At 41.4% G+C, this 72,089-nt stretch overlaps 2 long non-coding RNA genes across 2 annotated transcripts; one reads left to right on the top strand and one right to left on the bottom strand.

Annotated features, from left to right (window-relative positions):
- Window positions 1-2,077: 2,077 nt before the first annotated feature.
- Window positions 2,078-6,598, top strand: LOC126475419 (uncharacterized). The gene is made up of 2 exons (XR_007586729.1): window positions 2,078-2,262; window positions 6,467-6,598. It is a non-coding gene; the product is annotated as an uncharacterized LOC126475419 (long non-coding RNA).
- Window positions 6,599-28,105: 21,507 nt separating this feature from the next.
- Window positions 28,106-34,697, bottom strand: LOC126475421 (uncharacterized). Its single transcript, XR_007586730.1, has 2 exons — window positions 34,421-34,697; window positions 28,106-28,231 (listed from the first exon to the last, which is right to left on the bottom strand). It is a non-coding gene; the product is annotated as an uncharacterized LOC126475421 (long non-coding RNA).
- Window positions 34,698-72,089: the final 37,392 nt, after the last annotated feature.

A 72,089-nucleotide genomic window follows, 5' to 3' on the forward strand; every position in this document is an offset into this window, starting at 1 on the left:
CGTATTACACTGAGATGAGAGAAGTCATGTGCCAGCGATATGCACATACACAGGCGTTGGCAGTATCGCTTAGATAAGCTATAAAAGGGAGGTGCATTCGCGGAGCAGTCCGTGGTACTCAGGTGAGTCTTGTGGAAAGGTTTCCGACGTGCTTATGGCCGCAGGACGGGAATAAATAGACTTTGAGCAAGAAATGGTAGTCGGAACTATAAGCTTGAGGCACTCCATTTGGGAAATTGTTGGGGAATTCAATATTCATAGGTCCACAGTATCAAGAGACTGCCGATAATACCAAATTTCATGCATTACCTCTTATCATGGTAACGCAGAGGTTAGAGGCCTTCACATAGCGACCGAGGGCAGCGGCATTTGTGTAGAAAAAAAAGGTTCAAATGGTTCTGAGCGCTATGAGATTTAGCATCTGAGGTCATCAGTCCCCTAGACTTAGAACTACTTAAACCTAACTAACGTAAGGACATCACACATATCCACGTCCGAGGCAGGATTCGAAGCTGCGACCGTAGCAGCAGCACGGTCCTGGACTGAAGCGACTAGAACCGCTCAGTCACAATGGCCTGCATTTGTGTAGAGTTGCCGGTGCTAACATACAAGGAATACTGCGTGAAATAACTTCAGAAATCAATGTGGGAGGTAGGGTGAACGCATTCGTCATGACGGTGCAGCGAAATCTCGCATTGATAGGGTATGGCAGCAGACGATCTACGCGAATGCCTTTGCTGACAACACGGCATCGCCTGCAACGCCTCTCCTGGCATTGTGAGCATATCGGTTTGCCTAGACGACTGGACAATCATGGCTAGGTCGGATGAGCGCCGCTTTCAGTTGGTAAGAGCTGATGGTAGCGTTCCATGACGCATATACCCCACGAAGCCATGACCAAAGAAGACAACAAGACACTGTGCAAGATGGTGGTGACTCCATAACGGTGCGGGCTGTTTATTTGTAATTTCCTGGGTCCTCTGGGCCAACTCAACCGGTCATTAACTGGAAATGGGTGTTGTTCGGTTGCTTGGAGACCATTTACAGCCATCGATGGGCATCATGTTCCAAAACAACGATGGAATTCTTGTGGCTGACAATGCATCATGTCACTGTACGACAGTTCTCCGCTACTGATTTGAAAATTATTCTAGACAGTTTGGGAGTGATTTGGCCACGCAGATCGTCAGATCATCCGATAATCGAGAGCTCAGTTCGTGTAAAATATCGTGTACCGGAACAATTAACCAATTATGGACGGTTATAGAGGCAGCAAGGCTCATTGTTTCTGCAGGGAAGTTCCACCGAATTGTTGAGTCAATATCAAGTCGGGTTGCTGCACACGCCGGACGAAATGGCGTCTAACACGATATTAGGAGGTATCCGATGACGTTTTTTAGCTCATTGTATACCACCAGTGATGCCTCAGAACAGTAGGTGCGCTCTGTCCAATTATTTTGCGTTTCGTACAGAAGATTGCGGTTACAAGCAATATTGTAGAGGATGTACAACAGAAGGGTTTTAAAAGATGCTACCTTCATCTTAAAGGGACCTAGACTCTCCTGTATCTGCTACGTTTTAAAGAACGTTTTCGTTGACAGCACGTGCCTCCTAAAGAGTTTTTATATTACTATTGATTCTCAGAAAATATTCGTTATTTTCTGGGATGATGTGTGTCGTGCACAGTACTAATTTAAATAAATTGCTAATAGTTCCGCATGCTGAAGCGAAAGAATTATTACTGACATAGACGTTAAGAAAGTTGCGCGAATAGTGCGCCATCACTATCTCTTACTTACGCGAGACTGATCGACATCTCATATTTCGCTACGCGAAAAAACTCCTGTGAGGACAGCTCATGTCTCATGTCAGAGATAGCGCGGCGCAGTTCTTCCCCGGCCGCGTCACCTCCGACCTGCGTCCAGCACATGTGGCCGCCGTGCATCCCCGCGCCTCCGGAGATGACGACAGCGCAGGCAGATAAATAGCTGCCTACCGCGACACTATGGGACAGCCGCCTCTCGTCCGCTCTGCAGCCGCAACAGACTCGCACGCTCACCACCGCCGCCATGAGGACACGCACGCTGCTGGTACTGCTGCTCGTGTTGGTGGCTACGGCCACACTCGTCGCCCCCGCGGCAGCCTGGAGGTGGCCCTGGGAGAAGCCAAAAATTACCGCAGAGATGATCAAGATGCAGCAGAGGTGTGGGTCCGGAACGGTGCTAGTCGGCAGCAGGTGTAGGAGGGTCTACATGGCATGAGGTACGTATCACCTTGGGAGTCTACTTATAACTCTAATTAGTGAGCTTACTTAAAGAGAACTGTCAATGTTTAAGATGAAGAACGACGCCAGTGCCCATCGAACTAATAACGTTTTTGGTTATTTTATAGTCAATTCTCTCAAAAATATTAGCAACTTTACTGCTGTAAAGGGGCAACGACCTTGCCGCAGTGGATAAACCGGTTCCCGTGAGATCACCGAAGTTAAGCACCGTCGGGCGTGGTCGGCACTTGGATTGGTGACCATCCAGGCCACCATGTGCTGTTGGCATTTTTCGGGATGCAATCAGCCTCGTGATGCCAATTGAGGAGTTGCTCGACCGAACGGCTCCGGTCAAAGAAAACCACCATAACGACCGGGAGAGCCGTGTGCTGACCATGCGCCCCTCCTATCCGCATCCTCAACCGAGGATGACACGGCGGTCGGATGGTCACGATGGGCCATTTGTGGCCTGAAGACGGAGTGCTTTACTGTTGCAAACCACAGATGTCTCTAAAACTCTGAATGTTTATTATGCCCACCCGTTCGTTATCCCTGTAAATGATGGCGGCAACGACATAGTCATTAGTTTTAATCATCACACCGAGAAAGTAAATGTACGTTGCTATTTATTTTGTAGTTTGGAGGGAATTGTCAGTAGTTCTGGTACACATCGAAATTTCCCCGTCATATGTCCAAATTACGCCGCTAGGGTATCCGAAACAAAAATATGAAGCCCATAGTTGAAGCAGAACTGCCATGATCACGAGAGGGGGTTTCATCGTTCTTGCATAGCAGCGTGCCATCTACAGCCAAACGATATTAATGTGAATTTTATTGGCGAACTAACACGTCGCTACAGGTTCAAACTAATTTTGTTGCTACAAAATTACGTTCAAACATAAACTGTGAACTCGTCAACCAAATTCACATTAACATCGTTTACAACTAGCAAACGAACGGCAACATTTTTCCAGAGGCAACTGGTTTCGGCATTCCATTACGCCAATATCAGTCCCACTACAGTAACATTCTGGCTGATCTTGTATTGCCAGACAAAATTTCATTCAAAAGCGAACGAGTGTTCGCATCAGCATATTTAACAAGGCTGTTCACTGTAAACACTCTGAGTGCAGACTGTTTACGTGTGTACAGACATGTTACATACTCCATTGGTGATACTGGTTCGCCTTCATACCATATTAAAGAACTGGATTGTGGATTTCATAAATCAACGTATTTAAGTAACTACAGAAAAAGTCTTCAGTTTCTGTAGAGAATCACAGTTGCCAGGCAAGAGTCTACAGTTCAGGTAGCTGGGCAAAAGAATACGTCGTTCAGTGTGCGTTTGTAGCTGCAGGCAAGTGGTACTGTCAGTTATCTTGCTTCTCCATCCCCTTAAATCAATACGATTTGATCGCCAAAAGTGTCACAGAAATACCTCATTTTGAACTGCTTTTCTCCCTATGTAATTAATCGTGTGAATGTGTAAAGTCTCCTTAATAGCTATCAAAATAAGAGTAACCAGTAGCTATGGTTCTGGTGTTCGTTATTTCATCGTAGGCCGTATGTTCAGGGGCTGCCTTAAATGCTTATGGCGATGGTGATCCTCAATCCTATCAGGACTCCTGGAATTGGCAATGGCTCTATTTAACATCTTAGCAAATATGCTTCCAAGATTCAGACTTTTAAATTTCGGGATAATAAGTTTCAAAAAGCAGTGATTTGTAGTACAACACGAAACTAGGCCATCAGTCGTTGACACATTATACCCGTATTCAGTATGGAATGACTTATTCTACATTCCTATTTCGGGCATTCTCACTTTAATTTCCTTTGGTGTGCATAACAGCTTGATGACATAGACTGTTATTCGCCTGTCACGTCATCGATCTTGAAGAGAAGCACGCTCATAAAACTTAAAATTTCCAGTAGGAACAGAAGTTTTTGCAATCACTTATACGCGCAAGGACTACAATGTGTAACAACATAGTATGATAGGGCGAGGACCTAAAACAAACCCCTAAAGTGCATCCTGAACGAGTATAGTTCACCACGTGGTGACTTTTTTGCAAATACGTTTACAGCTGCCGAATTACGACCCCGTCTTTTTCTATGGACTTAATTTCTTGCTGCAAATCACTATTTCGCCATCAGGGGAGGAGAACACACAAACCACCCCTCCCCACTGTAGCAAATGTAGAAAAACCACTAGTTGAGTTACTGTTAGTATGTTTATTGTTGTCCCGTCAGTTCAAGAAGTTTCGGGAGGGATTCATAAACGGTATCTCTCCCCACTCAAGTACACAGCTGTGTAATAAGTCCATATTTGCGGTGTTATTCAACTCGGAGGTCACATTTGCTTGAATGTCCATTATGCAGTCAAAGCGTTGACCCTTGCTGTCGATTTCTGCACTTTTGGTTTTGTCATAGATTCGTGTTGAGAACAGCAAGTTTCGTCTAAGGCGATGATTTTTACCAGAAAATTTCTGTCAACTTCTTTCGTTTCAGTCAAGTTGTCGAAAGCGACCACTACTCATTGTTATTGTTCGGGAGTCAAAGTATGGTGTCAAACGTTGCACACACTTTACTATTCTTCAATACATTCTGGACAATGTCTTTAATTGTTGGTTTTGCTCCATTGCGATTTGTGACCCAACAACATTGAGACATTAGGCCTCACGTCCTCTACTTAACACTGTCTGCTACAACTGCCTGATCGAATGCACACCTGTTGTTTACTGTTGTTAAATCAAACTGTCTCCGCAGCTACTATGCTGATGTCGATTATACGCCGGGAACTTTTTGGATGGACACTGTATAAATTTCACCGACAACTGCTCACAATTACCACTTTAAGCGTTCTACATCCACATCTGCACGGATACTCTAAAAATCACATTTAAGTGCCTGGCAGAGGGTTAACCGAAACACCTTCACAAGCCTCTATTATTCCAATCTCGTATATAGCGAGAAAAGAACCAACGTACGAGCTCTGATTTTCCTTATTTGGCCATAGTGATCGTTTCTCCCTATGTAGATCTGTGTCACGTTATGCATTGCCATGTTACACGCTACAGTTCGGAGAACTCTAGAGGCACATGGCTGCTAAATTTGTAGGCATGAAGAATAAAGATTTCGAATGTTTTTATATTTTAAAACCTTTAATTGTTTTCACATAATAAATTCTGAGGCATTACTTTTCAGAAAGCCATATTAACGCTTTTATGTGTATTGAGAATCATACTTTTCCTAATACCTTTCATTGCGGTACACCCGATTTTTCCTTGGTTTCTGTTGAATATTCGGCTCTCGGAATAACGTACTGTATTCTATTATTAAAAAATGCTTCCAACGAATCATGTATCGGTTTCTAATAGCGAACCCTCATATTAGTGAGTTATTAGCTTCACAAAATTTTTCGTTAATTAATTGAGTTAAATGTCTTACATTTTTTGGAGCAACCCTTAGTGCGAAGATTTCCGGGAAGTGCTATGTTCCGGACATTTTCCGATAATAAATGCTATTTGCTTGAACCAAAGCATTATCTTTATTGCCATTGATTTTGGTGCGCGGAAGATAATATTTTGAACCTATATTGTCAATATAATTTTAGCGGATCTGTACAGATAACAGTCATTCTTATACCACTAATGACTGAGGACTCTGATTTTGTAGTTAATTAGCAAACTTAGGAGGGGGTTATTGTCGCGGGAAATCGGAATACTTCCTCTGTCATATCTCTTGATAAACACATCCACTGGAACTTTAATTAATATTATGAACTCATACATAAGGAACAGCCGTATTATCTTAATGGACCGTTAACAAGAAAAGATTTGCACGTTGATAATACTAGATAATACATATTTCCAAGTTTCACAAAGACTTTTAGATTAATCACTAGTTACTATTATCACTAATTTGGTTGTATAACTAAAAAAATCAGTAACAGATTCCTCAAGGTCAAACACTTCTATGAGCAATCTCAAATTCTTTACAGGCGTTTTTTTCACAGATAACTGTGGGAGACTTAGTTGTGTCTACCGTCCTGCCGAAAATCATTTGGTTTAGTCACTATTTGTACATCACACACCGTGAGGTTGTGAAAGTCTCGTTAAGGTTATGCTGCAAACAAAAGATTACATTGAAAGAACTACTGGAGCGCTCTTTCTTCGAAATTTCTTATAATTGTGTCTTTTCCAGGTGGCTGGGGACATTCTTAATGTGGACGACAACATTTCAAAAGAATGGAAAAAGTGGAAGCTTTTATATGTAAATAAATTTTGTACAGTTATTTATAATGTAAGTAATACATGTAACACTTTTTTAAAAGAATTCTCTTCATTTATTTGTGGTTTTCGTTTTGCCAATTGTTTTACTGTTTTAAAGTTTTATTCCTTGAAACTTGCTTTCCTCCGACATATCCTTCCATTTCCCCAGTTTTTAGGAAATCATTACTAAATATGGGTAATAATAATAAACATTATATTAAATAAATTCATGTTTTACTGTCTGATGTTTTCTTTGTCATAAAGTGAATCTGTTTATTGACAGTTATCCATTGGCTACCTTCTCATGCCCTTCCTTCCAGTACCTAAGATGGTTAACGAAGTTAAATTTTTTGATGTCAAAATGAATATAAGCGGTGATTCTTACTCAGTTAGTTGTGCTGATTTCAAATCCTTTTACAAAACGTTTTCTTATCCATAGTTTGTGAGTAACCACATTAATAGTACCTCTGGTACTATGAATTCGAGTAAATGTAAAATCTTAGATAGCATTCATGTTACCTAACTAAAATGTATGAGAAATATTGGAATCCACTTTTTCTGCTGGTGTTTTAGGCATTTCAGCGATTTCCTAATGTAAACGCTCATCATGTTCGTTACTGACAATGCAGAGATTCTAAGGGAAGGAATCAAGATGGGAGTCCTACGTGCGTGTTTTCAATGACATTTTACAGCCCATGATCCTGTGTCTCTCAGTCAGCTCACTGAATACTTGTCTGTAATGTTCAGACGCGTAGTTTGCTAGAATACTTATTGCAACTTTATTTAAACAGAACCATGGTGCCTATTTCTGCAAATATAACAGGCTTCCAAACAGCAGATCTTTCAGAAGTTCGGCAATTTAGGTGCCAACAAACATTCCCTCTTTTAGTTTCGTTTCATTGTTCTTTGGTAACTTGTATTTTAAGAAGAGAAACGTACATTGATTTCAGGGAAATGCTTAATCAAACACAGTTTGATTTGAAATGTAGCCAATAAGATTTAATTAACACTTAGAAGTGGTTGACGGTGATCATTGGTCTGTCCTGGAATGAGTAGCTCCCTCTTAGGGCAGCTTTCCATAATATAATGATATCGCTGCTGTTCCACATGGACAGGAAGTGGGAAAATTTTGTACAGCCAAGTCCGATCCAAGTAGAATAGCTATCACGCCATAATCTGCATATATCTGACATTAACCGTCATCATATCAGATACTGGAGAGCAATAGATGTATGTTCGTGCTACTTTCTTTCATACCAACTGCGTAAGCTATAGTAATGGGTAAAAACGTATTTACATTATACAGCAAGACATTTTTCAAACTGGTTTCCGATGAGTCAACAAACAAACGTTAATCTCCAGGTTAATGCCCAGCACTCAGTGTCTCTAACGAAGAGTCAACATTATTATAGAGAACTTGATCCTCGTGTACAAAAAAATAAATTTTCAAGTTACCCATGGCTTTTACCAAAAGAACCTACTTTGATGCTCGTCTGCAGATTGTGTCAGCCTCTCAGTCTCGAAGTAAGTAACTTTGTTTCATATTTAAGTAACCAGAGATCATTAGCAAGTCACTTAGAAACCTCCTTTTTTTTAGAACTTGAGGTTAATTTATGGTAACTCCTTCAAAAATCTGACTCACTGCGATGTTGCAATTAACGAACGTCATCAACACTTTTAAAACCTTATCATCAACACTTAAAATCTTCAGTCACATTTTTGTCATTTGGCGGAATTGGTATGAGAAGTCCTGACCGTGAAGCAGTTGTCAAATTGCTAATTCAAAAGACAGATATTTAATAGTATGTTTGTATTAACAAGTAATCCCACATATGATTATGAGAAAGAAGTAGTAGTTTGTTACGTGACCCTTAAGCTCCCTTCATATCACAGGAGCTGCAAAGACACATGACGGGATCCTTTAAACCAGTCAGTTAATAATGTTACACAGTTGGCACAATATATTCTAGGACACAAGAAGTCATTCCTGGTCCATTTTACTGTCAAAACAACACTCATAAGCTCTTTCAAATCGGGGAGTCAAACTTCATCTCTGCACAAACGTAAAAATATTGTTTTCATCGCTTAAAAATTTTCAAGATATGCCTCGCTTCTACAACACAATGCTTAAGAGAACACGCTTTTAGCTGACATTTGTACTTGTCGTTTCACAGCTGAATGACAGGATTAGCTTCCTTCATTAAAAAAATCTTCTACTCCTCTGGCAAGTAAACAGGACGCTTTCTGTCTGCGATAGTTCTTATTCCTTATTTGTTGTTAGAGCCAATCACAGCTTGGGCGGGAATTATTTCGACTGTTCTCCCAAGTAAGTAAGATTTTATTCTTTTAATCACTACACTTATAAACATAAAAACAGTGTTTTTTATTATTAAAAAAAGTTGGTGGATGATTATCTAATCATGACTTCATTTTTGGATCTGGCAGTGCAAATACCTAAGAATTAGCTGCAATTGTTTATTTAACATTTTCATTACTCACCAGTCTTATTTCTTTTCTCAGCAAAGTTTTTTATACTGTGGTTTTCGATTCACTGTAATTTATTTATTAATGTAAACACAAAAGAAAAATCAAGCTAGAACAAAGAAAAGAAACCATCCATGTTGCGTTCAGTGGAAGCGGGCCTGGAATTTCCAATGGTAGTTTATTGAAACCACGAAATACCCAAACCAGCAACGTGGCAAGTAATCTTCATCCCCACTGGCAGGAAGTCCTTTGGTCTCCAATGTGGGACAAATTATGGAAATTTGTCGAACATTTGAGATCTTTATGCCAAACGACATTAGTGTGGCAAATTTATGCGCTTCTTCCCATCGACAGCAAATCACATTACTTCAGTCTCCTTTACACATAGGAATAGACGTCTTTTCGTTTCTGTCGCATAGAAGAGAGATTCATAACTTAATTTCCACAAATAAGGACAATCTTGGTTTCCACGAAGCCATGAAAAACCCTGTGAATACTGGTGGGGATAACAGTTGGTGCTGAAACTCGAGGAATCTATTCTCGTACAACGAAAACGTCACTAAGTGCGCTTACGCTCATATTCGGGAAATCCATACCCTAATACTGCCGACAGAGGATGTATCTTAGCTTCCACTTACTTTAGACCATTTTTCGAAGATCCTATTGATGCTCACACATGCACTTTTGCCAATGGGAAACTCTCAGTTTTTTCATTTTTGGTTCTGGCAGTGCAAATACCTAAGAATTAGCTGCAATTATTTATTTAAGATTTGCATTACTCACCAGTCTTATTTCCTTTCTCTGCAAAGTTATCTATACTGACCTTTTGATTGAGCCCAGACGGAACAAAGGAATTAATCAGTTTCATCTCAGTACAGTGAGATATATCAAACAAACGCTGGTAACCTGAGCATCTTTATTAAGGTAACACAATTATTGCATTTCAACGCAACCGAAATCCAAACATTAGTAATACACCGATAAGGAGAAAATTCTAGAAATTATAAAAATTTTGGCAAATTCAGAATAGATTACTTATGAAAATTATTGTAAAAGCACAATTCATGCAAAATTGTTTAGAAGTGAGAAGAAGTAACAGTGTGAATGAATTACTTAAAAGTGCCCAAAATCACCTTAGGTCATTTATCATAAATTATTTTAAAAGTACCAGTAATGCAGAAAAGTTGACATGCACCAATAACAAAGAATTTTCAGAATTATTAAAATGTGCCAAAAAGCATCTTACACCACTTATCAGGAAGTACTTTAAAAAAACAGCAGTACGGCAAAATAGTTTATTACAACCTTTGGTTTATCAACAAAGAACGCCAAGGGCTCAGTCTGTAAACTTATTCAGTCAGATTTTGCATTCGGTATCAGAAGCAAGAAACTGTACCACTAGTTTCCATGGGTAGAATAGAATCTGGCTTTTGAGAAGGAGAGGCCGCCAATTGTGAAATTCAGATTCGATTCATACTGCGCATAATAAGAGCTCATGGCCAGAGGTGTAATGTGGCAAAGCACCAAGATGCACTTCTCAGACGTTGTCGAGAAAATCGACAGTTAAAAGAAACCGTTACGATGAAATACTCTCTACGACTAATAATTTTCTACAGTGTCGTGGCGCAGCGGCAAGCGCACGGGTTCGTATTCCGAAGGTCGCCGGATCGAATCTCGCGCCATGCAACATTTTTTTTTATTATTAGCTTTTTGTAATTCAAATATATGTATATAATTCCCGGCAATCAGTTGCAACAATTACGCATATGATAAGTTGCTGAAAGTCGTTTGTCGTGGAAAAACTGGCGACTTCGAACATCATTATGTTTTCCGCAAACAAAGTTGTATTTCACGAATGTTATTAACTGTCTTCATAATGTTAACCACGTATAGTTAACGGAAGACGTAGAAACGGTATTCCGAAACGAATACGTATAGCGTAAGTCAAACGTTCGAATTAGAATAGAGACCCCACGAACACAAATTTGCTGTGGCAGGTATGAAACAGAAACTCCGTTACTCGCTCGTTACAGTTGAAGGACAGATGTTGAACGGGCCGAAACGAGCCGCCGCATAACAGTGTAGTTGCCTACTAACTTCGAAAGAAGGTAGATGCGTTCCCTAGCGCAACTTACAACATTGTCGAATATCAGTGCGGACGGGAGAGCTTTGGTACACCCTTTAAAAAAAAAAAAACGGAAAAATGGAGGCGGTACAATTGGAGAGCGATCCGCTTTCACCAACATGCATAAGCAATTCATTAATAGTTTATATATATAAATATATTTGAATTACAAAAAACTAATAATTAAAAAAATTGCAATGCGCGAGATTCGATCCGGCGACCTTCGGATTACAAATCCGAGCGCTTACCGCTGCGCCACGACGCTGTAGAAAATTATTAATCGTAGAGAGTATTTCACCGCAACGGTTTCTTTTAACTGTCGATTTTCTCGACAACGGCTGAGAAGTGCATCTTGGTGCTTTGCCACATTACACCTCTGGCCATGAGCTCTTATTATGCGCAGTATGAATCGCATCTGAATTTCACAATTGGCGGCCTCCCCTCGTCAGATTATTAAGCACCCAAACAGTCTCATGTAAGATGCAGCCAAGATGGCGTGTGCGACAGTTAGGCTACTACAAGCACCGAAGGTGCACAGAAGTTGGAGGTCGCTCAAAATAACTTGGCCTGTGTACAGAAACACATTAACTTTATCAGCGCCGCGAAATCACCCCTCTGTTCAAAAGGGTTGGCCGCCTCAGATATCTGTCAGCTACTGAATTACGTGATTCGTGGGTTATAATCGAAATGTTCTCTTCCCGCTTCGGCTACACTCCAGACAAGGACACGTTCGCGCGACGACTGCACTGCAACTTCCTGAAACTGTTTTGAAAAAGCTGTACGGTAAAAAGAAAATTGTTTTGGACGCATTTCAGGGCCTCATTCGTCAGCCTCCACGTGGACACCCTATTATTTCACTAGGCAGATTTATTGTGATATTTACATATTAAGTCAGGTACTGCGTCAAATTTGAGTACTTTGCAATTAAAAATAGAGGTCACTCCGAGTTGCGATTGGTACATGCTAGACCACATATTTCTGGACGTGAAATGGAGCTAACAAATTGAATTTTTCTTTAAACTTGAAACAAGATCTGTATCTATCTCCTATCTCGAGAAAATGGATTGGATGTCGATCACTCACTTCCAACCGTGTGTGAACACTGTAGCGTCCAGATGAAATATTCTTAACGTGTCTCATATCTCATAAACAGTTCGAGATACCATTTTTGGCAAATCACAAAGTGCCAAGCAGAGAGTATTCTCCCATACAGGTAACGTGAAAAATTTCTTGTCTTCTGCGATACACCAGTGACAACAGAGTTTTTTATTGGATATTGGAGTTCTTCGAAGTTTTTTATTGCATATTGGAGTTCTTCGAAAAGCCATCGTCAGCTGGTGACATAAATATGTGTTTTTAACGACATAAATGAGGGAATCACACTTTTATTTTTACAGCAGGCGTAGGCTTATCGTAATGTATTGATGTCATTGATTTTACTTGTCCTCTATTGTCTAGTTGATAGTAGACAGTGACCGGGCACTGTTGAAATTACAACTTCATTAGGATACTGGTGAAGTAAAATAGTGTAAATACCGCCGTGTTTTGCGACACGAAGCTAAGGGCCACAAGACAAGGATAAAAGATTCAGAAGACGGGCGAAAATAAATCGCTAATACTGTTGCAATTTCAGCGTAGTCCTGTATCCACTGTGTTTTCAGTAACAAATGGTTGGCTTGTCGATTTATTTGTCGTAATGGCATAACCTGTGAAAACGATCACTTGCAGACTCGCTAACTGTAGCCTACTTGTTCCACGTGATCGGCGTTCTTGTAACGGCTGCCGCAGAGAAACTACGACTCGCCTACTGCGCTGTTTCGTCCTCACCTACGATTTTTATTAATTTTTTAATTTTTTCAATTTTACACGTCCATTTCCGTAGAACCAAATTGAGGAGCATGTCTCCTTGGTCACGGAACGTGTCAGTTTATGAAATAACAAATTGAAAGTAATAACAGATAAAATAAAATGGTTATGAATCGATAAAAAAGACAAGCCATAAGTTTATGTAAACGTACTCAACAATATAACACAGTATTCGGCTTATGGAACTCCTCGACAGAATAGAATGAGGAGACCCTTCAGTTTCGATTTCAAAGCATGTAGCTAACTGCTAATATTTTTTTGAAATCTTGTGTTAGCTAATTGAAAGTGGACGCAGCAGTATACTGCACACCTCTCTTCACAAGTGTCCAGGAAGTGCGAACCAACTGCAGATTGAATTTCTGCCTGGTACTAACTGAAGAAAGCGCCTAATTCTTTGGAATAAGCTGATACTGCTAACGAGAAACGACAGTAAATAATATATATATATTGAGAAGTCAATATCAGAATACCTAGACTATGGAGCATCTTACACCACTTGTTTCCCGAACCGCACGTTTCTGAGCCCTAAAATACCCTTTGAGATTGGGAATAGTTACCACAAAATATAATACCATTCGTCATAGGCGAATGAAAATAAGCAGACTGCTTTTATTGTCGAACTATCAATTACTTTAGATACAGATCGAATAGTAAAAATGGCAGCATTAAGTCTTTGAACAGGATATTGAACGAGGGCTTTTCACGACGGTTTGCTATCTATCTGAACACCTAGAAATTTGAACTGCTAAGTTTGACTAATCATATGCCCATTCTGTGAAATTAAAACATCGGGTTTTGTCGAATTGTGTGTCAGAAACTGCAAAAACTGCGTCTTACTGTGATTTAGCTTTAGTTTATTTTCAACAGGCAATGAACTTATGTCATAAACTGCACCATTTGAAACAGTGTCAACGTTGCACTCAACATCCTTTACTACCAAGCTAGTGTCATCTGCAGACAGAGATATTTTGTAATCACATCTAATACTGGAGGGAATGTCATTTACATAAATAAGGAACAAGAGTGGCCCCAGCACTGATCACTTGGACACCCTCCAGTGGACAGTGCCCCACTCAGTCTCCACATCATAGTCACTCTCAACATCGTGGTAATGACCTTTCGCTGACTGTTGTTAAGGTAAGAGATGAACTAACTGTAAGCAATTCCCCGTATCCCAACATCTTTTGATCCACACACAAAAACGCCTTAGTTAAATCAAAAAAGATGCCTAGCGTTCGAAACCTTTTGTTTAATCCATCCAGTACTTAACAGAGAAAAGGGAATATAGCATTTACAGTTGTCGCGTCCACTATCACACCGTCTACGCCACTGATGATCAAGTAAATTTGCACGCACACTACCACTGGCACTCCCTTTTGTAATTAAATTCCATTTTTTAACGTAAAGCCCGCCGGAGTGGCCGAGCGGTTAAAGGCGCTACAGTCTGGAACCGCACGACCGCTACTGTCGCAGGTTCGAATCCTGCCTCGGGCATGGATGTGTGTGATGTCCTTAGGTTAGTTAGGGTTAAGTAGTTCTAAGTTCTAGGGGACTCATGACCACAGCAGTTGAGTCCCATAGTACTCAGAGCCATTTGAACCATTTAACGTAAACCGCCACAATGACCTCGCAGCGAGGACACCTTAGTCACTACATTCGCTATGGAAACAGAAGCAGCCTTGCCCATGGAAATGCACAAAACGAGCAAGGTAAATGCCAGCGGATAACCGACGACTTCACTTGCAACTGACCATCTCATAGCCACCTCCAAACAGAAAGACGTGCTGCTCTTGCCACTCTTCTGGGCAATCCTCACGTACTCACGGCGGCGCTTGCACACTCCCATCGATGTACCTCTCAAGTCCCCGTCTTCTCTAGTGGGCTTACACGGAGTCCCTCCACCCACGAGCCGATAATCAGTGCTCTCGCGGCGAGCCAAAAACGGCCAAAGCACTGCCGCTAGACTACCCGAAGTATATTAACACGCCCGTATCAATTATGGGGCACCATTAAAGCCTCCCGTCTCCAATTCCCCAGAAACTAAGCGAAGAGATACAAGGGTTTATTACGTCTCTTAAAGTCGAATCCGAACGGGCGAACGATGATGCATTAAGTATCGAGCCCAACGAGGACTTTTAAGAGCGATCTTTACAATAAAACCAACATTTTAAAAAGGAGTAGGAAACCTCGAGCTTACCCATCTTCATAGGGTCCAAAACTCTGCACGATTCGAGTACAACAGACTATATCGCCAATTCGACCACCCTGGTGGAACACAGGCCCAGAGGAAGGTAAACAACGGGGCGGGGCGTACCCCTTAGGACGTCAACTGCACGTAGTACGCTACTCTACAGAAAGAAGGGCAGCGTTGTACGAGAAGAGCGTATCTAGGAACTAACCTATCGGGATGAGGAGCGGGAATGGGGGAGGGGGAATAATTAATGTTAATTCTGCGTTGTATCGTGAAATAGTTATGAGGTTTTGCGACTCTGAATACACTTACTATCCATTATATGTTTTTATGTTGTTCGAAATGGTACTGGATCGATACATCTGTCTGTGCGGTGGGCAAGATGCGATTTACGATACTATGGAGACTTTTTTCCGGTGGGTCGGCAGCTTTCCTACGCTACTCTGCTCTGGATATGCCCATTTTCAAAAGCATGTCATTTTTATTCACGCCTAAGTAATTGCAGATAATTACAGCCAACGACAATCCGCCAAGAAATAAACAAAACAGGCTACATTCTAAGGTGGCGAGGCCATTGCAAATGGAAACCTTTTATGATCAAAACTGCCTACATTTTACGGAAATAATTTTTGTCACTCACGACCAGCCTCTCCAATCATTATCGATTCATGGGCGTCGTTTTCTGTGGATTCGGATGCTTATCCTCGCCAGTTGGAGAACATTATATTTTGTGATTCACTGTCCATTGTGCTGCAAGTAGCAAATATGCGGTCCAGGCACATCGCGTTACTTTGTTGATGGATTATTGGAAGGTTCTAGCTAATCACACAAGAAAGGCATATGGTTCCACCAAATCTCACTACATTGTCCGCTGTATCATAGCGAAAACAGCATGTCCATATACGCTGCTCACTCACATTACTGTGATCACCCCTATCGTAGACATCAACTTGCAATAACCACTGACAGACAGCAAGTGGCAGCATCAGCAGTAGTGGGTACAAAAGCGTGTGGGAGGGACGCCGAAAGACTGCAGTTCTGTTCGTAATGTGGAAGTGCAGCGATTTATTTGACGTCCAAAAATGCAGTCATCGGTTTTTCGGACAAGGATGAAGGATGGAAGCATTTCCGAAACGGCAAAGTCCATATACTCTTGATGTGCCGCCATGGTTAGAGTACATTCTGCTTGGCCCAATGGCGCTTTCCAAAACCGGCGCCGAGGCAACTATGGCGCATCACAGACCATAGATGAAAGAAATGAACAGCAGTAGCAGAGATGTGTGCTGGAGAATAGGTAGACAACTGTTGATCAAATGACCGCCCAGACGATGCTAATCCCAACAAGTTAACGCAGGAATAATTTCTCTGGATGATGTCTACTATTTAAGACATATGTATCCCACCGTTAGCAATAAGACAAAAGTCTAGTCAAAAACCCGTACACTCAGTTAAATTTTGATGCTCTAGTCGATTTCTAGAAGGTACTCATCCACAAAGATGAAATCCTGACGAGGATCATAACCATGACAAGTGGACGAGGAGAGTTATTTTCACCAATCGCCATGAGCAGCCGAAACTCATCCGTAAGAGTGTTTCCATAGGGCTGGTTGAACTAAGACGCGTGAGTCTATGGAGAATCATGGAAAACAACAATTATAGACTGCCCGCCTGATGGAACCACTATCCAGCCGCAATAGGTCACAGTTGGCTGAGTAACAACGTCGGAAATTTTCAGCCTTTCTGCCTCACATGTCAAGAGCATTTAAACCTATAGATAAGAGGAGACCGATCAGACAAAACAATGTCAAACTCTACATCAACAACGGAATTTCTCATACAAAGTGTCTCAAGCTGAATGCCGCATTCTTCAGAAGAAAGTAGGAAAGGTATTGGAAGACGACCTCATTCAGTCATCAGAAAGTTATTTGTTCCTCTCTGTGAACCTCGTGAAGAAGAAAGTTTTTAGATAATGTTTCCGTGCTCCTTACGGACTGATGATTTAGCCTAAACATCGAAACATCGTATACTGATTACAAAAAAAAAAAAAAAAAAAAAAAAAAAAAAAAAAAAAAAAAAATTCATTCACCCGCTTAGACTGCCAGTATCTCTTTTTGCCGTCAGGTAAATGTGACACGGAAGCTAGTGAAACGTTGATCTTACCAAAAAGCTGATGCGAAACTATGCATAGATTAAGAGCAAACAGCTCATTAATTTTATTTTACGTGTGATATGGAGTAAAATAGTAACTTCGATTGGGTATGTGGCCAAAAGAAAATATGCCTATATGAACAAAAATAAATATAATACAGTTTAAAGCCATATTTACTGTTAATCAACTGTGACTGTTCGAAAAATTTGAAAATAAATAAGAATTAAGAAAATATATGTACCTGTTTTCCACAACTATCTTTTTAATTTTTGTAATGTCATTTTTAACATCAGACAGTGTATAACACTACAACAGCATTAACGTAGCTTGTATTATGAAATACTAAATTTGGATTACGTTCTATGTACCAACAGAACAAGTAGTCCTGTCACGGAAAAGCCACGTATAACTCCTCTGTCTGCTACTGCTATACCATAACCTTAAAGTAGGAGGCAGGTCGTGAAATATAATTATTTTGTTAAAGCAATTATGGTATAAAGCAACAGAGCAGTGTTACCCTCTGAGAGGAATTTTGTTATGTTGACCGAGTTGTACCTAACGGAGGTGGCTTATCGGAAATGAAAGTCAGAATTACGTAAATATTTGAACAGTAACAAACGAAATTTTGTTTATCTGCACTGTTTAATGGATAAAGAAAACGGTCGCCAGCCTAACTAGGCAAGAGAATGATTAACATTCTCGTTCAAGAAAATAGTTATTAGTAATTTTAGTGGATAAACACAACCTATACTTTGTCACACGGGAGTGCAGTGAACTCTGACACATACATTTGTTTACGTTAAGAATGAAGCTAGCAGTTAGAGCAGCAGAAAGTATTTGCAAAATTATAACAGATACCGAAACACACTATTACTTTCAGGGCTTATACAAAGTGAATGGTCTTCATAACATTACTATTAATATGCACTTCCAATACACAAGAGAGACAAACACTTAGCAAAAATGAGTATATAACGTTTCACAACTGCAGCTTTCTCACTTTTACTACAGCGAAAAACAATGTTGACAAAATTGCAGGAAACTGACTCACCTTTTAGAATTTACTACAGACAACAATGTGATCATTTGCTTTATAAGCCTCAGTCTTAAGAACTTTTAATTTTGAAGTTAGCAACAGCACTTTAATAAGCAGTTTTAATAGGAAAATTATTTTCAGCAAACAACATTTACTTTAACTCACTCCTAACTCTCTTGCCACATTAACTTTAACTTTCTTTTTACTAAGTTCAAGAGGCATTAATTAGCAAAACTCTAGGCTTTAATTTCTTTTAGTAAGGACACTCGGATATCACTTTAGTTCAAACGGAGAGGAACCTGAGAGGTGTTATGATAAGGAGAAAAATCAAGGTAGGTACACAAATTCAGATATGTTACCTTATATTTGAGCACAATAACACATCCATTAAGCTGATCCTTCACTGTACATCATTATAGCATTACGATGCAATGATTGCGCTATGTGGTGGCAACTGCACGTTGGTAGGTGGATTCGCAGACAGAATTGCTGGACTCTGTCATTTCTTGGTGGCGATGATATATACAAATTCCAGAATAGTTCCAGCTATTTATCCATCCATCCGAGGCATTGGAAAGTAGCAGGAAAAGCCTCTCTCGGAACCAGCACAATATGCATCTTTTACATGGCAGTGCACGGACTCGTAGCTCGTCTCCGACCGGTGGCTCGTCCCCGACTGACTCTTGTTCCACCTTTCCTACATAGGCCAACCACAATTTGCGCGCTACACAGTTCCGTTCCCGAGGGGAACCACTACACCATTTACATACAAACTAACTAAGAACCCTAAGTGAGGATCAGCAATTTACATAACAGTAACCAAATACATTAAATAAAACAAAACATTTACACATATTGACATCCTTACAAAAAATTATTCACACAAAATTACAGTACGTTTTGTTCCCTCCAAATGGGACGAATAGTTTAAATGAAAGATATGCTACACAGCATAGAACCAAACCATGACATCAAAGTTTGTATAAAGAAAGCAGTATACAATTTAATGTTATCGTTTCAATCACACACATTTACAGAAGCACAGCAATGTAACATTAAATGAAACAAAAGCAAAATAAATCAGTACAGCTTTAGAGTTATGGTGTTACAAGTGTACATACTTATTTTTTCGTTCAACATCAGAGATGCTACAGGAAGATTGCCACTAATTGTCAACAACATGACCGACATATCGGCAGCTAAATCGATACAAGAATTCTTTTTACGGTCATCTTGTTTTTACTGTTCAGTAGAGCTGATTATGGTGTCGTGTTTTAAGTACCCATTCCAAGCTTATGAACAATAGTTAAAGAGGTCAAAGGAGCCATAGCAATGGAGATAACACACCACAAGAGGGGCCATTCCATACGAAGAATTTGAGTTATCATTTTAAATAAATTTTACATGCCCAACAGACCAACGTACGACGTAAGCATTCTCCAATATTGGCTTATATTTCTCTTCCTCCGCGGTATGATGACAGAACATAACAAGACTATGTTCAAAAACTTTAATATTTAAATCGTCATTCCTCGATATATGTTGCTTCATTACGTAATTTAAGTAGACAACAAATTTAATGTCTGGTAACGGTCTCTTGGAAACCTTCTCAAGAAAAACTCTATTCAGTTAATTCAGTTAACATTCCTCCATCATTTTTTCACAATATAGCTAATACGAATTTTTCGCTACAGTTTGGATCAGCGTCTAGTTTCACAATCGGGGACCGTTAAGATGCAGAACATATTCGAAATGTTTCAAGGATGGGAAACAATCCCGGCATCTGCCTGGTACTATTTAGGGAAGTGACGGAAAAATTAAATCAGGATAGCCAGACACGGACTTGTTTCGACGTCCTCTCGAATGCGATACCAACGGGCTCAGCACTGCACCACAAAAAGTGGCTTCACATTCAGTTTTTCTCTTAGTTGTTACGTTACCTGAGATATAGTCTATTTTTGCATTCCTTAGAAGTATCATATCTGCTACCCAAATTTAACTACTGGCTTCCTCCTTTCAGAGATGTACATATACTGATGAAAGTAACATACTGTTCACAAATTAAAATTTTGTGTCTTTCGTTGTTTTGCTATTGAAACATGCTGTTATTGGTTCATAAATATTTTGCACCTTACTGAAGTTTTATGCAGGTATGTTTACAATTTAAGAGTTATCTGTATCACTTAAGAGTATGTGAGGCAACGAAACCAAGCCGATTGGCGGATCTCTGAAGGAAAAGGTTCCCCGTCCTCACATCGTTTACCAAATATGCTTTCAAATATTTCATAGTATCCTTTGAAAACTAGTCTTCCCGTTTCTATGTCGCACTGTCACGTTATTGAAATGCATGTATGGTTGCAATTTAATCTGCGTTATATGATCAGATAGCATCACTCTCTGTCGTTAGTACCAAGCTAGTTGGTTTCGTGGGAAATGCTTCTAGTAGTAAAAACGAAAACTGGAAATATTTCTAAAGTTCGTGACAGTTTTGGACTGGATGCTTCTAGCATCGTACTGTGTGTTGCTCATGTGAACGTTTTGAAAAAAATATTTGTGATTGCATGAAACATAATAAGATAGTAACTTCATTAGAGGGTAATAAACTGGTTAAACTGTTAAAAATACCATTATCTTTGCTATAACAGGTTGAAAACTTCACCAGTTGCATTACACATCGACAAATCGTGGCGCCACATATAGCGTGCATGAAAAATTTTTCTGGATATACAGACTCAGCATCCAAAACAATCAGTGTCTGATGTTTTTCTTTCGATGAGTGTGTCATATCACAACACATTAAATGATCTGCTACTGGTTTCTTGCTCGATGTCAGGTATACACATCATTCAACATATTGTCGGCGGCCACTTAATTTTCTGTTGCTGCTGAGGATAACAGAATGACGTTAACAGACGTGGCCTGGAACATTCACACATAAATCTCTGTATCAATCACTAGTCTACATCATTCGAACTGATTCAAATATTTATTAGGCCAGTGAATAGAAGAGAAGAACCCAATAACGCAAAATCTAGTGCATAGAGAAAACTGTGTTAAGAAAAGAAAATTAATCTGTCACATTTACTTATAGAGTACACGAGTTGTCGTCCTTATTTATTAATTTTATTCAGCGGGAGATCTCAGACAGACAGATAACAAAAGACATTAAGCGAAGATGCAACAAATAACAGAAAATATCTCTTATGTACGAGAGCAAAAATCGAAAGCAATCTACACGGGTTCAGCGATCACATGTACAGAGGCGAACATACACGCTGCTCTCTGGTCTTAATAATACTGCGTCATTCAGAACATTTATAAACATCTACATTGACCTCCTCCCTCTTACATTTAATCCCAAGGAGGTAGAATTACCTTCCCGTAGTCTGTCCGAAATGCTAAGACTAGAAACTTACGCAACACAGTTTGCTATGAAAATGTTTTCCTCCAAGGAAATTTTTTTAAACTTAGCTTATCACTTACGAAATAACTTGCAGCGTACCTGCAGCCTGCTACAGACACCGATAAAAAATTCTGCACGATTTCTTTATTTCTCGAAGCCACATTTATGAACAGAGACGGTACTACGAGGTGTTCCAGGGGGTACACATGCAGCGAGGCATCAGCCTTCAGTAAGCGCACGATCGATCACTAAGATGATTATTAATTCGTACTATAAGCTGTTGTACTACTGATTTTATAATACGTACAAACTTGGGCAACATATCCGTTTTATATAAGCGTCAGGTGTCCCAACAGTTGTGACATCCACGTTCAACTGGATCCTATTTTAAGTCGAACTGATATTAGTGGAATTCTTTAAAAATATCAACGAGGAAGTGTTTGTGTACTCACGTCAGACCATTGGACACATTCACGAACATTTCTTAAGAAAATCTAGCACTTAAGCCGGTAAGGAAGTCGCCGCGCGCCCACAGTCTGGCGCCTCGACACGAAACCACATGAGACATGGCGAGAGGAATGCCAGCGAGCATGCAGAGACCACACTAACTTGCTGATGGCGGGAAGTCCAGCGAACTGCGAAGCAGAATATAGAGATTTCTCTTGGTGGATTGTAAAAAGTTGGTGCCCTGCATTCAATTCTGGCAGCGTGGAATTACCCAGGTCGATCGATCACTGGTGGGCGTTGCAAATGGAGCCCACCAATGACGAATTGGAACGACGAGATATTCAGCGCTCTGAAGGACAAGGATGTGAGGAAGAAGACCTAAACACCCAAGTAGAAGCATTCCAGAGGTCATTCTGATTCTGGAACAGATTATTACAAGACTGATTTGTTGCTGTAAAACATCCAACATACAGCGCTTATCCCCCTGTTTACTTTGCGTTCTGGCTGTATATCAGTCTGGCTTCCACTTGGTTTTAAGCGTATTAGATAGTTCATGTCTTAACCGTAGGAGGCCCAAGCCTTTTTTTCTAACTTGGATGCCTAAGAGGGGGTTCGGCGAGCCCACATGTATTAAGTAAGTTTACTGACGAAAAATTACAACTTTCAAAATGGTTTACGTATTTTAACTAAGGCATCAGTTTATAAATGTTATTAATTGTAATAATTATTGGATTGAGTGAATAAAAAATTGGCATATTGCAAATACAAAATACAGATGTGTTCATATACAATAGACTACTCTGAGTCCTCAACGTCAAGGCAAGAGACACACTTCACAATTTTTTCTGAATGTGTGTACACACATGTTTATGACACTGTCCACAATGCTGTTTTGGTTTACTTAGATTGTTGTACTTCTGCTTCTTTGTTTTAGCTTTTCTTACACAAATATAGCACCGACCTTTCCCTGCAGGAGGCTGACGTGCTTCTGTTGTCACTTCTTTGATTTTCTTTTGTAGAATAGTCTCCATTGATTGAACAATTTGGTAAGATAACCCTCTTGCATTGGCACTTCTTTCTTCTACCTGCAATTTCACTAGTTCCATCCCAGATAAAGATTCCGTTTGTTGTGTTTCTTTTCATTCCATCTTGGATGTTGCTGGATGTATATGGTGGTTGCATTGATAGCACAAATGTCGATGAGAGAGTAAAATATAGATAGATGCCATCTGTTTGTCCCCCTCTTGCAGGTGTACATACGCACCATTTGATCAATGGTATCAATTCCACCTTTAGTGGAGTTATAATATGCATTTATCTCGGTTTTATTCTTCTCTCCTCCAACAGTGCCTTTATCTTGGTGCACTGTTGCCGAACATCAGTAAGTTTTTACTTGATTTCGTTTTTGCTGTGTAGGACACCAAAGTTACTGGAGGCCTACGTGATGGGAACTGCACTAACTCACTGCAAGTTTACAAGATAAATAACAGCTGACTGACATCAACAATCACTTCCTCTGAAAGTAAAACGATTGTTGTGAATATCAAGAATACCAACCAACGAGAAACTAACTGGCATTGTTGTAGAGATGAGAAATACGAAATCCACTACGGGAAATTTTCTATGGCATGGAAGCCTAAGGGGGGGGGGGGGGGTTGTTGGACCCATAATAAGTTGTTTCTTTTTAAGCAGGAATTTTCTATAAAATACATTGACACTAACGTTTCATAAAATAGCCAACAAACAATAACTCAAAGGGAATATGTAGTATGAAAGTTACTTGGGCAAAAGCAGGGGTCATAAAAAAATTAAATCCTGCATACATTGTCAGTGTAACGTTCGGATGCACGAGCACTCTATTTTGTTTCTACGACTTGATCTCAACGCACGTATGAAATTTAGACATTGCCTCAGCATGTGGGCCAGGGTGCCATAAGAACACTGAGAGACACAAAATCGTTACAACAATCCAGAAAGCAGATATGTGCACACCGCCACAAGTGACTGCCAAGAAAACAAGACAAACCACTAAACAAAAGTGGCTAAATGATTCGTTCCCTGCTGCAAGTGACACCCATAAGCTAATGACTAGCGAAATAGTTATTCGATCTGGAGTTTAACTGAGTTTCCTATTGGCAAAAGTGCATTTGTGAGCATCAATAGGATCTTTGAAAGATGGTCCAAAGTAAGTGGAATCTACGATAAATCCTCTTTTGGCAGTATTAGGGTATGGATTTTCCCAAATTTGATGATAAGAGCACTCAGTCATGTTTTAATTATATGCCGAACACATCTCTGGAATTTCAGCACCAGCTCTTATTCCGATCTGTATTCAAACGGTTTTCCACGGCTTTGTGAAAACTCGTATTGTCCTTAGGTGTCAAAATAAGTTACGAATGGCTCGTCTAAGTGATAACAACGGTTCAACATTATCTGTAAAGGAGACTGAACTAACGTGAATTGCTGTCGTTGAGGAAAAAAGCTGTTGGCTGTTTGGCATAAATATTTCAAATGTTCGACAGATTTCTATGGATGCTCCCATATTGGAGACCAAACGACTTTCAGCGAGTGAGGATGAACTTCACCTGCCACATTTCCGGTTTAGGTACTCTATGGGTTCAGTACACCACCAACGGCAATCCCTGGGCCCCTTCCACTCAACACGACATGAACAAACCCGTCTCTGTCTGTGTTATAGCTTGATTTTTGTCTCGTTTTTAAATAGACAAATAAATTATACCGAATCGAAACCGTAAGTATAAATAATTTTGCCGAGAAAGAAAATAAGACTGGTCAACAATGAAATTATTGCATCTGATCCTTATGTATTTGAGTCTGACAAATACAAGAATAAAGTTATAATTAGTGCACCAACCGAAAATTTAATATAAGAATAAATATATTTTTTTTACGTTTATTAGTGTAGTTCCTGAACGTAATGATAGAAAGAACATAATTTTAATTTATTCGGTCAATAACTGACATAATCCCGGCCTAAGGCAAGATTGGCTCTAGCAACAGGTAAGAAATGAGATCTGCTTCGGATAGAAAGTGTCCTGCTTGGTTGCCAGAGCAGTAGAATGTTTATTTGATGAAGGAAGCGAATCCGGTGGGATTGTCAACTGTGAAATGATAAGCTAATAGCGTGTTTCCTTAAGCACTGTTTTTTAGAAGGGTGGCATGTCATGAAACTGTCCAAGCGATAAAAACAATTTCTGTACGTCTGTGGCGAATCCATCTTAAAAGTGCAGAGATGAGATTTGACTACTCGATTTAAAAGAGCTTACGAGTGTTATCTTGACAATAATACAGACCAGGAAAAAGTTCTTGTCTCTTGGAATCTATTGTGTCAACTGTGTATCATTATTAACAGACTGCTTTAAAGGGTCCCGTCATGTGCGTTTTGCAGTGCCTATGATATCAAGGGAACCTACAGGTCACGTAACAGACTACTTCTTCTGCCTGACATATCTGGAATTAGTTGAAACTCCAAACATACTAATCACTTAAAACTGTTGCGCTGATAGGCCGTGGTCGATAAATAATACTAATCGCTGACGTTTCGCCTCCGACTGCGGGAGACATCCTCCGGGGTAAAGCGGCGAACTGCGAGGGGAACTCAAGGAAGTGCTGATGGTATAAGCAGTGCAGCGAGACGAGAGTGATATCTAAAACCTCGCATTATTATGCCCGCATGTATAGAGAGGCTATCGAGATTGATAGAAACCGTAATAATTATAACAGGAAAGAGGAACGTATAGAACTGTATAAAATCTGGATGTCAGCGTTGCGTCGGAAGGGTGACGATCGATTTCTTTCAATCCAGAATGTTGGTATTACCAGCGACAGTCTCATAGCCGATGCCACGTGATGGACAGTTGCGCTCTCTGCATTGCCTATATAATCGGCGCTTCCTCGAGCTCTCCTCGCCGTTCGCCGCTTTATCTCCGAGGAAGTCTCCCGCAGACGGAGACGAAACGCCAGGGAAGAGTTTTATGCATCGAACACGGCCTGTAAGCCCGGAAGTTTTAAGTGACGACAATACCGGCCATGAAATCCTACATTGTATGTCCAAACATACTATTAAACAACTTTCTTTAGAATCAGCAGTCTGAAAAGCGTCTCATGGACCAGGCCCTCTCATACCATCTCCACCAAATGACAAAAATGTGGCTGATGATTTTAAAGTGTTGATGACATTAGTGAATTTCAACAACAGAGTGACGCAAATTTTTTGTAGGAGTTACCACAAATGAACCTCACTTTCTAAGTGACTTACTGGTGATCTCCGATTACCCAAATGCGAAGTAAACTTACTTTGCTTCAAGATTGAGAGGCTGGCACATTCTGCGGAGCAGCATCGAAGTAGGTTCCTTCAGTGAACGCCAAAGGCAACTTGAGCATTTATTTTCTGAGCAGGAGGACCAAGATATCTGTAATAACGTTGACTCTTCAATAGAGACACTAGGTGCTGGACATATGCCTGAAAACTGGCGTTTTTTCGTTGACTCCTCCAAAAATAGTTTGAGAGGGGTCTTGCTGTATAATGTAAACACGTTTCTAGCCATTTCCACAGCCCACGCAGTTGGTATGAAGGAAAGTTACACAAACATACATCTCATGCTCCCCAGTACCCGATATCATGACTATTAATGGCAAATTTGTGCAGGTTTTAAATTGATAGCTACTCTAATTGGATTAGAACTCAGCTATACTAAACTGGACCGCTTCTTGTGCATGTGGGAAAGCAGATATAGAATCAGTCATTATATTAAGGAAAGCTGCCCTAAGAGAGAGCCATTCATTCCATAACCGACCAACAATCCTTATCAGCCATTGGTGAGTGCTAACTAAATCTCTTTGCCTCAGTTTCAAATAAAACTGCGTTTCAATAAACACTTTTCTGAAATCATTGTGTTGTGGTGACAGTACATTTCGGTTCTTAAAATCCAAGTTCCCAAAGATCAGTGTAGCAGAAGTAAAAGAGGAAAATTTATCGGCCATCACATTACCGAAAATATAACAGATCTGCAGTTTGTAAGCCCGTTAGAAACGCAAAGATCGGCAGCAATTAAATAATGTTGTAATAAGGGTATTAGCAAAGTATACGTCTGAACATTACAGACAACTATTCAGTGAGCTGACTAAGGGACACAGGGTCATGGGCTGTGAAATGTCGTTGAAAGCGCGCATACGCGACTCCCATCTTGATTTCTTCCCTGATAATCTCGCCAGTGTCAGCAACGAACAAGGTAAGTGTTCACACAAGGAAATCGCTGAAATGCAAAAGAACTACCAGCAAAAATGGACTCCAAATATATTGGCATACCACTGTTGTAAATATAAGAGAGATGTTCTTTACAGGAAAGTACAGTCGGAAATCTATTTCACGATATATTTTAGGTAGGTAACATGAATTGTAGCTAATGTTTTACATTTACTCAAATTCATAATACCAGAAGTGTGATAAATGTGATTACTCACAAACTATAGCTACAGGAAAATTTCTGTAAAAGGATGTGAAATTAGCACAACTAACTAAGTAAGAATTACCCATTATGTGTCTTTTAACATTAGAAACTTAAATTTCGTTCACCATCCTTGTTATTGGAAGGTAGACCAGGAAAATATAGTTTTGGCTACGGATAACTGTCAGTGAAACAGATTCTCTTAAAAATGTAAGAAAATATCAAACACTGAAAAACAAATTTTTTAATACTGTATTTAATTTATTATTATTACACATATTTAGCAATGATTTCCTAATAACTTGGGCAGTGGAAGGGTATGACGGAGGAGAGCAAGTTCCAAAGAACAAAACTTTAAAACAGTGATACAACTGCCAAAATAAAAACATAAATGACAAGAGCTGTTTGCATCAGTATCACATTTATTATTTACATTATAAATAACTGTACAAAATTTATTTACATATAAAAGGTTCCAATTTTCTTTTCTGTTGTGATGTCTTCCACATTATGAATGTCCCCAGCCACCTGCAAAAGACAATATAATAAGAAATTTCGAAGAAAAAGTGCTCCAGTCATTGTTTGAATGAAATCGTTTGGTCTCAATACAACCTTAGCGAAACGCACACAACGTAACGGTGTGAGGCGCACAAATAGTGACTAAAACAAATGAGTTTCGACAGTACGGTACACACAACTAATGCTTCCACAATAGTCTGTGGCAGTTAGCCTCATAGAGGCGTTTCACCTTGAGAAATTTATTATTCATTTTTCAGTTCGACAACAAAATTACTGAAAACAGGAACTACTGATTAATCAAATAGTCTTTGTGCAACTTGTAAATATGTATTACCTGATATGGTTGTTGTTGTGGTCTTCAGTCCTGAGATTGGTTTGATGCAGCTCTCCATGCTACTCTACCTGTGCAAGCTTCTTCATCTCCCAGTACCTACTGCAACCTACATCCTTCTGAATCTGCTTAGTGTATTCATCTCTTGGTCTCCCCCTACAATTTTTACCCTCCACACTGCCCTCCAATACTAAATTGGTGATCCCTTGATGCCTCAGAACATATCCTACCAACCGATCCCTTATCCACGTGCAAATCATTTTATTGTTAACGGTCCATTCCTTATAGACGAGTTCATAATATTAATTACAGTTGCAGTCGATGTGCTTATCAAGAGATATGGCAGAGGAAGTATTCCGATTCCCCACGACAACTACCCACTTTTAAGTTCGCTAATTAACTACAAAAGCGGAGTCCTGAGTCATTAATAGTATAAGAGTAACTATTATATGTACAGATCGGCTAAAATTGTGGTGACAAAGTATGTTAAATATATTATCTTCCGCACGCCAAAATCAGTGAGAATAAAGATACTTCTTTCGTTGAAGAAAACAGCATTTACTATCGGAAAATGTCCGGAACATAGTACTTCCATGAAATCTTTGCACTAAGGCTTGGCCCATAAATGTAAGACATGTAACTTAATTAATTACCGAGATATTTTGAAACACCAATAGTTCACTAATGTGAGGGTTCAGTATCAGAAACTGATACATGATTCGTTAGAAGAGTTTTTTAATAACAGAATACAGTACGTTATTCTGATAGCCGAATATTCAACAGAAACCAAGGAAAAATCGGATGTATCGCAATGAAAGGTATTAGGACAAGTATGATTCTAAATAAATATATAAGGGTTACGATGGCATGCTGAAAAGTAATGCCTCCGAATTTGTTATGTGGAAACAATTAAAGCATTTAAAATACAAAAACAGTTATCAACATTCGAAATCTTTATTCTTCGTGTCTACATATTCAGCAGCAATACGCGTCTAGAGTTCTCCAAACTGTAGCGTGTAAATGGCAATGCGTAACTTAACATGGTCGGTGAGTGAGAAACAGAGTTCTGTAAATGAATTTCTTTCGTCCACACAAGAAGCACCGTTTCCTTCCGCGAGGCAATCCCAGACTACACACGAAGGGTAGGACATCTGCAATGATCCGACTCCTTGGGTTCATCGATCATCCTCCATACAGCCCCAAATTGGCTCCATGGAGAAATAAACGGACAAACGTTCCAGTTGATTTAATGAATGTCTGTTATTTTTGAACAGGAGTGGAATTATAAGTCCAGTGCCGTCACATAATTTAGGTATTCTAGGTGGGCAAAATGAAACTGGCCCTGAAAATATTTACATTAAGACTGACGCGGGATGGACGCCTTCGTTAATCAACTTCACAGTAGATACTGCAAGTAGCCACCGTTGACGTGGATTCTTCGCTATGCTGGATTTATCAAACGGTGTGACATGCGTAGCAGCTCCGCCTGAAGAACTGCAGCAGTAGCGCTTACAAATTTCTGCTGTAGCTCTTCCAGAGTAATGTTTGGTTACATTCTTCAATTTTCCCCGCTGGTAAAAGTCGCAGGGAGAGACATCAGGTGATCGAGATGGCCAGGGGGTTACACTGCCTCTGCTGACTGTCCTCTCGTCACTGAACACCTCATGCACTCGTGACAAGGTGATACGTGCTATTGCTCTGTCTTACTGGGAATATCTTTACAATCTTTCATCTTATGTAAGCTGATTTTCATACAGTTCCTGAACGTACAGGTTAGCAAATGGTTCAAATGGCTCTGAGCACTATGGGACTTAACATCTGAGGTCATCAGTCTCCTAGAACTTAGAGCTACTTAAACCTAACTAACCACAGGACATCACAAACATCCGTTCCCAAGGCAGGATTGGAACCTGCGACCGTAGCAGCAGTGCGGTTCCGGACTGAAGCGCCTAGAGCCACTCGGCCACAGCGGTCGGCTACGGTTTAGCATTACGAGTTTGGCTAAAGAATCATGTTGCTGCAGTTACACGGGACATTGCGAACCAAACACCAAACTTTTCACTATGCAACCGCTCTTTAAAGCACCGATTGTGGTTTTCTGATGCATAACGGTAGATGTTGTATGAGTTCACGTACCCTGACAGTTTCAATCAGACTTCAACCGAAGGAATAAAAAACTAAGGATTCTATATCCTAATTCCACTTGACTAGAAACCATTGGCAGAATTCAACACTTGGACGCTCATCTGGAAGCTTTAACTCATACTCAATAATAAGTTTATAAGTATTCAGACACAGGTGCTATTAGTAATGTTCCCATTTGACGATATCGTTATTCCTGTTTCCGCAGATAAACGGCCTTGAAATTTACTAGTACTTTCTTCTAGCTCTTCCTTTACTCGAGCAATGTTTTGTAGTGTTCGAACTCTAGATGGATGACAGAGAGTTTTATTCGCGACACAGCCTGTTTCGCGCCGTTTGGCCGCTAAATTCTGAATTGCGAACCTTGCTTGACATTTTTCCCAGTCACTTGAAGTCTTAAAGTCTTGTGGAAACAGTTCCACACACGATGGACAACATAACGATAGACAACGAACATCCGCAGATGTATCGTCAGCACCTTTTGTCTTGGATTCAAATCGTCACTAATCACGTCTGCTCCTGTCAGTCACTCAAACGTAATAATACTGCGATGTACTCGGGACAAAGCTTGCGGGAGATAGCTATCAACACCCGTGTGACGACAACTCACTGGTACACCGAAAACCCGGATCCAGCTTTTTCTGTGATGTTCATTAACGAGGCTCAATACTACGTCTGTCTTATAAACATTTATCTGCCTAGTCTCATTTTGGACAGCCTGTATAAAGCCAATACAAGGTACTCAAAGTAGAACAGGGCTGGAAGCAATGTTTTTTGGTGTTTCATAGGTGTAGAGCCTATATGTAAAAACAGAATGAAAATATAGCTCAAACTCATGCTGCAATGTCTTTCATGGGTGTTGAATCACAGTTTCTCTCATGGTAATGTATTCATAAAGTAAACACTTTATTAATGGGCATCGTTTAACCGTCTTAGTTTTTCGGTTTATAGTAAACTTTATGGCAAAGGTGATTAAGTGAGAAAATAGGGAAGTTCATACTTCCTTAATAAGCGAATTAAAGAAGATGGTTTTTATGAAACTAGGAACTAACAGTTGTTAAAGAAGCTGTGGAAATGTGTGACGAAAATAAAAAGCAAAAAAAGCATTTTTCTTTGAGATTGCTTTTAACGTTTGCCGTTGTCTCTTACCAGCTTTACCTTGGGAGAAGCAGGATTCGGTATCAAAAAAATGGTTCAAATGGCTCTGAGCACTATGCGACTTAACTTCTGAGGTCATTAGGCGCCTAGAACTTAGAACTAATTAAACCCAACTAACCTAAGGACATCACACACATCGATGCCCGAGGCAGGATTCGAACCTGCGACCGTAGCGGTCGCTTGGCTCCAGACTGTAGCGCCTAGAACCTCACGGCCACTCCGGCCGGCGATTCGGTATCGGGAAAACCTCACTTGCGTTTTGTCCTTCCATCCTTCCTTGTCAAAGATGAATACCTTACTGTATAATCATGTGCTTGTATTTCTTCACCTCCAGCATCTCGTAAGTGAACTGTGTTCTCACAAAGATACACCATCATTCGGTTGTCTCCGCAATGAGAGGGAATGGTAAAATGAAAATATAATGCTCTTGGAATCAAAGATACGTCCTACCGGTAGTTCTCAATAAATTAGTTGTTGCAATATGTAGTAGATCATCAGGCGAGATGTGCAGTCCTTGGAGCTGGCAACGTACGATGTCTGAGAGCTATGGACAGCAGTTAAGCGTTAACCCTGTCATATTGGATATATGCTACTGAGTAGCTGGGAAGGGTACTATTACTCACGATCAATAAGAAAGACCAACAACCGATAATACACGGTCCAGTCACAATAATGTGAGAAACGGTCAAAAGGCAGAATGATCATGAACTGTATCTCGGACGTGTAGGAAGAGAGTCAGTGAAGGGCTGGAAGTTATCGAGATGGATGTGAAGCCATGCCGAATCTAGTGCCGAGACCAAGTGCGCCAGGTTTCTGGGTTGAGGATCCGTGGCGCGAACAGCACGATCTAATTCTCCCCACACATTCTCTATCGTGTTTAAATACGGGGAGTTTTGTGACGAGGGGAGTACGGTAAGCTCATCAGTGTGCATTTAAGACAACACCTGAACATACGGCCTACGATGAACTAACGAATACCAGAAGCATAGCTACTGGTTACTCTTCTTCTGATAGCTATCAAGGGGACTTAATTCATTCGCACAAGTAATAATGTAGCTAACAGGAACGGAGAAATCAAAAATTTTTAAAATTTGTGATAAGATCTTATGCGACCAAACTGCCTTGGTCATCGATCCCTAAGCTTACACACTACTTAATCTACCTTAAACTAACTTATGCTATGGACAGCACACACACCCATGCCCGAGAGAGACTCGAGCCTCTGTCGCGGGGAGCCTCGCGGAGGAGGGAGAATAGTAGTTCAAAATGAGGTATTGCTGTGACACTTAAGGCGATCAAACAGTGTGGATTACAGACAGCAATATGACTGAGAAACCACTTCGCTGCAGCTCCAAACGCGCTAAATGCCACACACTGAACAACGTATTCTGCTTCCCAGCCGCCTGAGCTGTAGCCTCTTGCTTCGCATCCGTGATTCACCACGGAAAGTGAGGAGCTTTCGTGTGCCTTAAATCAGTGAATTTATAAAATACAAAATCCAGTTCTTCACGATCGTGTAAAAGTGTGCCAGTATCTGCACCAGCATATGTAACAAGGCTGCACACGCGTGAACAGTCAGCGCTCATTGTGTTTACGGTGAACAGCCTCGTTACATATGCTGCTGTGGATACTCGTTTGCTTTAGCATGGCATTTTAACTGGCAATACTACTTTAGCCACAGTGTCACCGTATAGCGCCTGATGTTGGCATTATGGAATGCCGAAACCGGTTGCCTCCGAAAGAAAAACAGAGATGAAAATATAGCTGTTTTTTTATTTATTGCCACTTATTAACGAGGTTGATGTGAATTTCGTTGGCGAGTTAACAATTTATGTTTGAACGTAATTTTGTTGCAATAAAATTACATTTGAACATAAAGTGATGTGTTAACTCGACAACCAAATTCACATTAAAATTGTTTGGCTCTAGATGGCACGCTACCAGTGTATGTCTGTATGCCAGAACAATGAAACTCCCGCTTGTGAGCACGGTAGTTCTGCTATACCCATGGGCTGCACCATTGTATTTCAGCTCCCTTAGCGATGTCCATAGGATATCTGATGCGGAAATTCTGAAGTGTACCAGTTTCCTCCAAACAAGAAAAGAAATAGCAACGTGCATTATTTTTCCAGGGTGATAATTACACTTGATGACTCTATGACGCTGCCGCCATCATTTCCAGTGTTAATGATCGGGTGGCCATTGTAAACAATGCAAGGTTTTAGCGAAAAAATTGCTAATACTTTTGAGCGACTTGGGCTAACTACTACCCAAAACTGTTATTAGTTCGAGGGCTTAAAATGGTTCGAATGGCTCTGATCACTATGGGACTTAACTTCTGAGGTCATCAGTCCCCTAGAACTTAGAACTGCTTAAGCCTAACTAACCTAAGGACAACACACACATCCATGCCCGAGGCAGGATTCGAACCTGCGACCGTAGCGGTCACGCGCTTCCAGAGTGTAGCGCCTAGAACCGCTCGGCCAACCCGGCCGGCAGATCGACTGCGGCGGACATTAAGTGTGTATTTATCACAATTTTAAATAGACTTCGAAGGTGATATGTACCTCATGCCATGTAGACCCTCCTACACATGTTGCCGACTCGCACCGTTCCGGACCCACACCTCTGCCTCATCTTGATCATCTCTGCAATGATTTTCGGTTTCTCCCAGGGCCACCTCCAGGCTGCCGCGGGGGCGACGAGTGTGGCCGTAGCCACCAACACGAGCAGCAGTACCAGCAGCGTGCGTGTCCTCATGGCGCCGGTTGTCAGCGTGCGATTACAGAGCGGACAAGAGGCGGCTGTCGGAAGCTGTCGCGGCAGGCGGCTTTTTATCTGCGTGCGCCGACGTCGTCTGCGGAGGCGCGGGGATGCACGGCGGCCACACGCGCTGGACGCAGGTCGGAGGTCACGAGGCTCGGGAGAAGAACTGCGCCGCGCTATCACTGACATGAGGCAAGAGTTGCCCTCCGCAGATATAATTTGGCGAAGCGGAATATGAGATGTCCATCAATTTCGCGTAAGTAAGAGAGTGAGATATCGGGCAGTATTTGCGCAATTTTATTAACGTCTACGTCTGTAATGATACAATGCTTAGATATAATGATATAGTGCTTAGAGACATTTGAATCATTTTTTACTCGCCTTACACGAAGTGAGGCGTCGTTTGGCATTTACCGGCGTGATATGTGGCTTCTGAGTAGCCGCTCGACCATGAAATCCAAGTTTCCTCACCTCCCGCCTAACTGTCATAACACTTGCAGTGGATCCTGATGCAGTTTTGAATTCCTGTGTGATGGTCTGGATAGATGTCTGCCTATTGCGCATTACGACCCTCTTCAACTGTCGGCGGTCTCTGTCAGTCAACAGACGAGGTCGGTCTGTACGTTTTTGTGCTGTACGTGTCCCTTCACGTTTCCACTTCACTGTGCAATTGGAAACAGTGGACCTAGGGATGTTTAGGAATGTGGAAATCTGGCGTACAGACATATGACACAAGTGACACCCAATCACCTGACCACGTTCGAAGTCCGTGAGTTCCGCAGAGGGCCCCATTCTGCTCTCTCACGATGTGTAATGACTACTGAGGTTGCTAATATGGAGCACCTGGCAGTAAGGTAGCAGCACAATGCACCTAATATGATAAACGCATGTTTTTGGGGGTGCCCGGACACTTTTGATCACATAGTGTATATGTCGTACCACGATATAATTTTTGAGATATATTCTGTGGTACAAGCGGATACTGTCTGCAAAACGTGTTGCGGATAGAGTTGGTAGTAAAGAAGTATTAAATCGAAACGACATGGCTGCAACTGAAGTTTTACTGCACGAGCGGCGATAATGAAATGAGCGGCAACTTTTTCTTCATCATATTGTGAGGTGGATTGTCAGCTAGAAAATCTTACTTAAAGGTTTGATATTATGTCTAAACTTAGTTTGAAGTCTCTAAGTGCTCTGATTCTTAAGTAGTGGCTGGATTTAGACTGGCCGTTTGCCCGCCTTCCGATAAGCTGCCTCAAGACATTAACAGTTTCTAAAAGACTTGCCTTCTGCGTTACACTTTTAACGTACCATTATAGTTCTGAATGAATTGGTTATGATGATATTTTAAATTTTTAGTTCGGTCAATATGAATGTGAAATAATGAGATCATATCATTTTTACCCCTGGTAGGTCCTAGGTTGGCTACATGCAGCTGGGAATTGATTACCATGACCCAGTTTAGCAATGTAATGAGAGAGTTAATAAATGATTAGCTTGAAGAATGCGTCCTACATGACTGAAGTTCTAGTCGCTTACTATGAATTTCATTATGTAAGACACGATTTGCTATTTGGAAAAAAGTTCAGTAATTCCACAATTAGTACATCTGAGGTACATATTCTCACACTGGGCTATCATGACACTACAGGCCATTATTTCAGTTTCAGACGATTACTGTAGAGAACAACGCAGTGTCTTTCCTATTATTTTCTGAAATCTATTATTCGTTCCGTGCGCACTTTTACGATTATGTAATTGATTTGTTGAAAAGCTGAAACCCCCAGAAAGATGCATAATCACCAGGATAATAGTTTTCTGTGATAATGTGGATAATGGTTCTAGCAGTACTGAGGAGACATCGACTCCTACATCCAGTGCAAAGAAGTACCACGGATTTGTGTGGACCAGAGATCTGGTGCTTATCTCATTTTCACCCTCGTTGTAATTCTGTACAGATCATGACGTTATTTCTTGAGTAGGTCACTCTCAGATTGTTATTCGAAAATCAGCTTCTAAAGATGACGGATTTTGGTAGACTGTGGTAATACGTACAAATACTTTCTCATTTGTTGTTTACGTTGTACATACACCTAGGGTCTGGTTCTATTAAACGTAACCTATGTATAGGTGCAAGATTTGTACTAAAAGTATATTATATTCTACGCGCTGCAGTGCTGTAGTGACATACAATAAAGAAAACACATCTAGAGTTGTGTGCTCTGGAAATTAAGTAATCTTTACCATGCAATTAATTGACAACGAGAGTATTATGAACGCCTAAGGGAAACATAATGATTTTGAATGGCTAACTAGACGAAAGCTTTTAAAAGTAGGATAGATGAAGATTTGAACTATATATCCGTTCATTAAAGTATTGCGTTGTAGCGTTATCCCCAGATTCATTTATATGAATGATATTTGAGGTATGAGGATTGTAACAGAATTCTATTAACGTAATAGTTTGCCGTTTTTTTACTTACCTGAGTCTTTAAAGGAAAAGCTTTATCAAGTGTACGGAAATATTTCGTAGCCTATTATTCTACTTCATGACATTTCTTTTGCAGTCAGTATTGGCGAAATCTGGAGTTCGAAGAAGAAGCCGCCCTCAAGATACCAACTATGATGCCGCTTTTAAAGAGTTATTGAAATTTACATATACTTCTGAGCCGTGGCCGGCTTGCGTTGATGCCGCTTGTTCTGTGGCAGTTTGTCGCAATCGAGTGGCGTTTTATTTCTCCGTGAGTTACTACCATAACGCGTTGCTGATTTGGCTCCATCACTGGCAGCAGCAGCGCTTATCGATACTAGTACTGCTGTACCATCTTTGGTTTCACCGCTACATTTCCGTGTGGTGGTGTGTGTGACAGTCGCTCAGTTGGGACAGAGAAGCGAGGAAGTCTCAATGGCGCGAAATCAGGTCGGGACCACGGGCGGCCTGCATGCACATTTGTATTATGAGGTGCTAGTTGCAAGAGCTACAAAGTTCGTTGCCCACCGAACCTGGACACTAAAGTTGAGTGATCAGTTAACCTGCTACGAAACCTCAAATGCTGTGACATCTCTTCACTCATAGTTGGTTGTTGCTTCCTGGGCCGTTGCAGCAAGGAGCAACGTATGGTGTGTTGGCGAAATTTTGCAGCGGTCTTTTGGTGTGGTCTTTAAATATTAAATTGGTTGTTACTTTCAGTGAAGTGCACTAGCGGTATTTTCTGCCTTGAGGCCGTTAACGCCCCAGTTACTTGCCCTGGTCGTTAGCATAGTTTTCTGGGAGTGTGTTTTTTCCTCGCCGTGTTGACGCTGTCCGGCACGGTGTGTAGTTCGACAGCCTTTTAGTTGTTTGTTCATATTTTTGTCTTCAGAGTAGTTATGGTGCCTTGGTTGCTTTTAGACGCTAATTTTGAAGATGTAGTGCGACAAGTATTTTCGTCCTCAATTGATATTTTCTTTTGTCGTACCGTTGGTCGGACGGAAGGGAACTGATTAGGTTGTTGGTCGGTCCTTCATCCGTCCTTGGGTCGGGTTGCCATCCGATTATTTAATCTTACTCTTGGCTGCCTGTCTCACCTCACCTTACGTTATAGCTACATCCTCAGGCCGACCATTGGAACACTTCTGAGCACCACTGTTCAGTTCGTTTAGATTGTGATTTAGGGGAACTCGGGGCGGAACGGGATACTTAAGTTTAACGATTTCTATAAAATAAGGCAACACAAGGAAACACTTCTTAAAGAGACAAAAAAAAACACGTTGTAGTGTAATCTAATGTACCTTATTTTAAAATCACTTATAACAATACATTTTGCAGTTTTTACAATTTTTCATAGAAAGTCTTGCATATTTCCCGTTCCGCCCCAACCACGGGGCAGAATGGGATAAGGATATTTTTTGTTAAATTATTGCATAATCGTTGAATTTGAGTTACGAATATCGTATTAAACTATGACAAAATGTTGTATAACAGGCAATTCAGATTAAGGAATACGAAACCACTAACTACTAGCCCTTTCGACAATAGTCACAAATCGGTATTTCCTCTTCATCTTCACTGTCTATGTCAGCATATAAATTGTGTGCCCACTCTGGCATAAGACCCAGCCCTCATCAGAAACGGAGTAGAAGTCCCCACAATAGAGACACTCAGCATCCTCTCTCTCTGATTCTCTCTTCTCCATCATCTTCTCCCTTTTATTTTTCTGAAGGTCTTTGATGTTCTCTATTTTGGTTTTTTGGGTGTACAGTTTGAAATTTTTGCCTTAAGTTGCATTGCACCTGACGTCTCTGTCCTGACATTGTTTATATTTGTGCACCCTCCTCCTTTCTGTAGGCCTACTTTACGTGCGACAGTATTCTGCAGTTCCTTGTTATAAGGAGAATCTGTTAATACGACGGTTTTTCCTTTTCGTCTTGTAGTCCGCCGAGTATTTCGACAGATTAGTGGGATTGGAATGACAGCCTCGGGTGATATCTGGAAAACTGAGTTGTTCGGCGAACATAGCTGGTTGGGAGAGCCTGGCACCCATGAACATCCAGGCTAGGTTTGCTTTCAACTTGCATCAAACTATGACGGGGCAGAATGGGACACTATCCCATTGAGGCGTTCTCTGTGTTATTCAGTGGTTTGGTATTTGACTAACTTGTAAATGGAAATGATAATCTTATTTTATTACACTGAGTAATTACTAAATAATTTTTCTCCCGGCTAAAGATTTGATCAAGTTGCTAAAGAACTCCAAATTAACGTCGTGTTAAAGTGTTGTCTGTAAGTTGTGTAAGTGTCACTAAATCACAGTTCATACAACGGATTCTATACAACTATGGATTATGATGGAAACAGTTATCTTCAGCAAAATGATCATTAAAACCACCAAATATCAGCCGTGCACAACACTGGCGTATGTTACCTGAAACAATATTCTTCGCAACTCGTGCGTAATTAATTTCGGCTTCATACATCAGCTAGAAAAGTTTGTTATAACGATCGTGCTACGAGCACTGTTTTTAAAGAACCAATCTGATTGGAATCTTTTCCATTAAAATGAGTTCGGAACCACCGGTGCATGTTTATTTTTACACATTCGTATTACGTTCGGCATTTATGCCTGCAGAGTTGCGTAATTTGAATTTGCCGCTGAGACAATTGTTAAGATGGCGGCAGACAATTGATAGAGACTTTCTATTGTTAGACCAAATAATTATTTTAACTGCTTATTAAACTTTACACAAACTTTACTTTCGTATTGTGCACTATTTAGACTTCATCAAGCAAACATTTGATTTGTTTCTAAGGAAAACACAAACAAAAACGCGATACAAATCGCTATCATCAATGGCTGCGCTCCTTGCAGCGGAAAGAAACAATTAACACAGATAATGCTTACTGAGAGAGGAATTAAAGTTAAAAATAATTATTCACTCATACTTTTAATAATAATGAACTCTATTTTCAAGTAATAATTAACAAATAATTACAGTTTCTTAACAGTCCTCAGTTTGATATGCGTCTTGCGTGCTGAACCTACGAAAGCCAACCAACAAAAGGTAAAAAAAACAAAAGAAGACAAACGCAGATCATAAAAGGAATTTACAATTATTATTGTGTTTGTATAATACACATCGATATGTCCAATTACTTCATAGAATATTGTATAAATAATTAATATTTATAAGTTTTTTGATACGTCGAATACATAATGTTTATAACTGTTAGAGGCATAATTTCCTCTCGTCGCACTGTAGCCAAAAATTTATCACGTGGATGTTACGATGCCCCTTGGGCTGAGAAAAAAAATTAGTTTATCTATTGTATATTTTTTTATCAGTCCACGTAATCCACGTAGATTTGCTACTCTCAAGATGCAAATGTTAATTTCAATGTTGTCTTAGACATGATAAAATTATAGTTGAATCGAGTACTTTAAATGACTTCAGTGACTGTATTGTCTCAGAAATTGCTGCGTATACTTCCCTCATTAACTTATTCCCCCCCCCCCCCCCCCATTTGGGTTCACTGGGCTCGGAAAACCGGGAATAAAACCGTCCAAGGGGCTTCAAGAAAATACAGACACCTACTTTTAACAGTCAGGCTTGACATGAATGTAATAAAATATGCTGGAAAATGCAAATTTATGACTGTGTTGTAAGTATCTGAGATAATGAATGTTTTCTTATGGTGGGGTATCATAAAATATCCATAGTCACTCATTTATCGAATGTCATAACAATTTGCTGCTGACGTCGTAAGACCGCCCTCGTGTCGAGCCGTTGGACCGCAGACAGGTAGTGGCTGCTGCTAGACCGCCCCCGGCCGAGTCGGTGGGGCGTCGGCCGCCGTCGGCTGCATCGTGGTTTGGATCTGCTGCTGGCTACAAGTCGCGCTGCAGCAGGTCCTGTTTCTCCTTTCCCACGTCCCTCAGTTTATGACGGGTACATGAAATGTCAAAATATAAGCATCAGTGGCAAGATAATTACTATTCTCATCCTGTGGAAAAGTTTATTAGTGTCCATTTCACTCGCATTCACACGGATGGAATTAGACTGTTTTGACTTGTAGTCCGGGGTGATAAGTTACAATACAGCATCACCGGTCTATTGCGGTCTAGCTGTGTCGGTGAGGCAGTAAATTTCCACAGGGCAGTGACTGCGTCACTGCAATTCACTTTGGAGGTGTGGCGGTGGGACTTGTAGTCCCGTACCACCCTCTGACCCTACATGAGTCAGGCAGAAAAATTTTGCCTAACATGGGCAGGTGAAGGTGTGGCAGTGGGACTTGTAGTCCCGTACCAGGGATGATGATTAGACTGTTTGTGGAGTATGTTCTGTAGTAGTAATAATTGAATATTCTGGCTGCGAGAATAATATTTTTGAGTGTTATTTGAAAAAGTTTATTATTAAAGAGCGTGAAAAACAACGGGCGTTGCGGTTAACTTTGACACTCCAAGAGCGTTCATAGGGTTGCCTGATCACAGTTTTTGTCACTGTTCATCATTATTCACAATATAAATCACAGTTCCTCACGCGTCCACAAGTTCTTGCGAAACACGTTTCACTGTTCTGATTGCTGTCAGTAGTTTTCCACATTACTTAACAGACAATCTGTATGCAAATGACACTTTTCAAGTAACGAGGTCTGGTACACTTGCACATAAGTTCATATCACCATGACTAAATAACAAAATTTAAAATTTTACACTGTCACATAAACATGAGACAATATAAAACTTTCAGAATCTTCTACATTATCTTGACCATGACATCATTGCTGAACTGTCCAGATAACAGTACATTTCCATTTTTATTACAGATACATATATTTATATATTTCTATTTTTTTTTATTGGGATTGTTATTTACCGTTTTTGGGACAGATGTCCATGTTCGGTTTATCTAACCGGAATGTTATTTGTGTATATGTGTTAGTTATAAGATCATTTTGTGTCAACTGGTGCTTGTCAGTGATTTATATATTTTTTGTGCTATATTGGTGATAGAATGGTTAAACAAAAGAAAAATAAACCGAATGAGCATACTGATGCAGAGTTGACATCAGAGTCTCAGTTAGAACAATCTACTCGTATTTCTGTCGAATTATTAGAACATTTAATTATGAATGATAATTTAGAAACTGATGTCCTGAGTGATAGCAAAACTGAGGAGTTGCCAAAACAAACTGACACTCCTGGATTCAACCAGTTAGGAATTAATGACAATATTTCTTCTGGGCAAGGGGCAGAAGTTAGCAATGCTCAAGCTATGTTCATACCGAATATTTATGGGAATTTTCTTTTTTTTTAAGAAATGCGTTCAGCCGTGTGTATTCTTTAAAGCTATTTTTATAACCTATGTTGAGGCGTTCAGCCGTTCTTGTTTTTGGTGTAGTTTTTGGCTTTCAGCCCAGGAGTTATCCCAAGTTTTCTTAACTACGCCTTCAGCCATATTGTTTTAATTTGATCCTTTTAAGATAATGTGCAATTAAGAGGTTCTTAGGAAAATAAAAATTTGTGTGTTTTTTGCAACTAACAGTAACCGATTACAGCCCCCTCCGCAACCATAACCTTATCCATTCTGTTCTGCAAACCCAGATTTCAACTTCAAGGGAATGCCAATTGTCACTGCTTGTTCTTTTGCAGAAAGTTAATGAATGTCTCCCAGAAGGATAGACAATGACCATAAAAACTCTGAAAAACAAACTTACTGAACAGTGATGGGGTCTTATTTGCCGCAATGCCCAATAATCCCCCAGTTGTATGTTTTCATGGCAGTGGCCACAAACTTTTGAATCAGTTGTACAGTGAATGAGCCATTAATGAAAAAGATGAGAGGAAGAGAATAGTGGAAGCAGCAGTAGCTATCATCCCTGAGTTTTATCAAAAACTAAGGTAGTGAACGGCCCCCTTTAAAAAATGTATGGCAATACCCCATGCGATCGATCAAATACCAGGCCTCGTTCATTTATCTCCCCACTGCAGCTTGGTCTTGCAGTGTACTTGTTTCGTAAAGTGGGATGAAAAAACATTGTTGAAATTTTCTCGAATATGGATTTCTGCTCTTCATGTAGCACTGTGGTTTTAGTTGAGGGTTCTGCCGTTTAGTTCCGGAAACCAAATATTTCAAATGATTCGTTCTCGCAATTCGTTTTCGAAGGTTCTGGTTTCAATATTGCAACAATGACGGGCCAAGGTACATTTCTCGCTATGGGTGGAATCTGGTGTGACTCTAGGATGGGTGACAGAGCATCAGAACGTTACAAAACTCTCAGTCAAGTCGGGCTCTATTGAAATTGCAAGCGCGCAGTATATTAACCTGCTAATATCCCGAAGGCAGAATGGAGTTGGAATTGAAGAAGTTTTTCTGTAAAATGCCTACTCAGAACAATCAAGATTTTACGAGGATGATGGGAAACTTTATACAGTTTTCTGTTTCTTCACGGCAAGGTTTTTGGATTAAATGTATAAGAGCTTCCATTCATCAACAACCCGCCCACAGGTCATAGTACTATTTTTAATACTGCTTTAACTTATGCCATCACGGAGAGTAACACCACACAGCAAACATTTATCGTGACGTTTGATCAACCGTTTTACATGAACGTTAATGATGTAGTTGCATTGGAGGCTAATGGAGGAAATGAGCTATTCACTGAGAAATTTATACTCTCTCTATACACAAAAACAGTTATTTGATTAGGAGGCTTTAACTTGACAATGCCTTTTCTTGGAGCAATAAGATTTTTAATGAGAGACAGTGGACTCTCTCTACTTTTGGAGATTGTATATGCTGCAGCTCCTGTTCCCCATATACTTTCTGGTCGTGCATACACAAGAGCAATTCAGGCTCACTCTGCGGTCATGTGCGCTCTCTCCATCATAATACTGGGGGAAACGGCAGTCATGGAGGAGGAGAAGCAACATATTAAAAGTCTGTATTTCTGATTTGAGTGGAAACGGTGCATCTTTTGGAAAAAGATCAAGTTACTGAAAAGCTGAAAAATAAATTTGTCAACACAATGGATGATATTAAGCAAAGAGGGAAAACTTCCCAGTTACGGATACAATACATTCAGCTTGTCATCTTGGCACTACATTTCGTCCAGGCAGGGCGTATGGGGAACTGGGAACTCCACATAGAATGTGTGAGAGACCACACAGATAGAATCCTGATGAAGGAAGGTAAAGGTAGCATCAGTAAAAGGTGTTACAGTTCTAAAGATATACGTAAAGCCGCACTCATTCATGAATGAAAAAGAAGGTGTTACAGTTCTAAATATATGCATAACGCCGAACTCATTCATGAATAAAAGAATTCAATACTGTTTCTTCATGCAGTAAGTGGTTGCGATAGCACTTCAGCCTTGTTAGGGAGCTGGAAGCTTTCCTACTATTCATCCGTCATCCCCAAATTCATAATATTCCACGGATATTCAATGATCTTGCTTCCTCTTCTGATAGCATTGCTAAAGCAGGAGAGAAATTTATACTCTCTCTATACACAAAAACAGAGTCCTGATGATGAAAGGAAATAAATTACATTAAGGGATGGGGGAGAGGGGAACTCCCTCGAGGAACCTTTCTGTGTTTTACTTCTGCATCTGCTAAGAGTGCTTTCCCAAAGTTTCAAAACTTTATAAATTTTTTCCCCCATTTTTCCTAATTTGCCTGGAGTATTAGCTATACGTCCGTTCAATGTCTGAACACGGTGCAATAGCGCCCTTCCCGGTCACACATTACTGAAGAAATCTAGTTCCATAAATACGTCCGCTTCCTGCAAGATTAATCACTTATTTGTTGCTGGACACACTGTCCTCCACATTCTGGGTCCCGAAAATGGTTCAAAATGGCTCTAAGCGCTATGGTTCACATGGCTCTGAGCACTATGGGACTTAACATCCGTGGTCATCAGTCCCCTAGAACTCAGAACTACTTAAACCTAACTAACCTAAGGACATCACACACATCCATACCCGAGGTAGGATTCGAACCTGCGACCGTAGCAGCAGCGCGGTTCCGGACTGAAGCGGCTAGAACAGATCGGCCACATCGACCGGCCTGGGGCCTGCAGCTTTCACATAGATTAACATATATGTTCTTACAAATGCATGATGATCGTTACGGGATCGTGATAAAGTAATAATGTCTGATATTTCACATTGAAAAAAGAAGGGACTGCCAGATGACAACGTGATTGAAACTTCATCTCGTATTTGCAAAGATGAGTGTTAAAATTACTTTCCGACCCTGCTGCCTTAGGGGTTAAAAACATTTCAGGTTAATTCCGCGGTAGTTCGTTCAAGAACATGTGAGCTGACAATTATCCCACCCCAGTCTAATCGTACTTTGCTCTTCGTCTGCGATAATATTATGCCGATTTTTATTTTCTTTCCTCCGAATGAAGATAGACAACATAACAGGAAGATATTTTCGAATGAAGAGGATTGGTGCTTTTAAATGAAATCGCGTTTCACTACTGCACTCACGGAAACATATTCACGCACACGGCACGAAATAAAACAGAGAAACTCACTTAGCAATGCGTTATTTAAGTATAGCACGGTATTACCTGTACACCAGGTGTAGAACTATGAAACCTGAATTTCCCTGTAGATGGTGTTAGCCGTCATTGTAGGGCCCGTGAGACCCCGTCTGCAGCGCCATCTGCTTCCTATAACATCTGACGACGAATGTGTGTGTGTGTGTGTGTGTGTGTGTGTGTTGGGGTTTATGGGCGCTCAACATCGAGGTCATCAGCGCCCTGACACACAGTAAAAGGAACGAATGTGGAGAGACCTAATAAAACTGAAAAACACACTCAAAGCAGGAAAAGAGGGAAAATACGACCTGAGAAGGTAAAACCTAAGGTAAGGGATAACATAGCGACAAGAATGACATAGGAAACCGTCAGTGTGTGACAAGCTCGCCCATATTTTATGTAAGTGGCCAGACGACGAATGTGACCACACAGAAACCCAAGTTTCCTCCATCGGTGTCGGCCGGGGTGGCCGAGAGTTTCTAGGCGCTACAGTCTGGAACCGCGCGACAGCTACTGTCGGAGGTTCGAATCCCGCCTTCGGTATGGATGTGTGTGATGTCCTTAGGTTTAAGTAGTTCTAAGTTGTAGGGGACTGATGACCCCAGAAGTTAGGTCCAATAGTGCTCAGAGCCATCTGAACCATACATCGTTAATTTTTTTTTTTTTTCAACCCGTAAACATCTCGAGTTTTGTGCCTACGAACCATGATTTGCAGACAGCATTGGTTCTCTGTTATCATTTGAAGAAAACAGCTGCAGAACTCCATAGAACACGCTGTTGGGAAAACACTGTGTTTAGAGTGGTTCAAAAAAATAAAAAAAATGGTTCAAATGGCTCTGAGCACTATGGGACTTAACTGCTGTGGTCATCAGTCCCCTAGAACTTAGAACTAATTAAACCTAACTAACCTAAGGACATCACGCACATCCATGCCCAAGGCAGGATTCGAACCTGCGACCGTAGTGGTCACACGGTTCCTGACTTTGCGCCTGGAACCGCACGGCCACTCCGGCCGGCCAAAAAATTCAAAAGTGGCGATCTTTACGTGAGAAATGGCGAGCGTTGGAAGCCATCCAAAAAGTTCGGAGATGACTGCAGGCCTTCTTGGATGAAGGTGATACTCAAACTCAACAAGAACTCAAGAAACAATTGAAAGTGACGCATAAAGCCGTTTGTCTTCGGTTGAAAGCTAAGGGAAAGGTGCAGAAAGTGGGAAAATGTGTTCCGCAAGAACTGAATGAAAGCAAGCAATTCGAAAGACGACTTGTGAAATGGCGCTCGCCAGGTACAAAAGAAAGTTGTTTCTCCATTGAATAGCGACGGGTGATGAAAAGTGGCTATATTTTGATAGTCCTAAGCGTCGTAAATCATGGGTGAATCCAGGCAAACCATCGACATCCACCGCAAGACCAAATCGCTTTGGAAAGATGACAATGCTGTATGTTCGGTGGGATCAGAAGGGTGTCATGTGTTATGAGCTGCTAAAAAATGGTTGAACGACACTGATCGCTACCAACAGCAAATGATCGATTTAAACTGGAATATAGGAAAAGGCAACAAAAAGTCATATTGCTTGATGAGAAGGCCCATCACACACAGTAAAACGGGTCAGGGGAGCGATCGAGGGGTTCAGTTGGGAAATACTGTGGTATGCGGCTTATTCTCCAGACTTGGCTCCGTCCGATTATCGTCTGTTTCCATCACTGGGACGCGCTCTCGCTGAACAACGCTTCAATTCGTATGAAAATGTACGAAATTAGCTTTCTGACTGTTTCGCTTTAAAAGAAGAACAGTTTTTCTGGCTTGGAGTTCGTAGCCTGTCGGAGAGGTGGGAGAATGTGTAAATAGCAGTGGAGATTATTATGAATAAAACATTTTGTATCAGATTCAAACAACAGACGTCTAATTATTGCAAGAAAAATGCAGTTTCATACTGCTACACCCGGTAAGTGTAACTTAGATATGATACATTCACAACCGTTCCCACATTTTTGGACCTGACTTGGCCCATGCTGATCATATCTGTTCTGTAACTCCATCGCAATGAATTTTCCTCGGTCCGCCTTGCAACGGACGAGGATTCAACAATTGTGGCCACAACCTCCATCAGAAACACAAGCAGTCTGCAGGGTTCGTGCTTTCATAACGTCCGGCTCGCAGAATGATTTGATCGAGAGCGTTTGTGGCAGATGACCGTAGCCGACGATGTTGTGTCATCAGTGAATACATGATCTAAGTTAGAGAAATGTATGGGGGAGCGTAAGTCAAATTACTTTCGCTGTAAATGGCAAAATAGTTCCCAGAATTCACGACAAGTGTTTGTGGGTACCCTTGCTACTAGCCAGTACCCATTAAATGTTCTGTCTTTCCTGAAATTGGTGCTGAATTAATACGTATGTCTGCGTACGCTGGGTTTGCCGCTGAGCCTTCAGATGCGCGGGGTTTCCCAAAGGCTGCGCACTTTGCACTCGGGTCGTGGATTGCATAACTCGTGCAGTGTCTCAACTGTGATAAAAGAGTTCAGACAAGAAGGGTCGGGCACGTCATTCTCGTCTGAACACAAGTGGAAAAATGGTTGAAATGGCTCTGCGCACTATGGGACTTAACATCTTAGGTCATCAGTCCCCTAGAACTTAGAACTACTTAAACCTAACTAACCTAAGGACATCACACACATCCATGCCCGAGGCAGGATTCGAACCTGCGACCGTAGCGGTCGCACGGTTCCAGACTGACGCGCCTAGAACCGCTCGGCCACACTGGCCGGCCTGAACACAAGTGGAAAAACCACAAATCCAGCCGGACACACTACTGACGGCTGCGTGACTCGTATTGAGACCACTTCCGAAACACCTGAGTCGGAATGGAATTTTCACTCTACAGCGGAGTGTGCGCTGATTGGAAGGTAGGAGACGAGGTACTGGCGGAATTAAAGCTGTGAGGACGGGGCGTGAATCGTGCTTGGGTAGCTCAGTTGGTAAAAAAAAAAAAAAAAAAAAAAAGTTGGTAGAGCAGTTGCCCGCGAAAGGCAAAGTTCCCGAGTTCCAGTCTCGGTCCAGGACACAGTTTTTATCTGCCACGAAGTTTCTTATCTGAATCAGGTTTTCCCTCGGTCCTTAAATATCGAACATAATTTTATTCAGCACACAAAAGCTTCTAGATTACCATGGTAACTTAAGACTTCCATAACACACTTGCAGGGTACGTTACTGCACAGATACCCTTGTGATTTCCCGTCATAAAGTAAGAAATTTCTAAAATGACGCAAACCACTTTCTTGCCTCTACTAAATAAAAGTTCGAGACTCTTCAACGGGTTTTATGGTAGTTGTTACTTCTGTAGTTACTACGATATCAGTATTCACAGATTGCCACTGTGGAATTACTGGGAAACGCCTAATAAGTGTATACTGCAAGGAAATAAAGTGAGTATCGTTTATCATTTTCCTTATTTACCAGCCGCAGTTCGTGGTCTAGCGGTCGCGTTCTCTCTTCCCGAGTACGGGGTCCTCGGTTCGATTTCCGACTGGGCGAGGGATTTTCACTTGCCTCGAGATGACTGAGTGTTTGTGTTGTCCTAATCATTTCATCATCATTCATGAAAGTGGCGAGTTTGGACTGAGCAAATATTGGGAATTTGTACGGGAGCAGCAATTTAGTGCCCCACAAACCAAACATCATCATCCTCATTAACCACAGCAGATGTAAAGTTTATTTCTTTTAAGTTATTTGATATTATTATTAACATGCTTATTCATGTCTAATAATTCACCATCTTTTATCAATGTACCCTGTACAAGCAAGCACTGATTCACACTCAAACACAAACACACACGCACACACACACACACACACACACGCGCGCGCGCGCGCGCGCGCGCGCACGCACATTCTAACGATAATCCGTTACCAATGTTAACACTGATTATTTTTAAAGTACGATTATGATCGAAGCAGATGAAAGGAATTAAAATTTGTGTCGCAACCGGGACCCGAACCTGAGTCTGCTTTTCTTTTTTTTTTTAATTTCATTTTGTTCGCTTTTGTTCGTTGCATCTCCTCGGGGCGTACGTCGTAAGACATCCATTTAAGTTCGTTGTTGATCGATTAGCTCAGTATTTTTATTACAGAGGGCTGCTAACCCTCTGACCCAACACGCTGAGCTACCGTGCCGGCAATTGTTTCCTAGGTAGAAATGCTAACCATTACACCACCGCAGTACATTATTCAAGATTGCTGCATGAACTACGCAAGTTGAGTACCCTCCCCAACACATTTAATTATAAGATCTATAAGATCTTTAATGTATTTTCATGTATAATGTAAGCTCCAGTCATAGCTGAGTACATATATGTGTATATGTTGCAAGGTGTGATGCAACGCAATTTACACTACTGTAAACACGAATTTTAAATGGTAAAAGTGCGAAGTCGCATTTTTATACTGAAGTTTGTAAATGTATATGTGGAAATAATGTATTCTGTCTTAAACAGATGTGCCCACGGAGAATCTGCTGATTTATTAATCGCACTGTATTAAAAAAAAAAATGAACGTTATGTTGGCTCAGAACCCTGTTCCTTTATTCAGAGGAGTGTGTAAAATATGAGCAAAAGTATTTCTGGTGCAGTAAAGCCAGTGAATTAACGCCTTTACAGGAAGTTTCGTTGTGTTGGGAAGCATTACACTGGGTTATAATTACAGTGTGAAGCGCAACGAAAGAATACCTACGTAATAGAGCCTATACGCAACATAATATTAGTGTGATGCAAGATGTAATCGTACCACAGAATAAGTAGCATTCATTATACACCATGATACGATATGCGATTCTTTTATATTACAAATATCGTTGCCTTTCTTAAGATATAATAAGTGTGTCTACCGAAATTTGCCTTAGAATCCCTGCGACATATTCCACTTCCCGTCTTCCCTTCCGTTTATTAGTAAATTAGCACAGATTGTTTTGATCTCACAGGAAGTTATTTATTAAACAGAGAGCTGAATATCTAATCAACAGGTGAAATAGGTAATTAATCTATTTATCCGTTTTGCGGTTAAATTAAGCTGTTATCAATGAGGAAAACGAAGTAGAGGCAACACATTATCTTCGGTCACGCGGGGGGTGGGCTAACTAATATTAAATTGGGGACTGGAAAGTGACGTTATGTTATCTCTGTTCCAACTAACAAATAAACAAGAAAAATTTTCAACATAAATTCTGAAAAGCTCAGAGACATACAGAAAAACACTAACGTTTTCTTGAAACTGATAGAATCAAAGTTAAGTGACAAGCGCACTTGTGTGGTCGACATTCTCAAGCGTTGTATGTGTGAAGTGAAATAACGAAGCACGGTACCTCCATTTCTCGTGCAACTGAAAATGCAAAATAGTAGTCAATAACTGTGTGAGCAATTAACTGAATTGACGTGAACAATGATATCTTGTTTCCTTTCCTGATTTCTTTGGGCTAAGTAAATGCTGTCGTTCAGATTCTTTTTCACAATTGCGTCAGTGGCCGCTTATTTATGTGTCTAACAGACTTAGAAGCTATTATAAACTGTGCGCTGGAGACATTAACGTATTTGTCTCTACAGGGATGTTGTGAAACAGTCAAGGGGCTTCGGTTTCTGCGTGTCTGAATGATTTGTAATGCAGCACCTCTAAATATATCGATGTTTTGATGAGTTAATCTGATAATGGTTAATCAGTTTGCTTACGACGGAAAGAGAGACAGCGAAGTCATAAAATGCAGACTATCCTTTGTTGACACTAAGTGGGTTAGTGTAGTTTAGCATTTTTGCTGAGTGGTGTTCATTATTATTCAACATATCTACGTTGCATTAGCTTTTTGGGAAGAGAAAAATGTGCAATTTAGTTGTGCGATGAGGCTGATGAGGAATTGTTTGTTAATAAGCTCGATTTGAAGGTATAGTAATAAGAGATATTCAACACAAATTCACTGTAAGGTATCAGAAATCTTCCTCAGCAAAACAAACAATTTTATGGTGGGAGAAAAATCTCTTTGCAACTGGATGCATAAAACATAAGTCCCGCTCACGGAGGCCACCAATACCACTGGGAACAGTTGTGGAGGCCGCAGCGTCTGTCGAGCGTTCACCAAAGAAATTCAATTCTTAAGCGGCCACAGTATTTGCTAGTTTCGTACTCGATATTAAGAAATAAAAACGTATGAAATGTGATTTTAAGTTACAGGAATTTAGACCTTCGTTTGCAAAGTGAGTGATAATTACATGCAAAAACGACGTCATCAGGCTTGAGGGAAAATATTCGATGTCTTTACACCTCTTCCTCCATTGGGAGAAAGTGTTTTCCTCGGACGAGCGTGATAAATATCGCACTACAAAAGCGATAAACGTTAATTCCCCGATTAAAGATAAGGCATCTTTTTATGATGAACTTGGTAGGTCTATTTTTCCTCGACGGTGCCGTGAATCACAATGTGTGTCTCACCACGTTGAATGATTTTTTTTTTTTTAGTAAATCTGGAAGATTTGGGACTGTTCGATCGTTTAGGATCCTGAAGAATGCAGCACCACACCAACCCATTATCCTGCTGCTATTGGCGAATAACTCAGTAAGGAATATCCTGGTAAATGGATGAGAAGTGATTCGTTCATTTGCCTGCACCTTTGGAGTAGCCGGCCAGTGTGGCCGAGCGGTTCTAGGCGCTTACAGTCTGGAGCCGCGCGACCGCTACGGTCCCAGGTTCGAATCCTGCCACGGGCATGGATGTGCGTTATGTCCTTAGGTTAGTTAGGTTTAAGTAGTTCTAAGTTCTAGGGGACTGATGACCTCAGAAGTTGGGTCCCATAGTGCTCAGAGCCATTTGAACCATTTTGAAACTTTGGAGTGATGAGCGCGAAGTCCTAATCTGTCAATTGCCAGCATGCATTATGAGAGTTCATTAAACAAGATTTCTGCCACTCGCTGCAAGACAGATGACCAACTTAAGGATGCTGTTCGAAGTACGTTTGGTGATATCACGCCAGTAGTATTCAGCTGAATTTCACATCATGCTCAGAGAAGAACTGTACTGTACTATGAAAATTATGGTGTACACAGGGATACTCTGGAGCGATAATAAAGAACAGTCATCCTATCTGAAAACAGTCATCTGCCGTGACCCTACGTTAATATAATGCGACCATCTATGAATATATGGTCACATGATATGGTGAACTGGTACTCTGCGATGACTCAGTACCTAACTGGGGGACGCAAGTCGTGTACAGCTCAACATGGAAAGATCTATGAGTGTTGTGATCATATGCCTAGATCCCATCCGACGCCACCTTGATTATACTTCACTGCAATATATTACGAACATCGCCGGCAAGGGTGGCCGAGCGCTTCTAGGCGCTACAGTCTGGAACCGCGTGACCGCTACGGTGGCAGGCTCGAATCCTGCCTCGGGCATGGATGTGTGTGATGTGCTAGACCACGGATTTTTAGGTCATAAAAAAGTGTGTTTTAGGCGCCTAAAATAGGCTCCTTCAGTAGTTCATTTAGGCTATATAAAACCTAAAATAGGCTCTAATAAAAATGATGCAGAGAAGATAAAAATAAATTAAAATACACAGTGTTGACAGTATGAACATCTTATTAGTCATTAAAACAAGGTGAATGAATATTTACACAGTTACAGAGCACAGCAATCTACAACATTAATGTTGAACGTAACTCCAAATATTTTTGAGTTCCTGCAAGGTAAAGATATCCGTAAAAAAGATGTGGCAATGGTTCAATTAATACATTCATAGTTTCACATATTCTGACCATAGTTGGCTTCACAATAAATAACCAAAATCTTTTCTACGTTTTCTAGTGAAAAGCTGTGGCGCTTGTCAGTCAGAATCAATTTACACGCTGAAAAAGAACGTTCTACATCAACACATGTGACAGGGGCGTACTTCATTTTCGGTACATGTTGGACAGGAATGCTGTAGTCAGGAGTGCTGGATTTTCCACTAAGTATGTCGGCAGCTGCACACAACTGCTTCTGGCCAGTGTTCTTCTGCAAAACCGTTTGCATTTTTGCCCGTACCTTTTCCCCTACTTCACCTGGCGCTTCATTAATTTTCATTTTGACTTCTTCACGCAAAGAAATATTGTCGTAGATAGGTCTCCCTGAGCCTTATAATTGTGAAATTATTCTTGCCATAAATGTGAAGTGGGCCCTAATGTAAGATAAGTCCCGTTTTAAAGACGAATCTTTGAGTAACTCCATTGCTGCGGTTACGGATGCAGCATCCTCCGGTATATTTTCAACCACCTTCTGGACAGCTGAGAGGTGCGTACTATAGTATTCTGCTGCCATCAGCCACGTGCCCCAGCGGGTGACAACTGGCTCTGGCGGCAATGGGTCATCTGTAAGCTGTTCTTTGAATGCCTGTATTCTTGCTGGTGCCTTAACAAAAATTTTCTTCACCATAGATATTACTTTATTTACTTTAGGAAATTGTAGCCTTACTTGCTCTGCTATGTGATTGATCCCATTCATTACTCAAGTTAGGTGCAACATCAATGGGTAGAATACTTTTAATAGTTGAAACGCTGCTATCATGTATGCAGCAGCATCAGCGACGGCCAGAGCCACCTTATTCTCATCCACTCCGTTTGGGTATAGCACCTTGAGCCCATTGTTCACAAACTGTGCTATTGTTTGTTGGTTAGTTTTTGCAAGCTGTTTTGAGTAAATTAATTGAACCCTGGATGGAGCATCTGGATCTAGCTTGCCAATAATCAGGTTTGCAATGTAACGGCCAAGCTGTCAGTAGTCTCATCCACAGAAATCCATATACAAGATTCTCCAACATCTTCTCGGATTCTGTGCAGTGCAGCATTGTAAGCTGAATCCACATAATTCTTACGTAAAGTTGACTCTGCAGGAATAGACTGATGGCAGTACTTCTCAAGAAAACCTCTGAAAATAGGGTTTTCTAGTTTCCGAAAGGGGATGTTTGCTGCCACAACTGCATGACACAAATCACTGCAGAACTTGTTTTTTTCGGAGGATTGACCAGATTTATTGGTTAAAAGAGTTTGCTTCAATTTTGACTTTCGTTCAACATTAGCTTTATGGGCGATTCCATCTGCATGCTGAGTTAAGTGAGATTTCTTAACACTCGAAACATAATACGAGAGAAAAGGGAAATGCAATTTAGAATCGGATATAAAGAGTATTTCGTATTACTAAAGGATAGCGATAAAAAGGAATACTAAGTAACAGGAAAATAAGAAGTATAAGAAAAACATCAACGAACCTCCTTGTTGCATGCATGGCAGAAAATAATTTTCCCATCTGTTGTATAATTCGGAAAATCTTGAAGCCACTGCCTTATATGAGTAGACTTTGAACTAGCTGTTTTCGGCATGGCGTAGTATTCTCACACAGAAACTAGAATTTATTTTGCACTTAGAACGTCAGTAACAGTTAACACGTCGGTCGCTACACGATGTACCGATTTGTTTTCGCTGGGAAAAAGTGAACGATGGCCTGGTTTTTTTTCCTTTTACTGCGGTGCATGGGAGCGGTAGGGGAAGTGCAGTACTCGTTGCTGGACATATGGCACCTGACAGATGGCCACCCCTTCTGAACAAGCGAATGGAATCTACCGGTGCTTCAGATGAAAACATCTCACTACTGGCAAATAATTTTTCGAACCGGAAAATTCACGTACAATAACTTTCACGAAACAGAATAGTTGGATAGGACTGCATGTAGACAGCAGCGAGAAAATGCGCGAAGGGCAGTAATATAGCTATAGAAGGCGTCTACGATTAACATTGTGATTTTTTAATCCGTGCTCAGCTTAAGGCCTATGAAACCGTTTCTATGCAAAATACACAGCTGGCCAGAGTCCTACGAACGAAATATTTTCAAATATAACATTTAGTACTCCCACGTCCTATTCTAATGTGTAACTCAAATCTTTGACCGGTTCCCATTCGTTCACCGAAGTTAAGCACTGTCGCGCTCGGCGCGTACTTGGATGGGTGACCACTCAACCGTGCCGAGTGCTGTTGGTAGTAAGGCAAGCAAAGGAATTGTAAACTGTCTCTAACGACCTTCGCCTTCGACGACACGTAAAGCCCTAAGTTTACTTCCTTTTTCTAATCTTTGAAAACACAAGAACTCTATGTTAGATTAACGAAATACATGCTTGTTAGGATTTTGATCCCGAAATAGGCAAAATTAGGCGTCAACGTCGAAATACGCAATTTTAGGTCCTATAGAACTAACGGTATTCAGTTTAGTTCAGTGGTTAGACACTGGACTCGCATTCGGGAGGACGACGGTTCAATCCCGCGTCCGGCCATCCTGATTTAGGTTTTCCGTGATTTCCCTAAATCACTCCAGGCAAATGCCGGGATGGTTCCTCTGAAAGGGCACGGCCGACTTCCTTCCCAATCCTTCCCTAATCCGATGAGACCGATGACCACGCTGTCTGGTCTCCTTCCCCAAATCAACCAACCACCCAATCAGTTTAGTTAGTCATGAAACGCGTAAGTACCTACTTACATGCAAATTGGAGCTTAGGAAAAAAATAGGTTTTAACCTAAAGATCCCTGATCTATTATTTACATATGAATACTAAAACACCTATAAAGAGTATTTGGTATTAACAGGGATAGCGATATAAAAAAATAAAAAAAGACCGAAGTGTTAGGCAAATACGAAGCATGGGCGCATATCAATTAGCCACCTTGCTGCACGCGGGGCAGAAAATATTTTTTTTTTTTCCATCTGTCGTATAGAGTGGAAAAATTTTGGTGCCACTGTCTTATATGATGAAATAGGCACTTTTTAGGATATTAAAGTCGAAATGAGCAAAAATAGGCACTAACATCGAAATAGGCTTTTCCAGGTCCTATAGAATTAACGCTATTAAGTGTAAATAGTCATGAAACGCATAGCTGCAAATTTTTATGCAAATAGGAACTGAGGAACAAAATAGGATTTTACCTAAAATCCGCGGTCTAGTGATGTCCTTAGGTTAGTTAGGTTTAAGCAGTTCTAAGTTCTAGGGGACTGATGACCTTAGAAGTCCCATAGTCCCATAGTGCTCAGAGCCATATGAACCATTACGAACATCAGCATATGCGCAGTACAGTTTACTTTAAACTGCAAAGAGGTGACTGCTCAAATGAGTGCCGAAGGGAAATTTACTGCACTTATCTGATTACTCTTAACATTTTAGAAAAAGCGTTACCTGCAGCGGATCATTTCAGTTGAAGTAGATAAGAGGGTCCTCGCTGATTATGCTCCATAATTTAGGAAGGACAATGTACTTAAACATAGTCACTGTTTATTAAACAAGCGTTTTCACTCTTACAGGTCCAATGTGCATTCACATTCGTAATTGCTTTTGCAACACCATATTCCCCACGTATGGTGTGATTCTGAAATATGATCCTCGAAAACCACATTATGTTAGATGAAACAATAGCAATTAAAGTCTCTTATCATTGCGGCGAGATTGTTCACTCACTGTATCGTACACTAGTGTCTCGTATACGAAATGTGGCACGACTGTTAAAATATATAAGCAAGAGGAGGTATATTGCATATCCACATTAATTTCTCCTAATCGATTAGTTTACTTGTTGGAGTATAGAATCACATTCCTTACTTCACGCACTAACATTACGTTGCGGGGGCTCTGTGACAAATTATATAGCTGGCTGTCAACTGAGACCACGTCAACGTTCCCTGTCGGACAGTTCGGCTAACCATTGGTTGCCGCGGCAACCAATGGTTCAAATGGCTCTGAGCACTATGGGACTTAACATCTGTGGTCATCAGTCCCCTAGAACTTACAACTACTTAAACCTAACTAACCTAAGGGCATCACACGCATCCATGCCCGAGGCAGGACTCGAACCTGCGACCGCAGCAGTCGCGCGGTTCCGGACTGAGCGCCTAGAACCGCTAGACCACCGCGGCCGGCGGCAACCAATGCAGACGTAGCTGCGTTGTACCGACTTTGTTATAATAAGGCGTACGCTAATTCAGATACTCATTGTGGTATTGTACATTACGAATCCCATCTATAGTGGAGCACTACATTCATTATCTACGACGACTGTGATCGCGTTCGTTTCGGGACTTAAGGGCTACGGCGCAGCTGCAATGCAGCCATCGTGCCTCCATAGTGCTGCGCGTTTCACGCATCCGGACAGCAGTTCTCTTAATACGATACCAGGTGTCATGAATAACAGGCTCCACGCGTCTCATGTTCTCAGGAGTGACAGTGAAACTCTTCCGACAGTGTGAACTATGGCGCTGAACAACGGAGTGTGTCGCACAACTTACACCGATATTTTGCAGTGGACTCTGCTCAGCTTACAAACTGGGAATCTTCGGAGACACACCAATCCGACCGATCAGATTCACGTTCGCTCGCTTTGACCTACCTGCTACGAGCAGGGGACGCAAATTTATTCACTTTGGGTCTGATGCAGTCGGCTGCTATGTCTTCCGACTTGCCTACTGTGCAGCGAGTAGTGTGCCGTGCAGGGAGTCAAAGTGCACAGCTGATCCTCCTTCACGGATGTCGCCGTGGGAACTCACGGGATAGCCACTCATCTTAACCCTGATGTTCTGTTCACTTTTACTATACAAAAGTACTGTTCGGGTCAATGCGACCTGACATAATAAAATGCTGAAAAAAAACTTCTACTCATACGTATTTTTCATACAGTTGTAAGCCATTGACATTGTTATATTACAGTATGTTGTTAATGATCATAGCGATAATAATGATGATCATAATAATAATAATAATAATAATAATAATAATAATACACAGAACTTCACTGAAGAAAATTTAATATTTTAATATTCATGCAGGGTATATTACAATATCAAAAACAGGTTTGCAACACCTCAATTCCAAGAGTTCAGGAACCTGTACAGATAACTGGAATAGAGAGAAACATAAACACCATTTCTGACCGTTTTATTGCTCATGAAAAGCACACATTGCATATTGTACCATCATACAGCGAGAACTCCGGAGGTGGTGGTCCAGATATCTGTACACACCGGTTCCTGTAATATCCAGTAGCACAGCATTGATACATGTCTGTGTTCATCGTGGCATACTATCCACAAGCTCGTCAAGGCACTGTTGGTCCGGATTGTCCCACTCCTCAACACGATTCGGCGTAGATGCCCCAGAGTGGTTGGTGGGCCTCGTCGTCCATAAACAGCCCTTTTAAATCTATCCCAAGAATGTTTGATAGGGTTCATATTTGAAGATCATGCTGTTCACTATAGTCGAGCGATGTCGTTATCCTGAAGGAAGTCATTCACAAGATGTGCACGATGGGGGAGCGAATTGTCGTCCATGAAGACGGATGTCTCGCCAGTAGGCTGCCGATATGGTTGCACACTCGGTCGGAGGATGGCATTCACGTATCCTACAGCCATTACGGCACCTTCCATGAACACCAGCGGCGTACTTCGGCCCCACATAATGCCACCCCAAAACAGCAGGGAACCTCCACCTTGCTGCACTAACTGGACAGAGTGTCTAAGGCGTTCAGCCTTACCGGTTGCCTCAGAACATGTCTCCGACGATTGTCTGGTTGTAGGCATGTGCTACAGTCATCGGTGAAAAGAACGTGCTGCCAATCCCGAGCGGTCCATTCGGCATGTTGCTGGGCCCATGTGTACCGCGCTGTGGGGTGTTGTGGTTGCAAAGATGGACCTCGCCATGGGCGTCGGGAGTGAAGTTGCGCATCATGATTGCGCACAGTTTGAGTCGTAACACGACGTCCTCTGGCTGCACGAAAAGCATTATTCAACATTGTTGCGTTGCTGTCAAGGTTTCTCCGAGCCATGATCCGTAGGTAGCGGTTATAGCGACAGTTCCTGTCTCTCTGTATCTCCTCCATGACCGAACAACATCGCTTTGGTTCACTCCGAGTCGCCTGGACACTTCCATTGTTGAGAGCCCTTCCTGGCACAAAGCAACAATGCGGACGCGATTGAACCGGGGTTTTGGCCGTCTAGGCATGGTTGAACTACAGACAACACGAGCCGTGTACCTCCTTGCTGGTGGAATGACTGGAGCTGGTCGGCTGTCGACTGATTAATAGGCGCTGCTCATGTATGGTTGTTTACGTCATTCGGCGGGTTTAGTAACATCTCTGAACAGTCAAAGGGACTGTGTTTGTGGTGCAATACTTACAGTCATCGTCTATCTTCAGGAGTTCTGGAAACCGGGGTGATGCAAAACGTTTTTTGATGTGTATTGGAATAACAGACATATTCACCAAAAAGTGATTCTCAACAACCACCTGTGCGACTGCGCATACCACTTTCTTTCCTTCTAAGTCACTGCAGTTTGGATACAGGTAGCTGATGTGTCTTTGGATACAGGTTTATTACACTTTCCACACAATATGTTGTTTTATTGTCATTGCTTGAAGGACAGAACTTACAGCGTGCACGTTCAGTAGAGTTTCTGCTGTTACTGGTTTGCCCCCCCCCCCCCCCCAACCCCCACCCATTTGCCGCTCCTTCCGGTCTTGGTTGCTTCTGACCATTCTCAAAGAATCTTCTGTTCTTGGAAAATTCTTACTTGATGCAATGTGCTCAGCAACCAGTGACTTTCCAAGTTCCTCGAAAAGTATTTTGCTTCTAGTCAATTTTCTTGCATGACAGTCATGTTCAATCGAAGTCCACAAGACGTATGCGCTATAAGCAGCAAAACCAACAATATTATAGGAAACTATAATGGTCTGTCTATCAGTTTTTTGTTTGGATGTTTATGTAACTTTTAGCTGATCGAGTGAGTGTACAGTACCTTTGGTAGAATTATAGTCTAAAATATTAGCCTTGTCACTTATTTCCACACCGTGGTGCTCATTAGTACAACATTCCTGTTTCTCTTAGGACTATAACTGACACCGTAGAGTGTTTTGTGAAGAAAAATGAAGAGCTATAAACTTCCTCGTTGGTCATATTTTGTAGAAGCTCTGGGTTATTTATATGTATGGTTTCTAACATTGTCAGTTTCTCTTGTAGGAGCAGATGTCCTAAATTATACGATGTAAAGAAATTGTCATATATTCTGACCTTTGCGAATCAGAGGTAGGATCTTCAACTGCTCTCATTCCCTGACTTTTTATGGTGCCCCTCCGCTCTCCTTCCCTGTGTAAATTTGGGCTCTCAGTACTTATGATTTACTGTCACATGGAGTCCATATCTTTATCTCATATTTTTCCGATTTGGTTGGGATATCCTGCTTCAAAGGGCAGCCGCCTCTAAATGCTACCAGCGTCTCGTCGATGGTCACATTTTCAACTGGTCTGTACAGTTCAGGAAGGACTTCTGACCATTTCTCCCAGATACTGCGGATTGCGGCTGGTTTATCAATACGCCGTCTTTCCTCTCTTGTGGATTTCTTATCAAATCGCAAGACGCGTCATATTTTACAGAATGTTTCTAGGGACATGGTTGCTCGAAATATGTTCCACAGAATATCCTTATCCCAGAAATTTTTGTAGATTCCCCATGTGACCGATATCCCCCAAAGAAGAGGGGTTCTAAGTACGCGTGAAAAAGAGAATCATCAACATTTGTCTATTGTTTACCACAAACTCGATGTCCCTCAGTATTTGAGACCTCTATTATTTCATTCTGAAGTGCTGTAGAAAATAATACTTCAAATGAACTTTTTACAACACTTATTCTGCTGCTTACGTACCTGATAACTCGCGGGGTACTGCTGATGACGTTCGAAACAGGTCGACGGCCGTGTTGTGCTGGTGGTTGCAGCTGCAATTTATATTCCCGTTTTTAGAAATAGAAGTCTGTACACTACTTCTAACAGGCTATGGACCGTCGTCAATGTCATCATGCATTTCTGACGTGATCATCGAGTTCAGAAAGTGATCCGTCGTCTGTTAATCTATTTACTAATTTTTGCAACTCAGGGTGAGTCAGTGATATAATTGCCATGATGTTACATTTCAGACTGATCACAAACTACAGAGAACACATACTGGGCAGAAACAATAGACAATTGACAAGTCGTAACGAGAAGTCGTTTGTTGTAAATGCAGCGTCTTTTTTCACTTGTTGAATGTCGAGAGTAAGTATGAACAATGAAAGTCATTACTACAATATATGAGACAACAACAATTACTACAAAATATGAGACAACCAGGAAGTATTTGACTTTAGAGTAATCAAATTAATGTCGGATAACATTGATCCGGACATTAGTTATGTAACTCTTAGGGTTTATGACCACATGATTTAAAACTATTTAAAACTTCTTTATCTTTATTTTCAGAAAAATCACCAAATATCATAAAGTTATTTTGATATTTAAATAGTAAGAAATGAAATTTATAACCATTTCGTGTCATATAGACCCGAACAGAACAGCAGAATTAAGCTGTCACATTTCCTGCTGCATCCAGCAACATTGTGATTCGTCATTGTGGAAAGCATTTTTCCTTTTAGTAACGTCATTTGTGACAGCATAAAATTCGTTATAGTGGTTAGTCAAATTGGTTAACACGCGTATATGATCGGAGATATCATCCTCGTCCCACCCTCGGTCAACAAGTACTGGGTTGCTAAAACAGCACTCCTCTGCCGCCTCTCCCATTCCCCTGAAGAAAAATTACACCACTTCATCTACGTTGAAGATTTAAAAGACGGAATTCCACTGCAATGTCGCATCGATTACACACTCAAATAGATTTGTACCTCATGCCCGACTGTACATTACAGACAATATGTTACGTCAATCGTGCCAGCAAGTTGTACTGGCCATGGTTGTCCATGAGGCAGAGCCACTAGCTGTACACCTTCAATTTGCAGACAGAATATTTTGCATCATTCAACTTCGACAATGTGCCAATAACGCAGACAATAGTGGCCCTGGACGTGAGGTAATTGCAGCCGGAGCACAACCTGCCTCCCCCTTACCACGAGGCTATCTGATCTCGTCCAGCTTCAGCCAACCCTGACGCCAGCGCCGCCGTCCGGAGCGACGAGCTATGCGCCGTCGTAACAAACCACCCCACCATCCACCCACCAACGATGCTTCAATCGCCCGTGCAGGACCACTTCAGTTGATACCACACACGGTTTGGTGCCTCAGCTCGCAACTATCATCCGCCATGCTACTACAGACTTGATGAACAGTTGGCTCGAGATATTATTCCACGCAGGTTCCTTTGAACTTTCCTCTTGATTCTCGATCTGTAAGGCAGCATTGTGACTCATACTGCTCGCAGCTGCTCTGTCGCAGGTGTCATCGGCCACGCCCTCTCGGCAGCCTGGCACTACAGGGCCACACACTTCAGGCAACAGCCTCTGCCGCATACCCGAACACCTGATGTTCACCAGTACTGTCAGGACTACACTGACGCCATCCCTCAAACAAATTGTTCAAATGGCTCTGAGTACTATGGGACTTAACTTCTGAGGTCATCAGTCCCCTAGAACTTAAAACTACTTACAGCTAACTAACCTAAGGACATCAGACACATCCAAGCCCGAGGCAGGTTTCGAACCAGCGACCGTAGCGGTCGCGCGGTTCCAGACTGTAGCTCCTAGACCGCGCGGCCACTCCGGCCGGCCATCTTTCACATTAAGAAACTATACTCGATTTCGAATCCCACATGATGAACGTCGATCCGCAACACGAGAATGATGCACTCCACCTGATTAATATTTGCCCAGTATCTCTCTACACTGACCTAACCTTCATGCTCTGTCGCCATCGCCGGAAAAACCGCATCATCATCACAGGGTGCTTCGGTGCCGTGCTTCCCACTTGTCCACCTCTTTTTCTTTTGTCCACAAGACCAATTAGTGCAATTTGCCATTGTAAGTGGTACGATTCATAAGATCAACACTATGCCTAGGACCCCAGTATGACACAGACTGTATAGAGTACCGCCAGATCTACTCAGAATCGCTGAGGCAGTGGTCAATGAACTCCTACAGCTTGGCATCAAGCGGCCCATTGAGAGTACCCGAGCTTCACACCTCAAACTGGTTACAAAAATAGATGACTCTGTCAGACAGTGTGGTGACTGCAGAGTCCTCAATGCCTGTACTATACTCGACAACTATCCAGTCCCAAACATTCAGGACTTATTATCTGGCGGACACCTATCCATTTAGTGTCTTTTACTGCAAAAAACGTATACCAGCAAATCCCTATGGCCTCAGACAATATCAAAAAATGGCTATTTTTTGAGCTTATGGACTTAAGAGAGCTAATCAAACTTGGCAGCACTTATTGACGGCGTACTGTTCAAGTTACCATTCTTTTATACTTGCCTTATTTTATAACCAGATGAAAACTTCCATAATACGCATCTCAAATAAGTTTTCGATGCCCGCTCACACAGCAGAGTCACGATTAATGAAGAAAGATCCCAACTCTGACAAAAGAAAATTGTGTTCCTTCGCCATATAGCAATCACCTCCAGCACTCACATTATGCAGCAGGGCATAGAGACCATTCAGCAACAGCCGCACCACATGACTACCACGAATCACGCTGCTTTTTAGTCGTGGTTAATTTTTACTGCCAACACCTTCAACAGGCAGCTACGTGGGAACTACATGATGATAAAAATATCGCTGGTTGTTGACTGAGACCACTCGCGAGCGATCTCTGACAGTACAGCTATTGGCTTCGACCAGTGCAGATGTGGCTCTGTTGTAGCGACTTCGTTTTAATATACAAGGTGTCTTACTCAAATCTCACTGCTTTAAAGGACCCGGAGAGAAAAACTACGGTAGATACGACAGTGAAAAATGCACCATATTGTTGAGCATCTCAAAGAATTAATATTCACGCATCAGAAGTACCAAGTGTCGTCGCCAGAGCTCAGCATGGCCGCAGGAAGTGAAAATGGCCACTCCACAGCAGTGCACGCAAGCAGAAACAAAATCGCTGATTACTGTACAAAGAAATTATCGTCGTGTATGAATGTGATCCACCTGAGTTGAAAACTACGAAGGACCCGTGGTCTAGGGGTAGCGTCTTTGATTCATAATCAAAACGTCTTTGATCCCGGGTTCGATCCCCGCCACTCCCTAAATTTTGATAAATAATCAGCATTGGCGGCCGAAGACTTCCGGCATAAGAAGTCAGCCTCATTCTGCCAACGGCCTTGTCAAAGAGGGCGGAGGAGCGGATAGAGGTTCAGGGTACTCTCTTGTCCTAGTGTTGGGAAATTGCCCCTAAAGGCGGAAGAATCAGCAATGATCAACGACATGAGGATGCAGAAGGCAATGGAAACCACTGAATTAAAGACACGTAACGTGTATCCACAGGACATGTGGCCTGCAATTGAAGAAGTGTCATGATGATCTCTCCATTGGCAAAAGATTCCGGAATAGTCCCCCATTCGGATCTCCGGGAGGGGGACTGCCAAGGGGGAGGTTACCATGAGAAAAAGATTGAATAATCAACGAAAGGATAACGTTCTACGAGTCGGGGCGTGGAATGTCAGAAGCTTGAACGTGGTAGGGAAACTAGAAAATCTGAAAAGGGAAATGCAAAAGCTCAATCTAGATATAGTAGGGGTCAGTGAAGTGAAGTGGAAGGAAGACAAGGATTTCTGGTCAGATGAGTATCGGGTAATATCAACAGCAGCAGAAAATGGTATAACAGGTGTAGGATTCGTTATGAATAGGAAGGTAGGGCAGAGGGTGTGTTAGTGTGAACAGTTCAGTGACCAGGTTGTTCTAATCAGAATCGACAGCAGACCAACACCGACAACGATAGTTCAGGTATACATGCCGACGTCGCAAGCTGAAGATGAACAGATACAGAAAGTGTGTGAGGATATTGAAAGGGTAATGCTGTATGTAAAGGGGGACGAAAATCTAATAGTCATGGGCGACTGGAATGCAGTTGTAGGGGAAGGAGTAGAAGAGAAGGTTACAGGAGAATATGGACATGGGACAAGGAATGAAAGAGGAGAAAGACTAATTGAGTTTTGTAACAACTTTCAGCTAGTAATAGCGAATACCCTGTTCAAGAATCACAAGAGGAGGAGGTATACTTGGAAAAGGCCGGTAGATACGGGAAGATTTCAATTAGATTACATCATGGTCAGACAGAGATTCCGAAATCAGATACTGGATTGTAAGGCGTACCCAGGAGCAGATATAGACTCAAATCACAATATAGTAGTGATGAAGAGTAGGCTGAAGTTCAAGACATTAGTCAGGAAGAATCAATACGCAAAAAAGTGGGATACGGAAGTACTAAGGAATGACGAGATACGTTTGATGTTCTCTAACGCTATAGATACAGCAATAAGGAATAGCGAAGTAGTCAGTGCAGTTGAAGAGGAATGGACATCTCTAAAAAGGGCCATCACAGACGTTGGGAAGGAAACCATAGGTACCAAGAAGGTAGCTGCGAAGAAACCATGGGTAACAGAAGAAATACTTCAGTTGATTGATGAAAGGAGGAAGTACAAACATGTTCCGGGAAAATCAGGAATACAGAAATACAAGTCGCTGAGGAATGAAATAAACAGGAGGTGCAGGGAAGCTAAGACGAAATGGCTGCAGGAAAAATGTGAAGACATCGAAAAAGATATGATTGTCGGAAGGACAGACTCAGCATACAGGAAAGTCAAAACAATCTTTGGTGACATTAAAAGCAACGGTGGTAACATTAAGAGTGCAACGGGAATTCCACTGTTAAATGCAGAGGAGAGAGCAGATAGATGGAAAGAATACATTGAAAGCCTCTATGAGGGTGAAGGTTTGTCTGATGTGATAGAAGAAGAAACAAGAGTCGATTTAGAAGAGATAGGGGATCCAGTATTAGAATCGGAATTTAAAAGAGCTTTGGAGGACTTACGGTCAAATAAGGCAGAAGGGATAGATAACATTCCATCAGAATTTCTAAAATCATTGAGGGAAGTGGCAACAAAACGACTTTCACGTTGGTGTGTAGAATATATGAGTCTCTCGACATACCATCCGACTTTCGGAAAAGCATCGTCCACACAATTCCGAAGACAGCAAGAGCTGACAAGTGCGAGAATTATCGCACAATCAGCTTAACAGCTCACGCATCGAAGCTGCTTACAAGAATAATATACAGAAGAATGGAAAAGAAAATTGAGAATGCGCTAGGTGACGATCAGTTTGGCTTTAGGAAAAGTAAAGGGACGAGAGAGGCAATTCTGACGTTACGGCTAATAATGGAAGCAAGGCTAAAGTAAAATCAAGACACTTTCATAGGATTTGTCGACCTGGAAAAAGCGTTCGACAATATAAAATGGTGCAAGCAGTTCGAGATTCTGAAAAAAGTAGGGTTAAGCTATAGGGAGAGACGGGTCATATACAATATGTACAACAACCAAGAGGGAATAATAAGAGTGGACGATCAAGAACGAAGTGCTCGTATTAAGAAGGGTGTAAGACAAGGCTGTAGCCTTTCGCCCCTAGCCGTCCGCGGTGGTCTAGCGGTTCAGGCGCTCAGTCCGGAACCGCGCGACTACTACAGTCGCAGGTTCGAATCCTGCCTCGGGCATGGATGTGTGTGATGTCCTTAGGTTAGTTAGGTTTAAGTAGTTCTAAGTTCTAGGGGACTGATGACCACAGATGTTAAGTCCCATAGTGCTCAGAGCCATTTGAACCATTTTTCGCCCCTACTCTTCAATCTGTAAATCGAGGAAGCAATGATGGAAATAAAAGAAAGGTTCAGGAGTGGAATTAAAATACAAGGTGAAAGGATATCAATGATACGATTCGCTGATGACATTGCTATCCCGATTGAAAGTGAAGAAGAATTAAATTATCTGCAAACGGAATGAACAGTCTAATGAGTACACAGTATGGTTTGAGAGTAAATTGGAGAAAGACGAAGGTAATGAGAAGTAGTAGAAATGAGAACAGAGAGAAACTTAACATCAGGATTGATGGTCACGAAGTCAATGAAGTTAAGGAACTCTGCTACCTAGGCAGTAAAACAACCAATGACGGACGGAGCAAGGAGGACATCAAAAGAAGACTCGCTATGGCAAAAAAGGCATTTCTGGCCAAGAGAAGTCTACTAATATCAAATACCGGCCACAATTTGAGGAAGAAATTTCTGAGGATGTACGTCTGGTGTACAGCATTGTATAGTAGTTGAACATGGACTGTGGGAAAACCGGAACAGAAGAGAATCTAAGCATTTGAGATGTGGTGCTATAGACGAATGTTGAAAATTAGGTGGACTGATAAGGTAAGAAACGGGGAGGATCTACGCAGAATCGGAGAGGAAAGGAATATGTGGAAAACACTGATAAGGAGAAGGGACAGGATGATAGGACATCTGCTAAGACATGAGGGAATGACTTTCATGGTACTAGAGGGAGCTGTAGAGGGCAAAAGCTGCAGAGGAAGACAGAGATTGGAATACGTCAAGCAAATAATTGAGGACGTAGGTTGCAAGTGCTACTCTGAGATGAAGAGGTTAAAGAGGTTAGCACAGGAAAGGAATTCCTGGCGGGTCGCATCAAACCAGTCAGTGACTGATGAAAAAAAAAAAAAAAAAAAAAAAAAAAAAAAAAGTAAGTTTCTAGCAATGGGAAGTGATCTCAAACATTCTGGTGGTGCACGTTACGGAGTTTCACATTACTGCATCTTGCAGTTCACCAGCGTCTTCGTATATGTGATTACAAAGTGCCAATTCTGCAACATCTGACGCCGAACGTCAAACCACCCCGACAATAAATTGCTTCCGATATGCTGCAGCACATTGATATGGAAAGATGTTTATTCTCACATGAGACAAACTTTCACCTATCAGGGAGGGTTAATAGGCATAACGTTCGGATCTGAGGTTTGCAAAATCCGCACATCTTCATTGAACAGGTTCGTGACAGCCGAAAACTAAATGTCTTGTGCGGGCTAATGCGCAACAGGATTTTTGGACCGTTCTTCTTTACGGAACAAACAGTGAATGAGTCAGTCTATCTGGGCATGTTGGAGCAGTTTGTGTACTCTCAGACATTCCGCCGCTTGATTCCTCTATGTGGGGATTCGTGAAGGACCGCGTGTATGCGACCAAAGTGGACGATATTCGCACATTGTGACATTGTATCACTAATTCGATTGCAACAATAATAAAGCCAATGTTACAAAGAACTTCGCAAGAAATTGAATATAGATCCAGTATTCTTCGTGCTACTGGTTCACATGTAGAGGTGTACTGATGCTAAATAACTAAATTCTTTGAGATTCTCTACAATGTGGTGCATTCTTCATTGTCGTATGTACTGTGGTTTTTTTGCTAGATCTTTGAAATCAGGGAGGTTTGAGTGGGACACTCTGTAGTGAGTGCTAATTCAGATACAGGTTGCAGTTTTCCACATTTCACGTGCCATCCATAACAGAGCACAATGTGAACTCAGGAATATGAAGACTGCTCGTTTTCCTAGAAAGACTTGGTGGCTGCCTCTTTTTACCTTACTCGTTATGGTACTGCTTGTTGATCTAAATTAACTTCAGTGTTACAGTGGGACAACTACTTAGTTAATAAGTGGTGACTTTATTTAGCAGCAGTATTTATTATTTGCTTCCGTTTGCCTAAAAGTGTCTCATATGTCCGGCATCAATTTATATGAGAAAGTTTTTCATCAAGGTCAATTAAATTAAACAAAGGTGAACTGAATTTATAAATTATTAGTTTACAATTGATTAGATACTAACTTACATTACTAAGCAGTAATACTAATGTTACAAAATTAAAGAAGCAAATTGAGAATTGTATCACCTACGTTTCAAGAAGAGGAATTTTTTCGACATGTTACTAATATAAGATGTTGACACCTAAATTAAATTATTTTAATTTCATGGAAAAAAATTTAGCTTTTGCGAAAACTGTAAACCAAAGAGGCATATATGTAGTTTGATGAACTGTGTACGATATAGTACATAAGAGATAATGTTCGATACGTAGTATTTCACTATAACCATACTAGTCTCGATGACACTCCAAGGAAGCAGTTACAAGGTCAGTCAAATGGAAACACATCACTCGCCCAAGGGGACCAAGGAATGGTTCCATTCAAAATTAATCAGCACACGGATTAATATATTTATCTCACTGGGAGACTAGACGATCAGTTCCTGTTTCGGAGTACGTGGTGGGCCGCTGACGGCTCCACAACCGCACCCGCTCTTGCAGTCCCTTCTCGCGTGAAACCGACGTCAGAGCGTCTCTTTCTTCAGGTCAAAAAAGGTGTGAAAATCACACCGTGAAAAATCCGGGCTTTCCAGGTTACACTCAGGTGACAAAAGTCATAGGACACCTCCAAATATCGTGTCGGGCCTCCTTTTATCCGGGGTAGTGCAGCAGCTCGACATGGCATGGACTCAACAAGTCGTCTGGAGTCCCCTGCCGAAATATTGAGCCATGCTGGCTATATGGCTGTCCATAACTGGGCAGTGTTGCTTGTGCACGATTTTTCGCACGAACTGGCCTCTCGATTATAGCCCATAAATGTTCGATGCAGTTCATGATGGGCGATCTGAGTGACCAAATCGATGGCTCGGACTGTCTGGAATGTTCTTCAAACTAGTCGTGAACAACTTTTTATGTCTGGTTACATGACGCACCGTCTTCCACAAATAGTCCATCGTTGTTTGAGAACATGCAATCCACGAATGGCTACAAATGGTCTCCTAGCTGCCGAACATAAACCTTTCCAGTCAATAACCGGTTCAGATGGACCAGAGGACCCAGTCCATTCCAAGTAAACACATCTCACATCAATACGGAGCCAGCACCAACTTGCAAAGTGCCTTGTTGACAACTGTGGTTTCTGGCTTGGCGGGGTCAGCGCCTGATCTAACTGTACCATCAGCTCTTCCTAACCGAAATCAGGACTCATTTGACAAGGCCAGAGTTTTACTGTCGTCTAGGGTCCACCAGATATGGTCACGAGACCATGAGAGGCGCTGCAGGCTATGTGGTGCTGTTAGCAAAGGCATTCACGTCGGTCGTCTGCTGCCATAGCCTGTTAACGCAATATTTCGCTGCACTTTCCTAGCGGATACATTCGTCACACGTGCAACACTGATTTCGGCAGTAATTTCTGCAGTGTTGATTGCATGTTAACACCCATAACTCTATGCAAACGCCGCTACTCTAGGTCCTTAAGTGAAGGCCGTTGGCCTCTAACTTGTTCGTGATAAGAGGTAACATTGAAGCCTGGTACTCTCGGCATGCACTTGATAGGATGGACATCGGAATACAGAATTCCCTAAGAATTTCCGAAATGGAATATATCATATGTCTTGCTCAGACTATCATTTCACCTTCAAAGTTTTATAATTCCCGTCATGAGGCCATAATCACGTTGGAAACCTTTTCACATGAATCACCTGAGTACAAATGAGCCGCGCGGGATTAGCCGAGCGGTTTTAGGTGATGCAGTCATGGACTGTGCAGCTAGTCCCGGCGGAGGTTCGAGTCCTCCCTCGGACATGGGTGTGTTTATCCTTAGGATAATTTAGGTCAAGTAGTGTGTAAGATTAGGGACTGATGACCTTAGCAGTTAAGTTCCATAGGATTAAAAAAAAGTACAAATGACAGCTCCGAAAATGCACTGCCCTTTTATACCTTGCATACGCGATGCTACCGCCATGTGTGTATGTGCGTACTGCCACCCACTGACTTTTGTCACCTCAGCTTTTGTCACCTCACTGTACGTTGCAGTGTTCCCCAACCACATCGCTGAAGCTTAGCGTTCTTCTGGTTGGCAGTATGGGGTTGGCTGTTATCGTGGGACAGCATGATTCCTTCCAACAGCATTCTTGGGCGTTTTGACTTTATGCAACTTCACGCTTTCTGCAAAGCTCTTATAACGCAGGACATTCATTGTGCTTACGCGTTCGAAGAATTCGAATAACAGAGGGCCTTTGCAGTCTGATGACCTTACCGGACATTGGTTGAACACCTGTGGATTTCTGTGCCTGGGGAGATGTGGGATGTTTCCACTGCTGCCTTTGTCGTTTGGCTGCGGGCTGTCGGAAATCTGTGGGACGGACTCATCCTCTATCGCGATAACGCCCACCCCTATCCTTGCAGTCGGAAAAAGGCGATTTGTTTGAGAAGCACTGTGACATCCTCCTTACATCCCGTACCTTTCACTGTGTGATTTTTACATGTTTGGCGACCTGGAGACAGACTTGTGAGGAAGTCGGTTCCAATCGGACGAGCAAGTGCGTGATTGGGTGCAATTATGGATCCGTCAACTGCACACAGCTTTCTTCGCAACAGGAATTGATCGTCTTGTCTCCTAGCTGGATAAATGTCTTAACGCATGTAGTGATTACTTTTGAATGGAAACATTGCATCTTCCCGTAGGGGCAGGCGTTCGGTTTTCATGTGACTGGCCCTGTAGCTTTCAGTAGCT

This window comes from Schistocerca serialis, chromosome 4 (genome assembly GCF_023864345.2).
Source record: "Schistocerca serialis cubense isolate TAMUIC-IGC-003099 chromosome 4, iqSchSeri2.2, whole genome shotgun sequence".
In the NCBI taxonomy this organism is placed as follows: domain Eukaryota; kingdom Metazoa; phylum Arthropoda; class Insecta; order Orthoptera; family Acrididae; genus Schistocerca; species Schistocerca serialis.